This window comes from Schistocerca serialis, chromosome 8 (genome assembly GCF_023864345.2).
Source record: "Schistocerca serialis cubense isolate TAMUIC-IGC-003099 chromosome 8, iqSchSeri2.2, whole genome shotgun sequence".
In the NCBI taxonomy this organism is placed as follows: domain Eukaryota; kingdom Metazoa; phylum Arthropoda; class Insecta; order Orthoptera; family Acrididae; genus Schistocerca; species Schistocerca serialis.
The window spans coordinates 458397337-458469425 of record NC_064645.1 but is presented as its reverse complement, the minus strand read 5'-3'; the positions used below and the strand labels follow the sequence as shown (position 1 = coordinate 458469425).

Here is a 72089-nt window from a genome sequence, read left to right as displayed (position 1 = left end):
AGTAAAAGTTTGTGTCACCTTCATGCAGCGATTATAAAAAACTCTACACTGCAAAACTTATTAATAATGCAATTAGAATACTTTCATATCATTTCACTGCGTAAAATAAACCATTGATCACTGAACTAGAATCCCTTTATATTTCCCAAATAATATTACAGTCACTACACACAATGCAAATAACTTCCTTAAAAAATGTCAAAGATAACTGTAATAGATCTGGTGCAATTATAAATCGGTCAGTCCACAATGAATACGACAAAACGAGCCACTGATAAAATCTTGGGACTGATGACCTCAGAAGTTAAGTCCCATAGTGCTCAGAGCCATTTGAACCAAGCCATTTGATAAAATCTCAGACGAGAAAGAGTCGAACTCGGTAGTTTTGTCTTTCACGGGCAAGGGCTCTACCGACTGAGCTGCCCAAGCACGACTCACGACCCGTTCTTAGAGCTTTAGTTCCGCCAGCAGTAGCTCAGTCGGTAGAGTACATGCCTGCAAAGGTCCCGAGTTCGACTCTCGGTCTAGTACGTAGTTTTAATTTGCAAAGAAATTTTAATCTCAAACTAGTCTTGCTTTTTTGAAAACAACAGCCATTAATGAATGCAGTCAATCTTAGACCGTTGTTTCGCACTATGAGGTGCCAGTTGAGCTGTTTAGTATACTCCTGGGATGATACAGATCCTACCCCAGAGACCTACAGGAACAGAACAGCATAATATCGTGCAAATTTAACGGAAACAAGGTTTTGCAGCAGAAACGGCTTATAAAGTAAAATTTGCAAGGGGGTGGACCAATTAAGCATAAAAGTAAGATTATCACACCCCATACGGACAATCTGGTTTATTTCCGAAAGATACAAAAGATTTAGCTACCCATTGAGTCAAGAATAAAACATTTAACAAGTGGGCAAGGGACGGCAGTTTAGAACTGTAGCCTTGCCGCAGCTGGGTAGATGCATAAAGAAACGATATGAAACTATGTGACAAATACGGATAATGACTGGGAACAAACACAAAAACTCTTGCCTAAGCTCAGCGTGATTGCAACTAGCTGGCTGTGAAAATTAGATTAACAAAGTAAAACTCGGATGTAAGTTGACTGACTAAACACTCACCTTGTCTTTGTGGAAACAGTGACTGCCCTTGCTTACCACTCTTAAGATAAGAGAGGTTAGAAGAAGCCTGCAGTGGTGGCTGAAAATTCTAATTTCATCTTGATCTCTGTACTCTGCTCTAAGTCATAGACATCTCGCTCTCAAGCTCTGAAACAGGTGTACCTTGAAGTGCCCTCCAAAGCAAGTAAACGTGTTCTAACTATTCTTGATGGATGTTGACCGCTTCTGTCAGTGCTGAAATCTCACTCGCCACTTGAAGCAGACCTTGTGAGTTCCAACCAAGAATAATTTACTAAAAAAGCTTACAATTTTCAACTCCTGTGTATTTTGTCAAGTTTAAGCAATAAGGTGTATTTCTCCCACGGCACAGGGAAAAAGGCAGAAAATCAGTCCCACTACATGAGAGGTTTGCAGTCATGGCCAATCAAAAGACATTCACATCTGCACATGTGGGAACTTGGCCCCACTATCAAAACAACTACTATGTGCTCATCGGAGAAACACTTACTAAAATCTGAACAAACACTGCAGTTGCCTCTACAGAACTTAAAGGCGTCCCTCACGCTTCATAGTCTCAAGTTTTCTCCTGCCTTTCAAACTCTTATCTGATCTAAAAGAATTCCTTGTACTTCACACACAACAAAGTTTTATGACACACTATTTAGCCTCACTAGACTCTGGTGATGAGCTGGGATGGAAGGTTATAGATTTCTGTCCTATAACTACAAAGAGACTATTCCACTCCTGCAAGTTGTAAAGGAATTATATAAATTTTTTTTATGAATGTGTAGACACTAGTTCAACTACCAGAGATTAATGTGTAAAGCATTTGCTGAACAAAAGAAGCTTTACGCTCTTCGTTTTTTAGTTTTAGAATAAGTTACCTTTCGCTGTTATCCTGTCCTAGTGTTAAGACGACTTGTGCCATTTCTTACTGATAAAATTGGGTTAAATAATGAAAGTGATTTTGAAGCAGAGCGATTTCGTCTTTTGTAGTACCATGGGTCCCAGCTTCTGATATTCTGGAAAAATTATTATTATTATTTTAATTTTATGCAGAGCATTTGGATGGAGACGACGAGCTTCACGGCGTCGCGGCTCAACAATAGAGGTACGTGAAAATTTGCCGCGACATTCAGAACCTGCAGTCTCTCTTTTCATTTAATTTCGAAGTCCACGCATTTACTTTCTAAGATGAATAAATGCATTTAGCTGCAATTCTTTTTATCCAGGCCACTGGGGATGATTGCACTCAAAATGTACGTGCCTCTATCCCGTTCGTATGTTCGCATACATTTGAGTGTGTACAGGCGTAACTATATTTAAGACTCATTTCCTACACAGTATTGACACTTATTTTATTTTTGACCACTCATTCGCGATGTACGTGCCCTCTTATTTGATGTAGTCAGTCGGCCGTATTCTTTAATAAAATTATTTGTAATATTCAGTGGCTTAGTTTCCACAATTGATCTTTACCAGAATAGCAACTGCGCTTCACGCGAAATATTTATTATGCCACATCCACAACAACTTTTATTTCAAAATTTCAACGACCGACTGAATAAAGATTATTCTAACAATAACAATAGCAAAACATAATAATATAAGAGGACGCGTTACAAAGAGAAACTTCCCCTGTGCAGACCAGCGGGGCATCTCAAGGCTGCTGAATTAACAAGACTCCCTCGCCATACCATGAAAAAAGGATATATAGAAATAATTAGAAAGGCAATCATTGGAAGTGGTGAATACTGTAAGCACTTTTCTTGCAGAATTAGTGATTTGACGTGACTGACTATTGGTAGCTGCATATTAAATTATCAAACAGGTTACAGGACAGCTTGGGAATAAACCGCCATCTATCAATGCCTCCACTTAATTGACATCAGATTTCTGGGTACTGCATTCCACAGAATGAGAATCTAACTGGCGTCTCAGATGTCTTTTTTAATTTTTTTTTGTCATCAGTCTGCTGACTGGTTTGATGCGGCCCGCCACGAATTCCTTTCCTGTGCTAACCTCTTCATCTCAGAGTAGCACTTGCAACCTACGTCCTCAATTATTTGCTTGACGTATTCCAATCTCTGTCTTCCTCTACAGTTTTTGCCCTCTACAGCTCCCTCTAGTACCATGGAAGTCATTCGCTCATGTCTTAGCAGATGTCCTATCATCCTGTCACTTCTCCTTATCAGTGTTTTAGACATATTCCTTTCCTCTCCGATTCTGCGTAGAATCTCCTCATTCCTTACCTTATCAGTCCACCTAATTTTCAGCATTCGTCTATAGCACCACATCTCAAATGCTCCGATTCTCTTCTGTTCCGGTTTTCCCACAGTCCATGTTTCACTACCATGCAATGCTGTACTCCAGACGTACATCCTCAGAAATTTCTTCCTCAAATTAAGGCCGGTATTTGATATTAGTAGACTTCTCTTGGCCAGAAATGCCTTTTTTGCCATAGCGAGTCTGCTTTTGATGTCCTCCTTGCTTCGTCCGTCATTGGTTATTTTACTGCCTAGGTAGCAGAATTCCTTAACTTCATTGACTTCGTGACCATCAATCCTGATGTTAAGTTTCTCGCTGTTCTCATTTCTACTACTTCTCATTACCTTCGCCTTTCTCCGATTTACTCTCAAACCATACTGTGTACTCATTAGACTGTTCATTCCGTTCAGCAGATCGTTTAATTCTTCTTCACTTTCACTCAGGATAACAATGTCATCAGCGAATCGTATCATTGATATCCTTTCACCTTGGATTATAATTCCACTCCTGAACCTTTCTTTTATTTCCATCACTGCTTGCTCGATGTACAGATTGAAGAGTAGGGGCAAAAGGCTACAGCCTTCTCTTACACCCTTCTTAATACGAGCACTTCGTTCTTGATCGTCCACTCTTATTATTCCCTCTTGGTTGTTGTACGTATTGTATATGACCCGTCTCTCCCTATAGCTTACCCCTACTTTTTTCAGAATCTCGAACAGCTTGCACCATTTTATATTATCGAACGCTTTTTCCAGGTCGACAAATCCTATGAAAGTGTCTTGATTTTTCTTTAGCCTTGCTTCCATTATTAGCCGTAACGTCAGAATTGCCTCTCTCGTCCCTTTACTTTTCCTAAGGCCAAACTGATCGTCACCTAGCACATTCTCAGTTTTCTTTTCCATTCTTCTGTATATTATTCTTGTAAGCAGCTTAGATGCATGAGCTGTTAAGCTGATTGTGCGATAATTCTCGCACTTGTCAGCTCTTGCCGTCTTCTGAATTGTGCGGATGATGCTTTTCCGAAAGACAGATGGTATATCGCCAGACTCATATATTCTACACACCAACTTGAATAGTCGTTTTGTTGCCACTTCCCCCAATGATTTTAGAAATTCTGATGGAATGTTATCTATCCCTTCTGCCTTATTTGACCGTAAGTCCTCCAAAGCTCTTTTAAATTCCGATTCTAATACTGGATCCCCTATCTCTTCTAAATCGACTCGTGTTTCTTCTTCTATCACATCAGACATATCTTCACTCTCATAGAGGCTTTCAATGTATTCTTTCCACCTATCTGCTCTCTCCTCTGCATTTAACAGTGGAATTCCCGTTGCACTCTTAATGTTACCACCGTTGCTTTTAATGTCACCAAAGGTTGTTTTGACTTTCCTGTATGCTGAGTCTGTCCTTCCGACATTCATATCTTTTTCGATGTCTTCACATTTTTCCTGCAGCCATGTCGTCTTAGCTTCCCTGCACTTCCTATTTATTTCATTCCTCAGCGACTTGTATTTCTGTATTCCAGATTTTCGCGGAACATGTTTGTACTTCCTCCTTTCATCAATCAACTGAAGTATTTCTTCTGTTACCCATGGTTTCTTCGCAGCTACCTTCTTTGTACCTATGTTTTCCTTCCCAACTTCTGTGATGGCCCTTTTTAGATGTCATTATCAGTGAGTTTTAAGCATGCTATAAGAATCGAGCTTGTGACGTTTGCAGTGAATGGGTCTCTCCCCATACGATCATGTAAATAATCAGACAAAAGTCGCACTAGGGGTAATAAAGCGAGTCATCTGAACTTAAGCAGGGAAGACCCAATCACACATGAAATGTGGGTACTATACCTCAAACAGATATAAAGACAAGGGTTTCGTCTGTCTATGGAATGAACAAAAGGTCATAATAAAGTGGTGCTTATTGCTAAAACACATGGACACGACTCCCAACACTGAATAGATAATACAACTAAATAATATGTGCACAGTAGTTCCAATAGATTAATAAACACACACAGTAATACACTGGCACAGGTGGCTGGACAGAAAAGGAAATGATAATAATGATGTACAATAGTTGGGTCCAGATATACTGCGAAGGATTGCAGAATTAGCTAATAGATGAAAGGAAACACCCAGAAAAGTACATGTGAGCACTAGTTACCTTGCCTAAGCGTGTACTGAGTTCAGTAGCTCAGTGCATGAATTAAGTCAGGAAACCGAAATCTTGCTTGAAACAAATACTTCACATGCTTACCACCATTCTAAAACTCAAATGGATGGAATTGCTGCAGTGGTGGCTGAAAGTTACAAGTCTGACCCTAGCATCTGTGGTCGACTCTGACACAGTGTCTCAAAATGACTATCAACTAAAGTGTTGTCTTCTGCAAATGCTGACAAAGGCAAAGTGTTTCCTCTCTGGAGCTCTGAGGTGAAGTCTCTTCCCACCGAAGCTCTAGCACCAAGTGTCCATACTCCTGCACCGGAATCTTGTTACCCAGTCACTGGTTACCTTCCAAGTTCCGTTCAATGAAAATCTCAGAGAAATATTAGTAGTCTCTCTCCTTTTAAAGAATCTGGTGCGATTAACCAGTAACACACATTTATCACTTACAGTGGGGAATAAATCAGCAATTCTGTCCCACTATGAGGTTTGATTCATATGTCGGCGAATGATAGCTGTAGCATGGATACAGTTGCGAGTTTCATCCTCACTGAAAAAACAACTTTGGAGAGTCAGTTCTGGACTTCCTTGCAAAACTTTCACATCAGATGCTGCTGACGTCCTTTGAGTCCAGGGAGCTTTCACCGTGAGTGTTTCGTATTTTCCCATCCCATAGCAGAACCTCATCTGTTTAGAAAGCGTTCTTTTTGCTGCTTCCCACGATATGAGTTTACAGCTTGCCGAGTTCGGCCACTGAAAACCCTGGTGCAGGAACTACGGGGCGCCAAGAACCATTCTAAACAGCGCCTGTCGCCCAATGCATACCTGCCCGGGGCTCTGCCTTTTAGCGAAACACAGTTTTAGGACCCACCCGCTTGCTATTCTACTTTTGTGGCCCTCACGTTCTGTCAGCCAGTGGATTCAGCTCACAGAATGGTTACACCTGCTTTCACTGCCGTAAGGAGATGAACTGAAAAGTTCTTACTAAATTCACAGGCACTGATCTTTTTGTCCGTTACATGCTTATTTCCATGTACTGCTTGTAAAGTTGAACTGACTTGCTACTCTACTTTGAGTAGAGGGTTATTAATAAGGTTACGGAGCTGCTTTGACAAAAACTGTCCAGTAACAGCTTGAAATGAACATTGTTATGGGTAAATAAAAGAAACGCGTGGAGCTGGTCCGTTAGGACATCTGTCATGTGTCACCAGCAAACGATGTAGGAAACAATTGTCTCATCACCTGCAATTGTGAGTTCGGCTACACACCACCACTGTAGTTTCTCATCTTCAGCAAAAGAGTCCACCATGCCATCAGCCTGAATAGTACGTCGGAAGTCCCATGAGAGTACTCGCGAGTAATGCTATTGTATACAGGGGACACGCAATGCTAGAAAATTTCAGAAAGGCACGAAGACGATCGGCGCCTGCTACAGGGACTGGTAGTCGATACTCTACGTAAAAAAACTAAACATACTTCACACAAATAGGTGGAAACATCCGTTACTGTCTGATTACAGTCTGATTACAGTCTCACACCATAAATGGAATAATGTGGTTCTTGAATAACTGAATGGCTTGCTAAATTTTACAACAACATCTTACACAGTGGACAGCTACTATCAATACTCAAAAGAGCTAAAATTGTCGCAATACTGTAACCTGGGAAAAGTGGAAATAATGCAGGCCTATTGCCGTCCTGTGTGTCTGCTATAAGCTGGTGTAAAGAATAATATATAATAGAATCTCGGCTACAGCCCTAGATAACATACGAATAGAGCAAGCTGGCTTTAGACCAAAATGCAGTTGTACCGACCAGGTGCTGGCCCTAACAAGTGACATAGAGAGAGTGTTTGAGGATCGCAAGAAGACTGTAGCTGCGTTTGAGGACCTGACATCAGCATACGACACAGTCTGGCGAAAAGCGATGATCCTCAAATTCCTTAAATTAATCCCCTGCAAAAGATTTGCCACTCTTATGAACAACATGTTGGCCAACAGAGCGATTGAAGCGCACCTAAATGGCAACGTAAACAGACCTTACAAACTGAATGATGGATTACCATAAGGATCGATCCTTGCCCCATTGCTGTTCAACAGACACATTGCGGATTTACCAGCTACTACTGCTAGAAAGTTTATATACGCTGACGACCTTGCACTGACAGTCCAGTCCAATGACTTCGAGGCAGCAGAAACCGCGCTTACAGAAGATCGAGACTCGATAAGCTCTTCAAAACCTGGAGACTGAAACCAAACATAACTAAAACAGCGGTTAGCAGCTGAGCAACAGACAAACCAACTATATTCCTCAAGTTCAATATCGTGGCCAATTGCTAAAGTTCAGTCTTCACCTTAAATATCTAGAAGTCATATTGATCGATCCTTGAACTGCAGTGCACATCTAAGCAAAATATCTGCTAAAATCAAATTCCGTAACAACATTCTACACAATCTCACTGGAAGAGGCTGGGGTCCCTCTGCATCTACTCTCAGAACTACAGCACTTGCCCTGGTATAACCAGTAGCTGAATTCTGCAGTTCAGTATGGCTTAACAGTACCCATACAAAGAAGGAAGATGCCCAGCTGAATGACACAGTGAGGATTATAGCAGGCACCATCCACTCTACTCCTCAGAAGTGGCTACCAGTACTTTCTAACAGTCAGCTCCGAAGAGCATTAGCACTGAAGAAAGAATGCCATAAGCGCTATGACAACCCTCTCTTACCAATACATGAAGACTGTCTACATGAAGAGCTCAGGCTGAAATCTCGGAACCATTCTTGGATTCTAGGAAAGAATCTGGCCCAATATTAGTTTACAGTAAGTGAAGCTTGGCACAACGACTGGCTGTCTTCAGACCCAGACTGATTTGGACTGATCTTGGAACCTACCAAGCAACCCCCTGGTTTCAACCAACCCAAGAAAATCTGGACATCACTTAACCGGATAAGAACCCAACAAGGCAGATGCCAATTTTGGAAGCAGAAGTGAAAGATTGCTGATAGCCGTTTCTTCGACTGTGCAACCGTGCCACAGACCATCAGTCACATCGTTATGGACTGCCTACTTCGAAGGTTCAATGGTTCAATGGAGGAGATCCATCAGGCCAGTGAGGAAACTGTAGAGTGGTTAAGGGCACTGAACATCCATTTGTAATAGTACTGATATTACTCATAGATCGAGGTCTAAACGTCTTTATGTTTGTAAATATGTAAATAATTGTACATTGTATTTTGTAACAACACACTGTATCTTCAAGCCATATATATATATATATATATATATATATATATATATATATAGAGAGAGAGAGAGAGAGAGAGAGAGAGAGAGAGAGAGCACACAATAATTTTTCGTCCTGCGGATAGTTTGCGACCGGTCAAAGGTAGCTAGGAAGTGAGAGTGGTATTTCATAAAGCCTGTATTAACGAATCTGTCAACAGTTGCAGAACTTATATTTGATGACTAGTTTCAAACACTACACGTTCATTTTCAAGCCTGACCTACTCAGGGTGCACTGAAAGTACTTATCTCCATAATAAACATCAAAGTGGCAACACATGGTTTATAAAATGTTTGCACAATGAATGTCACAATCCACACGTACCTCTTAGCAAGTAAAAAAAAAAAAAATGACTGTTTGTTAAACTCAATAAAACAGTTTTGTGATCAAAGACTGTTTCCATTTTCCGCGTTATTTCAAATATCGGATTGCTTTTACCTTGAAGGTGACAATGTCTCCCCTCATGCTACGTGTGGTATCACCGCCAGACACCACGCTTGCTAGGTGGTAGCTTAAATCGGCCGCGGTCCATTTAGTACATGTCGGACCCGCGTGTCGCCACTGTGTGATCGCAGACCGAGCGCCACCACAAGGCAGGTCTGGAGATACGGACGAGCACTCGCCCCAGTTGTACGACGACTTTGCTAGCGACTACACTGACGAAGCCTTTCTCTCATTTGCCGAGAGACAGTTAGAATAGCCTTCAGCTAAGTCCATGGCTACGACCTAGCAAGGCGCCATTAACCGTATCTGAAGATAGTCTTATTTGTATTATCAAGAGCGATGTACCACAAGGATGGAATAAAGATAAGTATTCGAGGAGCTGCATACTTTTCTTATTAGAATTCGCTACTTATCCTGTTCCAGAATTCACGCCCGTCTGCGTTAGATTTCGGCCTCCTCTATCTACAAGGTGTTGGCACATTTGCCAACACATCATTGGCGATGATTTAACGGAAAGGGTCTTGTTCTTTCTAATTGCTTACATTTACCAACACATCACTACGTGCTACATAGTCTAACATTTTACATTTCTGTCAGCGCAGTTGATGATCTGTGTGGGAGTACGACACGTCTATTACATTTCCGAAACAGATTATTTGCCCGTAGCCCAGGCCCGTCATCGGATAACTGGTACTTAAAGGAATTCCGCATTGTGTGATAACTTGATCGGGTATCTCCATATCTGCCATTACGACGTTCGTATGATGCTTGAAAGGAGGGACTGTATTACGACATTATGCAGAGAAACAATTTCCAAAGACAGATTTCAGTATTTCGGTCTTCTCTCTGTCATCATTCATTTCAGTGCCTGAATGGTCACTGTGTGAGAGAATAAATGTTTTCGAACCGCTTACTGATTACACCTATGACCAAAACCTCTTACGGGTTTTAGTCACATCGGTTGATAAAAATTTACTTTCAGGGTCATTGAACGCTTCTCTCATTGCTCTCCTTACACTCATTTTCGCTTCGTTCAGTTTATGTTCGTCTCCTCGGTTTTCAGTTTTCTTGAGTCTGTGATGACGTTCTCTTTATTTTCTGACACGTGTATTCAACCACGGGGTTCCTTCCCTTAACTTTAGAAATTAGTCATAACATAGTTGTGTAAGTGATACTGAACGATACTTTTGAATTTCTTCATTTGTGTTAGACATCTACATCGAATATTTGATGTTGATTATCTAGATACTTCGCGGTGTGTATCCTGTCACTCTTGCTAAGCAAAATTATTTTCGTACCTTTAGTAACATTTCCTGTAATACCGACTGTCGTGGTTGCTACCACAGTTTTATGATCACTAATACCTTCCTCTGTGTTAACTAATTCGATAAATTCGGATCTTTCTGTCACTAGGAAGTATAAGACTTCACCTTCACCGTGAATTGGTTCTCTAAATACGTACTCGATTTTCGAACAAGACATTCAGTTTAATGTCACACGAATACTTGTCTCTGGCATCATTTTTGATAGTATAACACTTCCAATAAACATCTTGGAAGTTAAAGTCACTTCCTATTACAGCAGCACGAACAGTCAACTAATTCATGATGTTCTTCAAGTTCACTCTGAAGCGCTCTACCACTACAACTAAGTCTGGCGAATTATGCACACAAATAAAAGATTGTGATGCTATTTTGTTGACAACAAAAAAATGTTCAAATGTGTGTGAAGTCTTATGGGACCTAACTGCTAAGGTCATTAGTCCTTAAGCTTACACACTGCTTAACCTAAATTATCCTAAGGACAAACACACACACCCATGCCCGAGGGAGGACTCGAACCTCCGCCGGCACCAGCCTCACAGTCCATGACTGCAGCGCCTGAGACAGCTCGGCTAATCCCGCGGTTTTGACTACACGTCAGATAATCGGAGAAGGTATGTATATGACATTCTAAAAATAATTGACACTATCGATCCATGCAATGCTTCGCATTGCTAAATATGTATGGGAACTCGATATGCAACTTATACACTTCCCTGTCCCCTTCCTGTCTGTCATCAACATCATGCACCTGTCATTGCCAATCTGCCCCTCCCCTCCTACCCCCCCCCCTCTCTGCATCATCTCCTCCTCCTTCCCCCTCTTTTCGTTCACCCCACCCCCTTTCCCACCATCCTGTCTCTACTCCTACTCTTCTCCCTTATCTTGAGCCTTGTTTGTCACTGAAAGCGAAGCCCTCGTTGGGAACTGAAGTCGTTTAAAACGAACGGCTAAATCCTTTGGGATCATTGGACGCGGTGTGTGAGAGAATGCTCCATCCACTGCATCTGTGAGAATAATTGGTTGAATGGCAGTATTTCGCATACTTTCACTCTGTGAATAGATATGATTACAAAATTTCGGAAGATTCGGAAGAGATTCCAAAGTAACATTCCAATCATAAGCCGAAAAGCCTAAATACACACATCAAAAAAAGTTTTACATCACGTCCGTTCCAAGAGTTCCAGAACATGTACAGAAAATTAGAAAAGAGATCAACATAAAGATCATTTCTGCCCTTTTTATTGCTCATGAAAACCACACATTGCATGTTGTATCATCACAGAGCAAGCCTTCAGAGGTGGTGGTCCAGATTGCTATACACACCAGTACCTCTAATACCCAGTAGCACGTTCACTTTCATTGATGCATACCTGTATTCCTCATGGCATACTATCCACAAGTTCATCAAGGCACTGTTAGTCCAGATTGCCCCATTCCTCAACGGCGAATCGGCGCAGATCCCTCAGTGGTTGGTAGGCCACGTCGTCCATAGACAGCCCTTTTCAATCCATAACAGGCATGTTGGATAAGGTTCATGTCTGGAAAACATACTGGCCACTCTAGTCGAGCGATGTCGTTATTCTGAAGGAAGTCATTCGCAAGATGTGCACGATGTGGGTGCGAACTGTCGTCCATAAAGACGAATGCCTCGCCAATATGCTGCCGATAAGGTTGCACTATCGGTCGGAGGATGGCATTCACGTATTGTACAACTGTTAGGGCGCATTCCATGACCACCAACGGCGTAAGACGGCCCCACATAATGCCACCCCAAAACAGCAGGGAACCTCCACCTTGGTGCACTCGCTGGACAGTGTGTCTAGGGAGTTTAGCACGATCGGGTTGCCTCCAAACACGTATCCGAAGATTGTCTGATTGAAGGCATATGCGACACTCATCGGGGCCGGCCGCGATGGCCGAGCGGTTCTAGGCACTTCAGTCCGGAACCGCGGGACTGCTACGGTCGCAGGTTCGAACCCTGCCTCGGTCATGGATGTGTGTGATGTCCTTAGTTTAGTTAGGTTCAAGTAGTTCTAAGTACTGGGGGACTGAGGACCTCAAATGTTAAGTCCCATAGTGCTCAGAACCATTTGAACCAACAGTCATCGGTGAAGAGAACGTGATGCCAATCCTGAGCCGTCCATTCGGCATGTTGTTGGCCCCATTTGCAGCGCGCTGCAGGGTGTCGTGGTTGTAACGATGGACCTCGCCATGGACGTCGGCGGTGTAATTGCGCATAATGCAACCTACTGTGTCGTAACACGACGTCCTGTGGCTGCACGAAAAGCACTATTCGACATGGTTACCTTGCTGTCAGGATTCCTTCTAGGCATAATCTCTAGGTAGCAGTCATCCACTGCAGTAGTAGCCCTTGGGCGGCCTGAGCGAGGCATTTCATCGACAATTCCTGTCTCTTTGTATGTCCTCCATGTCCGAACAATATCGGTTTGGTTCACTCCGAGACGCCTGGACACTTCCCTTGCTGAGAGCTTTTCCTGGCACAAAGTAAGAATGCGGACTGGATCGAACCGCGATCTTGACCGTCTAGGTTATGGTTGAACTTCAGACAACACGAGCCGTGTACCTCCTTCCTGGTGGAATGACTGGAACTGATTGGCTGTCGGACCCCTTCGTCTAATAGGCGCTACTCATGCATGGTTGTTTACATCTTTGGACGGCTTAGTGACATCTCAACAGTCAAAGGGATTGTGTCTGTGATACAATACCCACAGTCAACGTCTATCTTCAGGAGTTCTGGCAACCGGTATGATGCTAACCTTTTTTTGATGCGTTACAACTTTCCTTTTTTTCTGTAAAACCGATAGCGAGGAAGAAAGCACAACAGCACATTTTTGTGTATACAAATGTTGCTTGAAAATTTTGAATAAAGAGAAGGAATAATATGTGATAAACAAATGATGTAATGGTTTAGCGGCTCTCACATTGTAGTTGAGAAAGATATCGAAAATGCATATTTTCACCGCACGACATTTTCGTCCTTGTAGACGGTTTCAGCAAAAAACCTGTACGTTATCGTTTGAAAATATTTAGCCTGTGCCTATCTATGTTCATAAATCGTGTAAAAGTATGAATTTAATTGACTGATAACTTTTCGAAATCTTTGGTAACATTTCCCCTTCACATAATATATACATATTTGTCTGTTATATAGAGAGTGTCTGAAAAAACACCGATGACGCTTAGTATTTGTGGGGGAAGAAAACTGATCGATTTCAAGCAAGAATCCGTATCCGGAATCACACAGTTTGGGCGCTGAAGAGTGTCGAAGTCTGAGAACGAACGGTTCTTACATGTGAAATGGTATCTATTCTTTCGGACCTGTGCGAAAGAATAGATATTATCTTCATATATGGTTAAGGCTAACCGGCCATTGACCTTCTTCTTATGTGCCTTATGCACACGTTTTGCCCGAACTCTTACCGGACTCGGTAAGATTGTCTGCCAAGAGTAATGAGTGTAATGGGCAGGGGCACTACGAATGTAGTATGTGGACATTAAGCTAGGAATGTGGATCTCACGGGGAGCGTGCAGTCGCACTATCCTATGTGCCCTCAGTGGCTCAGATGGATAGAGCTGAGCCGTGCGTGGCTCATGTTCGTGCCATATCTCTATTCACATCCTGCTTTTATTGTACTACCACCCCGTTATGTTAATTTCAGTTACTGGTGTCACTGAGTTGCCATCTTGCCTGCCCGTGAGCGGCAGCAACGGCGCTTATCAATGTAATCCCTGGCTTATTATCCCTGCTGGACTGCTATTACTTCCCGGTTGTCGTGTGTTGAGAAGTTAGTTCGTATCTGGCAGTGAGTTGGTACGTGCCAGTAGTTTGTTCGAACCTGGCAGTGTTTGAGTTGGCGCCACAAGTTCAGTCGGGAGGCGGCAGCAGTGAGGTGCGGACCGCCATGACTCGCCCGACGCACACAGGGGTAGTTCGACCTAAAAGCTGGCCAAAAGTCAATATTTAAAATGCGAATAATTCTCGGAATTCGCCATGTCCTGTGATAGTCAAATATATGGGGCAGTGTTGACGGAGCATTGTGTTTGTGCACTGTGCATTGATAGGTGCTGGAGTCTGTCTTTATCTATCGGGTGATCAAAAAATCAGTTTAAATTTGAAAACTGAATAAATCACGGAATAATGTAGATAGAGAGGTACAAATTGACACACATGCTTGGAATGACATGGGATTTTATTAGAACAAAAAAAAAATACAAAAATTCAAAAAATGTCCGACAGAAGGCGCTTCATCCGATCAGAATAGCAATAATTAGCATAAGAAAGTAAGACAAGGCAAAGACGATGTTCTTTACAGGAAATGCTCAATATGTCCACCATCATTCCTCAACAATAGCTGTAGTCGAGGAATAATGTTGTGAACAGCACTGTAAGGCATGTCTGGAGTTACGGTGAGACATTGGCGTCGGATATTGTCTTTCAGCATCCCTAGAGATGTAGGTCGATCACTATACACTTGCTACTTCAGATAACCCGAAAGCGAATAATCCCACGGACTGACGACTAGGGACCTGGGAGGCGAAGCATCACGAAAGTGGCGGATGAGCACACGATCATCACCAAACGACGCGCGCAAGAGATCTTTCACGCGTCTAGCAATATGGGGTGGAGCGCCATCCTGCTTAAACCCCATGTCATTCGAAGCATGTGAGTCAATTTGTACCTCTCTATTTACATTATTCCTTGATTTATTAACTTTTCACGCACGTGATGCTTCTCATTTGGCTTTATAAAGCTCTGTGTTTGTGGCGGTTCTAACGTGTGTTCTTACTTGAAGGGTGGTGAAAATCGATATGGATTTTAACCATCAGGTTATGTGCTGTTATTTATAATTGTTGTCATTTATAGTATTTAGTATTTTGATTAGTAATCAGTCGTTTCAAGTGAACCTGTGAAGCAAAGAAAATATATATTGTTAGTAAAAAAATGTAGAGGTTTTGTTATAGTTCAGGGTGTTTCCCTGCATAAATTTGAATACAGTATAATAGAAAACTCATTTATCTACTGGACATTGTAGAACGTAGCCGCTGAATACCGCCGATATATTTTATACCATTTATTTACCTTAAATTTGTGGTTATCCTAGGTCCTTCGAGCCCCAAAATTATGATAAAAAAGTTCTCTATGACATTATGAAGGGATGTTCTGGAAACAATTTTGTTAACAAAATGGACTTTATGGAAAATTTCCCTGACGAAGAAAAGAAAGATTTTAAACATAAACTGTCATTCATAAAGTCACAATTAAAGAAAACATGGCTTGCTTCACATAAAGTTGAAAGTAACTTCTTAAAAGAGGATAATAATTGGCTGCAAAATACCATTGAAATTCCTTGCATCAAAACTCGAATTGGTCGACCAACAAAATCTTTCGTTGAGTTAAGCGAACGCAGCAAAAGGCATAAGACACAGCACCTGAGAGAACATTTTGAAGACACAGAAGTAACATACGCCAGTGAAACGATGATCCGAGAATCTGGAAATGTTGAGGGTTCCAAAGTGGTGAAAGATATTACTTCATCCCCTACACGAGGAGCTAAATACAGAAAAGCATTAGACCGCATTCGTAGAAGAGACTTACAAGAAAGAACACGACTTTCACCTATCCAAGCCTTATCTATCTTTGTGAAAGCATCGATTACAAGGAAACAATACGAAATAATACGAACAGGTGCTAAAAAGGTCTATCCCTGTTACAGTGTCATTCAAGAAGTTAAAAAGCAGTGCTACCCTGCGACTGAATCGTATCATGAGACTGTCACGTGCGCGGAGATTCAACTGCAAGGCTTGCTCAGTCACACGAGTGAGCGATTAACATCATATGTAGAGGAGATTTTAAGTAATTTTCCGTATGACGACATAAATTCATTAGAACTTATTTATAAATGGGATTGTGATGGTTCACAGAAAGTTCAGTTTAAACAAAAATTAGAAAACAGCCATGATTCTGATTCGAACATATTTCAGTCATCTTTAGTGCCTCTTCAACTTATTAGTCGCAAGAACAAAGACCTCATTCTTTGGAAAAATCCCACACCATCATCACCTCGCTATTGCAGACCAATAAGAATTAGATTTACTCATGAAACAAGTGATGTTACTAATGAAGAAATAAGTTATATCAATAGTCAAATTATAACATTACAGGAAACTAGGATTTCAAGAACACGGGGTGATTTATCCATAAAACATACACAGCTGATGACCATGATAGACGCAAAGGTCTGCAATGCAGCAACGTACACAGCATCGACATTGAGATGATACATTTGCAAGGCTACCTCAAAAGACTTCAATTATTTTCCAAAAATCAAAGAGGTAAACACAGAATCTCTTCAGTTAAGTCTGTCTGTACTCCATGCCCGAATTAGATTTTTCGAATTTTTGTTGCATTTGTCATACAAAATAAACGTCAAGAAATGCAAATTCGTTCAAAAGAAGAAAGAACAATTGTTCAAGAGAGGAAGAAAGTCATACAAGAGAAATTTAGAAATCGATTAGGATTAATAGTTGATGTTCCCAAGCCAGACTATGGAAATAGCAATGATGGAAACACCGGTAGAAGGTTGTTTTGCAGACCTTGAAATAACAGGTGTCGATCTGCAACTCATCTATCGATTCAAAGTAATTCTAGAAACTATTTCCAGTGGATATACGATAGATATAGGCAAATTTTCTGCTTATACTGTTGAAACTGCAAGAATTTATGTTGATTTATATCCATGGTATTCTATGTCTCCCACCGTTCACAAGATTTTGGTAAGTGGCCCAACTGTCATCGAACATGCCCTTTTACCAATAGGAATTTTATCAGAAGAAGCAGCCGAGGCCCGCAATAAGCACTTCCGTTTGTACAGACACAGTTTTGCCAGGAAATTCTCACGGGAAGCATACAGTTTGGATATACTAAACAGGCTACTACTGACTTATGATTCATTGATAACAGGCATGAGACAGACGCCAAGGAAAACCAGCAAACCTTTCTTAGCAGAGACATTACATTTACTTCTCCCAAGTGGAGAAGGGGTTAGGCAGGTTCCTCAAGCTGAAAATAAAGATGAAGAGGAGGTCTCAAGTGAAACAGATTGCTAAGATAAATAAGGCTACGACGTATCATCTGAATAACTAATAGTCTTGTAATTATGAATTAAACAATGTAATAAACATACAATAATTTTGTTTCATTTCATTCTATCAAATATGCAGATCCATTATTATCCTAAAAACATGTTGCATATGGTCTCACAGTGCAGAAAATGTAAGAAAATAATTTTGGCCAACTTTTTGTACCAAATACCCCTCTGAATAACATAGTGTGGCCAATTCAGCCGATAACATGCTCAAAAACGTTTGCATTATTGTTTGAACAACTAAATAAAGTTATATGTGTCTGAGTGTAACTGACAGCCCCCCCCTGTTGCCTCTTGTCCACAATTCCAACTACCTATTCTGTCCTGCGGACTTAAGCAGGGCGTGTCAAGAACGTCTGCCAGGTAAGAAGGAGATCCGGGGTTCGAGTACCGGTCAGGGCACACATTTTCAACTGTCCCCGATGATGTATATCAACGCCTGTCGACAGCTTAGGGTCTTGAGTTAATTATCATTTTAACGGTTCTTACAGGTTGCTTAGATTCGTTTTGGTGCCTGAATACGGAACGTATGCAACCCTTTAGCCATCCGTGCACTCTGGGTGGACGACCATAGCCTAATAACACACCTGCGCGTGTGCTACATTCCTCCACACAGTGCTTAGGGCGCATCCTGCAGCGGACCTCGCGTGGTCTGCCATTACAGTATTGTCGTGGACAGCAGTGTGACGAGTACCAGTACACAGCGCCGAATTGACCGACATGCTGCCGGCATACGGCAAAACGGATTGCAGTGGGAGAGCTGCTGCAAGAGCGTACGCGGAACGTTTTCCAAGTCGATGTGCCCCACATCACGCCAGATGTGCTGACAGTGTTCGAAGAGGACCCAGCCACCATAACGGGCAAGTGACGTACGTGCGGCACGCGGGTAAAGTGCCGTGTGACGTGTTGTCCGTCAACACCGGCTCCATCCATACCAACTGTAGAATGTCCAGGCATTTCGGGATTAGGACTACCCACGGCATATGCGATTTGCGCAGTGGTATTTACAACAATGCATACTCCATCCCAATTCCTGATCTTGATGCTATTCACAGATGAATGCACGTTTGCTAGAAAGGGCATACCAAACTTGCCCGACACGCATGTTTTACCGGACACAAATCCATGTGCGCAGGCGATTCAGTTTCACCAACACAGGGTCGGTTTAACGTCTGCGGTGAGATAATTGGCGACCACATTATTGTACCATAACTTCAGCCAAACAGACTAACATGACTCATCTACCTTACATTTACTAGAGATGTTTCGTCTGCCCTACTGGAAGTAGTGCCATTAAACGCTTGGATGAACATGTGACTGCATCGTGACAGACCTCCAGCACACTTCGATTTCTATGTGTTGAATCACCTAAACTTCGTATGTCCCAAATGATGAAGTGGCAGGTGTGGATCAGACACTGTTCCGATACTGTTCGGTGTGGTAGCACGAAGGTTAGCTGACTGATTTGGAGGAGGGGACCAAACAGCGAGATCATCGATCCCATTGGATTAGGGATGGAGGGAGAAGGAAATTGGCCGTGCTCTTTCAGAGGAACCATCGAGGTATTTGCCTGAAGTAATTTAGGGAAATCCTGGAAAACCTAAATGAGGATTGCCGGACCCGGATTTGAACCGTCGTCCTCCCGAATGAGAGTTCAGTGCACCACCTCGCTCCGTGTAGTATGAAGAATGTGGCTCATGGCACACCTATAACATCAGTGGAGGACCTTACTGCTCGAATCCTCGGAGCGATTGAAATACTTCACAAATGCCGCACATTCTGGCACATGTGTGTCAGACTCAGTATCGCTGATGTAGGTTCTGCATTGACGTAAGAGGCACGCAGTTCGAATCCCGTTTGTAATGTAGACAGCACGAAGTGCTGTTCGTGTTGGGTTTCTTCATGTGATATGAAACGCACACGCATCTCAGACTTCGACGCTCACCAGGGCCCAAACCATGCGTTTCTGGGTATGAGTTCCTTCTAGAAAACCGGTTAGTGTGCCTACCTGCGCTACATACTAAGCGTTGTCGGTGTTTACTTGAGACATCGTCTGTATGTTCAATAGAGTACAATGCAAAAATTTTATGTAAATGGGTCTAGAGCTATTTCAGATTTTCGTATATATTAAAAATGTATGGCCTTTGCTCCCGCCTCCCCCCCCCCCCCCCTCAGAAGTTCGAGTCCTTCCTCGGGCACAGGTGTGTGTGATGTCCTTACCGTAAGTTAGGTTAATTTAGATTAAGTACGGTATAACCCTAGGGACCGATGACCTCAGCAGTTTGGTCGCATACGAACTTGCCACAATTTTCAAATTTTTAAAACCATTTCGAGATTTTTGGTAACAAAAAAATGGCTCTGAGCACTAAGGGACTTAACTGCTACGGTCATCAGTCCCCTAGAACTTAGAACTACTTAAACCTAACTAACCTAAGGACAGCACACAACACCCAGCCATCACGAGGCAGAGAAAATCCCTGACCCCGCCGGGAATCGAACCCGGGAACCCGGGCGTGGGAAGCGATAACGCTACCGCACGACCACGAGATGCGGGCAGAGTTTTGGTAACAAAATTACACTTTTTTATGTATTTCATATACAGGGTATCATTTCAAGTGAAGACATTGCAATATCTCAAAATTACACATCCGGTCATAAAACGTTATAATTCAAATTTGTTTGTTTCGGAGAGGCACATTCAGCGATAACTCATTCGACCTGCCACCTCACGCCGTTTGTAGATGGCGAAAAGAACTCTGAAATCTTCAATAGGAGTCACCGTTTTTTATAGCAGATTACGATCTTACGGGGCAAAATCGACAAACATTTTGTCTGAAACATTTTCTTCCTTTCGCCACAGATGACGCTGTAATCGGAAGAATAGAAATTAGTACACAGTTGTAATATACTACATGCTACTGAATGGCACTGGAATACCCAGTGGCACGTAGGACGCTATGCTGCGAGGGTAGGACTGGTTAGTATTTCGTAACTTCTAATTGGAAACCCTATTCCGGCATATCGAACAGGGGACTGCTCGACGCGCCACCGTAGCCGTGCAGCGAACTACGACGTATCATAACAGGCAGTACACTGCGACTGAAGCTCATGTATCGTGCAGACGTAGAGCGGATAGCAGCTCGAAACATTACGGTACCTGTGCAGTGTTTATTGCCTGCACACCTGCCTCTCATTCGGATAACACACGTGTAAGTCGACGATGAATGTTACAATTACGGAACAAAAAACTGAAATGAGCCTGTTATACGGAGAACGTACGAGAATCTAGAGGATGCTGCTACCTTTTATGCCGAGCGATTTACAGAGAAAGTTCGCTCAAGTTTGTTCTTTTACAAGGTTGTGAACGCTTTTATGTCAGATATTAGGGAACAAGCTGTTAAAAAAAACGAAGCAAACGTGTTATAGGAGAAGCAAATGAAGTAGTTGTACTAGCGGCAGTGCACCACAACCCACAGATAAGAACTCGGCATTACGCCGCGATTTCGGTATCGTCATAGGTAACATCCTCACCACGTGCCACTGCATCAAGAAATTCATGGTGCCGATTTCCATAACCGGGTATGTTTTGTGAAAGTGCACGTCAGCAAATGCAAACGACCTCTACGTTCTTTGCCGATGGATCTACATCCATAAATCATGGTAGCGCTAACCAGCATAACAGTGTTACTGGAGTGTAGACAATCCCCACTAGTTATGCCAAGTTGACCATGAACGTACTTATTCGGTTAACTTATGGTGTGACATCATGGGGAACAAACTCGTCGGTCAGTATTTTATCGACGGCACGTTGAACGGTCCCAAATATCGGACGTTTTTGGAGCAGTAACTACTGGTATTGCCGCAGAATGTGGCCCTGGACTTTCGACAACGTACGTTGTTTCAGTATGACAGTTGCATTGCGCGTTATGCAATTGAAGCACGGGAGGTATCAGATTGTGTTTACGCTGGTCGGTGGATCGGCAGAGGGGACACTGTTAATTAGCCCGCTAGGTCGCCGGATTTGACGTAACCGTATTTCTTTCTGTGGAGATATTTAAAAGATAGGGTGTATCAGTAGGTGCCAACAGGACGTGAAGTCATGGTCGACCTCATCAAAACGCCTGTGCTGACATTACCGCAGATATGCTGCTGAGGTGAGTACGGTCATTTGAAAAGGGGATCACGAAGTGTATTGAAGTTGACGGTACGACGTTTGAACACTTACGATAATTGGAAAAGTGGGGCAGCTTTCGCCTCAAGCCACAGCCACGGTGGCGCGACGAGTATCCCATGTTCGATATGTCGCAGGAAGACAACGTTGCGAATGGTGTTTCCAAATAGAAGTTATGTTACACTACCGTGTCCTACCCTCGCACCAGGGAGGAGGGGAACCGTGTGCCATTGGATGTTCAAAGGCCGTTTGGTAGCACGTCGTAAATTATGGTAGTGTACCCATTTGAATTCCTCCGACTACAGCGCCATCTGAAAATGCTTCAGACACTAGATTTTGCCACAGACTCGTAATCTGTAATAAAAAACTGGGGTCCCATTGAAGATTTAGAAGTTGGCCCCCACCGCCCACGCACGGGCTGGGGTTAGGGGTCGAGTGAGGATGCCCCCTACAAGGCAAACAAATTGGCATTATAACTTTTTGGATCCGATGAGTAGTTTTCGAGATATGCCTGAATATTTATGTATTACACATATTAAAAAACAGACAGCCTAGGAGCATTTAAATGTTCATTACACTACCATGTAAAAATCTGAAAAAAATCGATCAAATACTTTCGAGATTTTTGCTAATAACATCGAACACCTACATAGTAGTATAGAGAATAGATATGGAGTCACTGGTGTGGAAACGCAGACCTTTGATGTGATCGGTTTAGGGGCTACTGTGAAGACATTCAGCCTAGTCAGTGTGGCAAATTATGAGTTGTAATCTATGGCTACATCACGTCCTTCATAACGTGGCATAGATTTTTCAAAAGACGGTGTGAGACTGCTGCGTTAGGTTACTTACAACATGTACAGTCTTAGACAAAAAAACTGACCGCCGGCCGGCCGCCACAGAGACTAAGTCCGAGTCGTTCACTTAAGGTGGCCAATAAAACTGACTGCCCCTGACAACTCTAAGTCCGGCCATCTGCACAATCTGGCAACACTGTAAGATGCGGAGGTGGAGCTGGTTGGAGTGAGCCCGTGGTCTTGCCGTAATCGTCGTGCATTCTAAACTTAGAGTCGCATGTTCGCGACCAACTGATCTTGTTTCTTTTTTTTTTTTACCACATTTCGGTCTAAACTTATGAGTCTGATTGAACATCGAAGACAATTCGCTTAAAATTCTACCCACCCGCAATAACTAGTATTCCAGAAACAATTCCGCAGGACAGCTCGTGGCTGCGTCGTGATCATAACAGCTTACGATTGGGCGTTTCCTCGCGCTGCAGCGGCTACCGGCAACCGGCCAGACGCCACCCGCCGCCTGAAATCCGGCGCCGCCCATGTGAAAACGGCACCACGCTGTCAGTGTATGTATTAATGCCATTTTCGAATTTGAAGTTCTAGTTAGTAGCTTGCATACCTGTGGTATAGAGGTAGCGTCTTTGATTCATAATCAAAACGTCTTAGGTGCCCGGCTCGATCCCTGCCACTGCCTAAATTTTGATAAATAATCAGCATTGGCGGCCGAAGACTTCAGGCATAAGAAGTCAGCCTCATTCTGCCAACGGCCTTGTCAAAGAGGGCGGAAGAGCGGATAGAGGTTCAGGGCACTCTCTTGTCCTAGGGGTGGGAAATTGCCCCTAAAGGCGGAAGAACCAGCAATGATCAACGACATGTGGATGCAGAAGGCGATGGAAACCACTGCATTAAAGACACGTAACGTGTATCCACAGGACATGTCGCCTGTAATTGAAGAAGTGTCATGTTGATCTCTCCATTGGCAAAATATTCCGGAATAGTCCCCCATTCGGGTCTCTGGGAGGGGACTGACGAGGGGGAGGTTACCATGGGAAAAAGATTGAATAATCAACGAAAGGATAACGTTCTACGAGTCGGGGCGTGGAATGTCAGAAGCTTGAACGTGATAGAAAAACTAGAAAATCTGAAAAGGGAAATGCAAAGGCTCAATCTACATATAGTAAGGGTCAGTGAAGTGAAGTGGAAGGAAGACAAGGATTTCTGGTCAGATGAGTATCGGGTAATATCAACAGCAGCAGAAAATGGTATAACAGGTGTAGGATTCGTTATGAATAGGAAGGTAAGGCAGAGGGTGTGTTACTGTGAACAGTTCAGTGACCGGGTTGTTCTAATCAGAATCGCCAGCAGACCAACACCGACAACGATAGTTCAGGTACAAATGCCGACGTCGCAAGCTGAAAATGAACAGACAGAGAAAGTGCATGAGGATATTGAAAGGGTAATGCAGTATATAAAGGGGGACGAAAATCTAATAGTCATGGGCGACTGGAATGCAGTTGTAGGGGAAGGAGTAGAAGAAAAGGTTACAGGAGAATATGGGCTTGGGACAAGGAATGAAAGAGGAGAAAGACTAATTGAGTTCTGTAACAAGTTTCAGCTAGTAATAGCGAATACCCTGTTCAAGAATCACAAGAGGAGGAGGTATACTTGGAAAAGGCCGGGAGGTACGGGAAGATTTCAATTAGATTACATCATGGTCAGACAGAGATTCCGAAATCAGATACTGCATTGTAAGGCGTACCCGGGAGCTCAGATCACAATATAGTAGTTATGAAGAGTAGGCTGAAGTTCAAGACATTAGTCAGGAAGAATCAATACGCAAAGAAGTGGGATACGGAAGTACTAAGGAATGAGGAGATACGTTTGAAGTTCTCTAACGCTGTAGATACAGCAATAAGGGATAGCGCAGTAGGCAGTACAGTTGAAGAGGAATGGACATCTCTAAAAAGGGCCATCACAGAAGTTGGGAAGGAGAACATAGGTACAAAGAAGGTGGCTGCGAAGAAACCATGGGTAACAGAAGAAATACTTCAGTTGATTGATGAAAGGAGGAAGTACAAACATGTTCCGGGAAAATCAGGAATACAGAAATACAAGTCGCTGAGGAATGAAATAAATAGGAAGTGCAGGGAAGCTAAGACGAAATGGCTGCAGGAAAAATGTGAAGGCATCGAAAAAGATATGATTGTTGGAAGGACAGACTCAGCATACAGGAAAGTCAAAACAACCTTTGGTGACATTAAAAGCAATGATGGTAACATTAAGAGTGCAACGAGAATTCCACTGTTAAATGCAGAGGAGAGAGCAGATAGGTGGAAAGAATACATTGAAAGCCTCTATGAGGGTGAAGATTTGTCTGATGTGATAGAAGAAGAAACAGGAGTCGATTTAGAAGAGATAGGGGATCCAGTATTAGAATCGGAATTTAAAAGAGCTTTGGAGGACTTACGGTCAAATAAGGCAGAAGGGATAGATAACATTCCATCAGAATTTCTAAAAACATTGAAGGAAGTGGCAACAAAACGACTATTCACGTTGGTATGTAGAATATATGAGTCTGGCGATATACCATCTGACTTTCGGAAAAGCATCATCCACACAATTCCGAAGACGGCAAGAGCTGACAAGTGCGAGAATTATCGCACAATCAGCTTAACAGCTCATGCATCGAAGCTGCTTACAAGAATAATATACAAAAGAATGGAAAAGAAAATTGAGAATGCGCTGGGTGACGATCAGTTTGGCTTTAGGAAAAGTAAAGGGACGAGAGAGGCGATTCTGACATTACGGCTAATAATAGAATCAAGGCTAAAGAAAAATCAAGACACTTTCATAGGATTTGGCGACCTGGAAAAAGCGTTCGACAATATAAAATGGTGCAAGCTGTTCGAGATTCTGAAAAAAGTAGGGGTAAGCTATAGGGAGAGACGGGTCATATTCAATACGTACAACAACCAAGAGGGAATAATAAGAGTGGACGATCAAGAACGAAGTGCTCGTATTAAGAAGGGTGTAAGACAAGGCTGTAGCCTTTCGCCCCTACTCTTCAATCTGTACATCGAGGAAGCAATGATGGAAATAAAAGAAAGGTTCAGCAGTGGAATTAAAATACAAGGTGAAAGGATATGAATGATACGATTCGCTGATGACATTGCTATCCTGAGTGAAAGTGAAGAAGAATTAAATGATCTGCTGAACGGAATGAACAGTCTAATCAGTACACAGTATGGTTTGAGAGTAAATCGGAGAAAGACCAAAGTAATGAGAAGTAGTAGAAATGAGAACAGCAAGAAACTTAACATCAGGATTGATGGTCACGAGGTCAATGAAGTTATGGAATTCTGCTACCTAGGCAGTAAAATAACCAATGACGGACGGAGCAAGGAGGACATCAAAAGCAGACTCGCTATGGCAAAAAAGGCATTTCTGGCCAAGAGAAGTCTACTAACATCAAATACCGGCCTTAATTTGAGGAAAAAATTTCTGAGGATGTACGTCTGGAGTACAGCATTGTATGGTAGTGAAACATGGACTGTGAGAAAACCGGAACAGAAGAGAATAGAAGCATTTGAGATGTGGTGCTATAGACGAATGCTGAAAATTATGTGGACTGATAAGGTAAGGGATGAGGAGGTTCTACGCAGAATCAGAGAGGAAAGGAATATGTGGAAAACACTGATAAGGAGAAGGGACAGGACGATATGACATCTGCTAAGACATGAGGGAATGACTTCCATGGTACTAGAGGGAGCCGTAAAGGGAAAAAACTGTAGAGGAAGACAGAGATTGGAATACGTCAAGCAAATAATTGAGGACGTAGGTTGCAAGTGCTACTCTGAGATGAAGAGGTTAGCACAGGAAAGGAATTCGTAGCGGGCCGCATCAAACCAGTCAGTAGACTGATGACCAAAGTTAGTATCTTGCAGTTAAGTATTGGATTTTGCATATCTGAAAATCATGAACTACGGTTAAGCATAGTAAAACTGAGTCGCAAGTGGAAAAAGGTCTAACATCTGCAACACAATATTTACTTTGGTATAACAGAGGGGTGAATGTAGAGGAGGCAGCTAGAAAGATATGAACTGTGTTTGGAGCGAGTGCTTTTGGGAAAAATACGCCAGACAAACATATTCTCGTTTCAACAAAGATCGTTCTGGCATGAACGATTTTCCACATTAAGGAAGTCTCGACTACTGACATATGTGACAGATTAATATTTTACCATCATGCGACATTTGCATTCAACAGGCAAAGTCCAGAAGTCTGGTGTAGGAGTACTGCATGCTCTAATTCGAAACAACATAAATCAACGGAGTGACTATTATTGAACGTCATCAGGTCGCTAATTGAGCATTCCTTTGCAGTACTGTTACTGGTGACATGTTATGATGCCCTTATCGTTAACTTCCTAAGAAGAAATGAAAGGCTGAGCCCCACCAAAGGACGTAGACTAGAGCAAAGTGTAGTGTGAACATGATATTTTACATTTGTTAGCTCCAAAAGTGTGTTTTGGACTACAAATTCTGCCCCAAGGTGTGTGTGGAACACAGCTGGAATTTGTTGTCAACAACTGAGACACCTTTCGGTTGCAGTGTAAGAAAGTCGAGCAACAAAACTACATCACTTTTGCTACTGCATGATAACTCACTCTGTTGATTTGAGAAACAAAACTATCCAGGAGATTGATAGGAAAGTCGTCTCTCAGATACTTGTATTGTAAGGGAAGTCTTCTCTCAAGCACTTGTCCCTCTCGTCACATATTCGTAAAATATTACCTTTCCTGCTCTTGATCAATCAACCGTCAAGGCAATTCATTTCTAGACGAAAATACTCTTAAGACTACTATGGTTTAATGACCTCAATAAAACCAGTAGGTTTTACGGGCGTAAAATTTGTAAACAACTGTAGCATTGTCAGATTGTTTTAGATATCGTGAAAGAAAATTCAGTTGCTGATTAATTTCTCTTTGATGGTTACTCTTGCGTTTAGTAAACTAATGGAAAATGCAAATAAAATATTCACTTTACTATGTTGTTGTTGTTGTTAGGTCTTCAGTCCTGAGACTGGTTTGATGCAACTATCCATGCTACTCTATCCTGTGCAAGCTTCTTCATCTCCCAGTACCGACTTCAACCTACATCCTTCTGAATCTGCTTGGTGTATTCATCTCTTGGTCTCCCTCTACGATTTTTACCCTCCACGCTGCCCTCCATTACTAAATTGGTGATCTCTTGATGCCTCAGAATGTGATCTACCAACCGATCCGTTCTTCTAGTCAAGTTGTGCCACAAACTCCTCTTCTCCCCAATTCTATTCAATACCTCCTCATTAGTTATGTGGTGTAACCATCTAATCTTCAGCATTCTTCTGTAGCACCACATTTCGAAAGCTTCTATTCTCTTCTTGTCTAAACTATTTATCGTCCATGTTTCACTTCCATACAAGGCTACACTCCATACAAATACTTTCAGAAACGACTTCCTGACACTTAAATCTATACCCGATGTTAACAGATTTCTCTTCTTCAGAAACGCTTTCCTTCCCATTGCCAATCTACATTTTATATCCTCTCTACTTCGACCATCATCAGTTATTTTGCTCCCCCAAGTTCAAAACTCCTTTACTACTTTAAGTGTCTCATTTCCTAATCTAATACCCTCAGCATCACCCAACTTAATTCGACTACATTCCATTATCCTCGTTTTGCTCTTGTTGATGTTCATCTTATATCCTCCTTTCAAGACACTATCCATTCCGTTCAATTGCTCTTCCAAGTCCTTTGCTGTCTCTGATAGAATTACAATGTTATCGGCTAACCTCAAAGTTTTTATTTCTCCTCCATGGATTTTAATACCTACTCCGAATTTTTCTTTTGTTTCCTTCATTGCGTGCTCAATATACAGATTGAATAACATCAGGGAGAGGCTACTGTGGTGTCACCGCCAGACACCACACTTGCTAGGTGGTAGCCTTTAAATCGACCGCGGTCCGTTAGTATACGTCGGACCCGCGTGTCTCCACTGTCAGGACTACAGACCGAGCGCCACCACACGGCAGGTCTAGAGAGATGTCCCGGCACTCGCCCCAGTTGTACAGCCGGCTTTGCAAGGAAAGGTTCACTGACAAGTACGCTCTCATTTGCCGAGACGATAGTTAGCATAGCCTTGAGCTACGTCATTTGCTACGGCCTAGCAAGGCGCCGTATTCACTTGATATTTATTATGTGAAGCATGTATCATCAAGAGAGATGTTCTACAATTGTGGATTAAAGTTAAGTATTACATCATCTACGTACTTTATTTGCAATTCTCAAGATATTGTGCTGTTCCAGACCTCACGCCAGTCAGCGTGTAATTAAACGCGTGCATTTCGGCCTCCTCTAGAAACACAGTGTTGGCTCTTCTGCCAACACTACAGCTACAACCCTGTCTCACTCCCTTCCCAACCACTGCTTCCCTTTCATGCCCCTCAACTCTTATAACTGCCATTTGGTTTCTATACAAATTGTAAATAGCCTTTCGCTCCCTATATTTTACCCCTGCCACCTTCAGAATTTGAAAGAGAGTAATCCAGTGAACATTTTAAAAGCTTTCTCTTAGTCTACAAATGCTAGAAACGTAGGTTTGTCTTTCCTTAATCTAGCTTCTAAGATAAGTCGTAGGGTCAGCATTGCCTCACGAGTTCCAATATTTCTACGGAATCCAAACCAATCTTCCCCTAGGTCGGCTTCTACTAGTTTTTCCATTCGTCTGTAAAGAATTCGTGTTAGTATTTTGCAGCCGTGATTTATTAAACTGATAGTTCGGTAATTTTCACACGTGTCAACACCTCCTTTCTTTGGGATTGGAATTATTATATTCTTCTTGAAGTCTGAGGGAATTTCGCCTGTCTCATACATCTTGCTCGCCAACGGCCTTGCCGCAGTGGTAACACCGGTTCCCGTCAGATCACCGAAGTTAAGCGCTGTCGGGCTCGGCTAGCACTTGGATGGGTGACCATCCGGTCTGCCCAGCGCTGTTGGCAAGCGGGGTGCACTCAGCCCTTGTGAGGCAAACTGAGGAGCTACTTGATTGAGAAGTAGCGGCTCCGGTCTCGTAAACTGACATACGGCCGGGAGAGCGGTGTGCTGACCACGTGCCCCTCCATATCCGCGTCCAGTGACGCCTGTGGGCTGAGGATGACACGGCGGCCAGTCAGTACCTTTGGGCCTTCATGGCCTGTTCGGGAGGAGTTCAGTTCAGTTCATACATCTTGCTCACCAGATGGTAGTTTTGTCAGGACTGGCTCTCCCAAGGCCGTCAGTAGTACTAATGGAATGTTGTCTATTCCCGGGGCCTTGTTTCGTTTCAGGTCTTTCAGTGCTCTGTCAAACTCTTCACGCACTATCAAATCTCCCATTTCATCTTCATCTACATCCTCTTCCATTTCCATAATACTGTCCTCAAGTACATCGCCCTTGTATAGACCCTCTATATACTCCTTCCACTTTTCTGCTTTCCCTTCTTTGCTTAGAACTGGGTTTCCATCTGAGCTTTTCTCCAAAGGTCTCTTTAATTTTCCTATAGGCAGTATCTATCTTACCCCTAGTGAGATAAGCCTCTACATCCTCACATTTATCCTCTAGCCATGCCTGCTTAGCCATTTTGCACTTCCTGTCGATCTCATTTTTGAGACGTTTGTATTTCTTTTTGCCTGCTTCATTTACTGCATTTTTGTATTTTCTCCTTTCATCAATTAAATTTAATATTTCTTCTGTTACCCAAGGATTTCTACTAGCCCTCGTCTTTTTACCTACTTGATCCTCTGCTGCCTACACTACTTCATCCCTCAAAGCTACGCATTCTTCTTCTACTGTATTTCTTTCCCGCATTCCTGCCATTTGCTCCCTTACGCTCTTCCTAAAACTCTGTACAACCTCTGGTTTAGTCAGTTTATCCAGGTACCATCTCCTTAAATTCCCACATTTTTGCAGTTTCTTCAGTTTTAATCTACAGTTCATAACCAATAGATTGTGGTCAGAGTCCACATCTGCCCCTGGAAATGTCTTACAATTTAAAACCTGGTTCCTACATCTCTGTCTTACCAGTATATAATCTATCTGAAATCTGTCAGTAGTTCCAGGCTTCTTCTATGTATACAATCTTTTTTTATGATTCTTCAACCAAGTGTTAGCTATGATTAAGTTGTGCTCTGTGCAAAATTCTACCAGGCGGCTTCCTCTTTCATTTCTTAGCCCCAATCCACATTCACCTACTACGTTTCCTTCTCTCCCTTTTCCTACTACCGAATTCCAGTCACCCATGACTATTAAATTTTCGTCACCCTTCACTATCTGAATAATTTGTTTTATTTCGTCATATATTTCTTCAATTTCTTCGTCATCTGCAGAGCTAGTTGGCATATAAACTTGTACTACTGTAGTAGGTGTGGGCTTCGTGTCTATCTTGGCCACAATAATGCGTTCACTATGCTGTTTGTAGTAGCTTACCCGCATTCCTGTTGTTTTATTCATTATTAAACCTACTCCTGCATTACCCCTATTTGACTTTGTATGTATAAACCCGTATTCGCCTGACCAAAAGTCTTGTTCCTCCTGCCACCGAACTTCACTAATTCCCACTATATCTAACTTTAACCTACCCTATTCCCTTTTTAAATTTTCTAAACTACCTGCCCAATTAAGGGATCTGACATTCCACGCTCCGATCTGTAGAACGCCAGTTTTCTTTCTCCTGAGAATGACGTCCTCTTGAGTAGTCCCCGCCCGGAGATCCGAATGGGGGATTATTTTACCTCCGGAATATTTTACCCAAGAGGACGCCACCATCATTAACCATACAGTAAAGCTGCAAGCCCTCGGGAAAAATTACGGCTGTAGTTTCCCCTTGCTTTCAACCGTTCGCAGTGCCACCACAGCAAGGCTGTTTTGGTTCATGTTACAAGGCCAGATCAGTCAATCATCCAAACAGTTGCCCCTGCAACTACTGAAAAGGCTGCTGCCCCTCTTCAGGAACCACGCGTTTGTCTGGCCTCTCAACAGCTACCCCTCCGTTGTGGTTGCACCTACGGTACGGCTATCTGTATCGCTGAGACACGCAAGCCTCCCCACAACGGCAAGGTCCATGGTTCATGGAGGGGGGGGGGTCACTTTACTATTGCAAATTAAATTAAGCTTACTACGGAAACATCACGACGGCAGTCTATCTTAATAAAGCATTAAGTTCAAAAATGGTTCAAAGGGCTCTGAGCACTACGGGACTTAACTTCTGAGGTCATAAGTCCCATAGAACTTAGAACTAGTTAAACCTAACTAACCTAAAGACATCACACACATCCATGCAGGAGACAGGATTCGAACGTGCGACCATAGCAATCACAAGTTTCGGGACTGGTTCAAATAGTTCTGAGCACTATGGGACTCAACTGCTGTGGTCATCAGTCCCCTAGAACTTAGAACTACTTCAACCAAACTAACCTAAGGACATGACACACATCCATGCCCGACGCAGGATTCGAACCTGCGACCGTAGCAGTCGCACAGTAGTTTCGGGACTGAAGCGCGTAGAACCGCACAATGCAGTCTCAGCGTGCCGTCTTACATGACCCACATACGGTGAACTACTTTACACTTTTAGTACAAGACAAGTGTCTGTAAGACGATTCATCCTGTTTTAACACGAATTAGTAGGATATTACAGACTTTTGTCTTCGAAAAGATCTGTATTTACTCCATTTCCTGTATCATTTGCAAGTCTTATGAAAATGTGGCATTTCATAGATAAAATTATGTATTAACAACAAGAAAAAATTTGTCGGCAGAAAACAAAAGTGGCATTATGAAATTGGCAATACCGTAAGGTTTTCGCTCTGACACTAATGGTTACTGTAAGTAGCAAGACGAATTTTGCTGAAGCGTTATCTTACGATTCCCTTATTGAGTTAGTATCTGCCTGCTTGTAGCTCTACTACAAAAGAATTAAAAATCTGGCTTTCAGCGAGTCTACAAAGGTGAACGACAGCAGCTTGCACCTGGTAGCCAAGCATGTTACCTGAGAAATTGTATTTTCCTAAAGTGGGAAGACATCCTTTTGTGGTTGAATTGTTTGCAAATATCAGTCAGACGTGTGCCGTTGGTCTAAGCGTTTCGGTGTGTTGAATTTGTACCAATAATTTTTCTACAGGTTTTTTCTGTCCCAAATAGAGAGTTGATGTCTCCCATTAGTATTTTCACGTCATCTTGGTGAATTTTTCTCATAGTATTTTCGAGTGAGTTCCAGAATTTTTCGACATTTTTGGTGTTTTTCTTATTTTCGATGTTGGTGGGGGCATGTGCATTGATGAGTGTATATTTTTTACTGGGGCTCTGAATGAGCATAGTCATAAGTCAACTGTTGATGGCTGTGATTTCTTTGACAGAGTTCGTGACTGATTTGTGTACGAGAAAAGCAATGCCGAACATTGGTACGCCTTTCGCCACCTTTTGTTGTATTTTGCTCTTGAAGATGAAATTGTTTCTGTAATGCAAGGTTTCTTTGTCAGTTAGTTGTGGTTCTTGAAGAGCAATGGTGAGAATTTTTTGTCGGTCGATTTATTATGTGAGATTATTTGGTTTTCGTATTTCGATCAATGTATCGATGTTTAGTTATAAAAAAAAGTTCTTGTGTGTGAAATCTTATGGCAATTAACTGCTAAGGTCATCAGTCCCTAAGTTTACACACTACTTAACCTAAATTATCCTAAGGACAAACACACACACACACCCATGCCCGAGGGAGGACTCGAACCTCCGCCGGGACCAGCCGAACAGTCCATGACTGCAGCGCGTAGATCGCTCGGCTAATCCCGCGCGGCGTGTAGTTTTCAAATGCATGTTTTCTGCTTGTTTAGGGAAATTTACACCAGATCTTCAACATTTTCTGCCGTGCTAACCTGGACTCCCCAGAATCCGAAATTCCAACTGCCGCCTGTCGACAGCCGGGTTGTGTACCACCTGGGGTAAAGTTGACTTTGCTTGCACAGTTCATGTTTCCTTGTGTTTCATTGGTTTGGCCTGGGTGATTCCAGGACCGGACAGGACCAGAGGGTGTTGAAGCCTTTGGAAGCAAATATTTTCAGCCGAGCTCATTGAGCTAACAGACGGTGACCAGAGTAGCGGTGGTTTTCACTCAGACGTGTCTGGATTTTGAGTTCAACGGATTGAGTAGCCGTTCAGGATTGTGTTTCCCCTATCGGCCCCACGGGATTATTATTATTGTCATTATGTCATCAGCAAATCCGGTATGGTGCATCTTCCCACCACTGAAATAGATGTACATTGTTCGATTCCATATTTCCGTCACATAAATATGGGTTATAATTACGTTACATTGCTGCTAGTAGGCTTATTTCTCACTTTTTCTTAGGCAGTTGCTACCTGTTACTCCATCATAGGAATTTGTGTGCGCAGCATTGTTGCAATACAGACTTTCAAGTTATCCGATTTCTGTAATTTCATTTCGATACCAGATCGTTCTAATCGGATGCAGCCAGTCAGGCTTAATGTGGGTATCCGAATACGACTCTCATCGTTTGATTGACTGGGTAAACCACATTCTTAATCGGACGGTTGAATTTAGATCACTTATTTATGACAGGGCCTGAATTCTTCAACACTGGAAAATAATAATACAATGTGCTTATTACTAATATGTTATTTACAGGAGCAGAGCCCCATCCATCATGGCAGAGCAGTGCGAGATTGGTTTCAGGGCCAAGAGAGGATAAAGCTGTTGCCGTTTGTTCCACGATCACCGAACATCAACCAGATAGAGAATATGTGGGCAGAGGTAACAAGGTCATTGCCATGTGGACCTACAAATGCAAGCGATCTTTGGACGAATATAGAAAACGTATGGTGGGAAGTAAACAATCGCGCTACACTGTCGACGTCTTGATGAAATCAATGCCCCTACGCCTTCGAGAAATCTTACGTAATGATCGTGGGTGGGTTGGTTACTACAAATACACTCGTCCACAAAACCCATGTGGACAATTATCTGATAGTCGCTCAAGCTTTGCTTTGTCGCAGTTCTTTAGATACAAGTCCATTTGCTTTCAGTCTCCTCCTTACAATTCTTGCAATGCCAGGTAATTGAAAAATCTCACCCACTCGACGCCAGCTGAGGAGTTGACTGGTGCATGTGTTGTTCAACACACAAAAGTGGTCACCCTCACTGGAATCAATGACTGTGTGTGTGTGTGTGTGTGTGTGTGTGTGTGTGTGTGTGTGTGTGTTTTCGTGTTCACGCACAATCTGAATCAATACTATTAATATTAGAGAGACAACCAACAATAAATATTGCATCAAATATGACTAAAGTATTTTAATGCGATGGGAAGTGACAAACTGAATTTTTGCCTAACCCACGACCTCCATATTACGTTAAGTAAGATGTATTAACTCCATAGTATCGTTAGCAGTGACAGTGCGCTCGTGTTTCGAGGCTCGCGACAAGTGCAGCGATTAGCAGTGCCCAATGCCGCCGCGATTTGTTTATGTTGGATGAGCGTAGACACTGCAGCAGATACTTCGCCATAAACAGTGAGACATCACCTTGGCTCTGACTGCAGTGAGCGGATATCACTGCCTGCGTATTCTTACAGTAACCAACGGGAAACTCTACTCACAAGTGCCATGGAGCAATTGCAATGGGTATCATGTCATTAGTCATCAGAATATTAACCAGTGATGAAATGTCCACTCTATTTGAATCCCAAGAAAATAGGGACCTTCTCACAAAGGAAGGTGAGGTGTTATCAAAATTTATCCAACATACAAAAATTAACTGCAGGGCTTTCATGTATGCAGTAGTAGCACACAAGGAAATATTATGTCTTGGAGGCGTATATTTCATTTCCTCTTCTCATATTAACGCCCTTGTTTTACTATGAAGTGAGAAAATAAACACGAAAAACTGAAGTTCCTGAGAAGCATATCAGTCATTTCCTGTTCTCATATCATGCCGGCCGCGGTGGTCTAGCGGTTCTAGTCGCTCAGTCCGGAACCGCGCGACTGCTACGGTTGCAGGTTCGAATCCTGCCTCGGGCATGGATGTGTGTGATGTCCTTAGATTAGTTAGGTTTAAGTAGTTCTAAGTTCTAGGGGACTGATGACCACAGATGTTAAGTCCCATAGTGCTCAGAGCCATTTGAACCATTTATTCTCATATCATAAATTTATTTTAGTATGAAGTAAAAAAATAAACAGTTTAAGGCTGTGAAGCATAATATGACCCCATATTCTTTTCGTAGGCGCTATCGGAAACTCAAAAAGCAGGGAGCTGTCCATTCTTTTGTCCAACAGTCTGTCTCCTTTCATGCATTACTCCCGCTAGAAGATTCTTATTTAAGGCCTTGTGGGCATCACGTTCTTCAGCACAACAAGCCTTATGTTATTGTGCTAATTACGGTATGGAAAAAATGCAACAAAGACGATTTCCCCTAAAGCAGTGGGGATATTTGCTAATGTCTGTATTCAGCAATGACTGCCAGCTGCCACAACACTTCACAGAATCCATGCGGCAGGCAACACAACTGTGCGTGCACTTCAGACTTCATTCAGTAAGACGTCAGGAGATGGATGGAAACGTCAAATTAACGTCGCTTTCCGAGTCGTATTCAATCCAGAATGAGGTGTTATTAAGGTAGTTGAGCGTTCTAGCAATTACACTTTTGTAATTCACATATGAGTATTCCGATAGCCAAAAGAACCCGTTAGTGTGAAACTATCGGGAAATGCATTAATATCAAACTGCAAGAACTTGAGACAATACGTGGACTCTTCTCTTCGCTGGGTGACCTATTACTGTTATTTAGGATTCTCTCCGTCCTAGACATAATGCAAATGGAACTTCAGAGGCGCTTTCCGCTATTCTTGACGAACATCAGCAGCTTGTAATCACTGCGAGTTACAACTGCGTGATGATATGGATCAGGTTGTCAGTAGTTGTGGTGGTGTTATGCTGTCAAACTGCTTACAGTAACGTTAATGGTGGCCCATATAATTTAGCGCTGACTACCTACTTAAGTAAATACAGTGTTGTGGCGTCGTCGCTTCTCTTTATTTGGCCTCAGCTTGAGTAATCCGATTTAACGAGCATAGTACTCCATTCGCGGGCTGCTAATGATACAGTATGACTACAGAGATCATCGTGCGGGTATTACATTAATTCTGCAATGAATTGCTTAACAAATATTACCCTCAGCTATGCAGCTGGAATGACTCATTACACAGGTACTCTACGTTTCGCTTGGTTAAGGGATCAGTTCGCTGCAATCCTGCTTCTACTGTTCGTAAAGACTTGTATACTTCATAAATGGCTCAAATGGCTCTGAGCACTATGAGACTTAACATCTAAGGTCATCAGTCCACTAGAATTTAGACCCACTTAAACCTAGCTAACATAATGACATCAGACACATCCATGCCCGAGACAGGATTCGAACCTGCGACCGTAGCGGTCGTGCGGTTCCAGACTATAGCGCCTAGAACCACTCGGCCACCCCAGCCGGCGTACTTGTATACTGACCTTTCGTTATTTGACTAAATATGAACTACAATCTGATTCGCATATATATGACATGGGTTAGAGCCGCCACAAAGCAATGACTAAGGGTTGGATGCCGTTGAAGTCCCGTTACACTGATGGCAAGGACAAATGTTCGCAAATCACCTCTATTGGCTCAAAAAACAATTGCATCTTAAATATCGAAGGACTGACGACCACACTGTCACAGCGCTTAAAAATCAGCTAAGACGGCAGATGAAAATCCTCTACAGTTTTTTCCCTCTACAGCTCCCTCTAGTACCATGGAAGTCATTCCCTCATGTCTTAGCAGATGTCATATCATCCTGTCCCTTCTCCTTATCAGTGTTTTCCACATATTCCTTTCCTCTCTGATTCTGCGTAGAACCTCCTCATCCCTTACCTTATCAGTCCACATAATTTTCAGCATTCGTCTATAGCACCACATCTCAAATGCTTCTATTCTCTTCTGTTCCGGTTTTCCCACAGTCCATGTTTCACTACCATACAATGCTGTATTCCAGACGTACACCCTCTGGAGCTGACAAATGAAAGCATGAGGAAAACCCACACGGGTCATTTATGGTTCAAATGGCTCTGAGCACTATGGGACTCAACTGCTGAGGTCATTAGTCCCCTAGAACTTAGAACTAGTTAAACCTAACTAACCTAAGGACATCACAAACATCCATGCCCGAGGCAGGATTCGAACCTGCGACCGTAGCGGTCTTGCGGTTCCAGACTGCAGCGCCTTTAACCGCACGGCCACTTCGGCCGTCTTGGGTCATTTATCAGACATCCTCAGTTCCAGGTTTGTGTGAGTAAAATGTACACCAATAAGGAGAAGATAGAAATACTGAACAAATTTTCAAATGCCGACATCCCTAAAATCATTTATCCATATAGGTGACCGATTTCGGCAATTTTCTGTTGCCACCTTCGGATCTGTGTTTACATCATTGCACAATCTTCTGCTTAAGTCCAGCAAGTGGTACTGTACAGTGCATGTCCATGTTGGTAACGTGAGCTGTACTAGAAGCCGGCAAGCCAATTTTATTTCCGAAACCGGTCATCTACATAAATAAATGATTTTAGCTATTTTGGCGGTTAAAAATTTACTCGCTGTTCATGATACTAAAGACTGGCCCCACGCTGACGATGAAAGAACTGTACAGAAATACTACTCATCTGTGTATAATGTAACTTAATAGAACGGCAACTGAAATGACCGTTGTGCATTTACCCTGCGTTTACATTTGCTTCCTGTGAACAACACCAAGGAAAAGCAGATTTTGTTACGTGAATGATACCTCGTGATACACCCTGTGATCAAAAGCATACAGACACCCAAGAAAATACGTTTTTCATATTGTGTACATTTTGCTGCCACATACTGCCAGGTGCTCCATATAAGTAGTCATTAGACATCGTGAGTGAGCAGAATGGACATCTCCGCGGAAATCACGGACTTCGAACGTGGTCAGGCGATTGGGTGTCACTTGTGTCGTACGTCTGTACGCGAGATTTCCACACTCCTAAACATCGGTAAGTCCACTGTTTCCGATGTGATAGTGGAGACGTGAAGGGACAGGTACAGCACAAAAGCATACAGGACGACCTCGTGTGTTGACTGGCAGAGACCGCCGACATTTGAAGAGGATCGTAATGTGTAATAGGCAGTCATCTATCCCGACCATCAAACAGGAGTTCCAAACTGCATCAGGATCCACTGCAAGTATTATGCGAGTTAGGCGGGAGGTGCGAAAACTTGGATTTCTTGGTCGAGCGGCTGCTCAAAAGCCAAACATCACGCCGGTAAATGACAAACGACGCCCCACTTGGTGTAAGGAGCGTAAACAATGGACGATTGAACAGTGGGAAAAAGTTGTGTGGTGTGACGAATCACGGTACACAATGTGGCGTCCGATGGCAGGGTTTGGGTATGGCGAATGCCCGGTGAACGTCATCTGCAAGCGTGTGTAGTGAAAACAGTAAAATTCGGAGGCGGTGGTGTTTTGGTGTGGTCGTGTTTTTCATGGTGGGGGCTTGCACCACTTGCTGTTTTGCGTGGCACTATGACAGCACAGGCCTACACTGTTGGACAGCAGTTCGGGGATGGCGATTGCATCTTTCAACACGATCGAGCACCTGTTCATAATGCACGGTCTGTGGCGGAGTGGTTACATGACAATAACATTCCTGTAATGGACTGGCCTGCACAGAGTCCTCACCGGAATCCTATAGAACACCTTTGGGGTGTTTTGGAACACCGACTTCGTGCCAGGCCTCACCGACCGACATCGATACCTCTCCTCAGTGCAGCACCCGGTGAAGAATAGGCTTTCATTCCCCAAGAAACCTTCCAACACGTGATTGAACGTATGCCTGTGAAAGTGGAAGCTGTCAAGGGTCAGGCTGGGCCAACACCATACTAAATTCTATCATTACCGATGGAGGGTGCGACGAACTTGTTACTCATTTTCAGCTAGGTGTCCGGATACTTTTGATCACATAGTGTAGGTGTCCCAATAGGACTTGAGGAGAGAAAGTGGATTGCTGATGTATGGTGCTGTTCAGAAAAGATGTACTGCTGTTCACATTTTCGTGACATACAAAATACAAGAAAATCAGCCCTGCTGGTTACTGTCTTCCTGGTAGCTAAACGTTATTTGTTTGATATACATTTTTTTGCTTCACTTACTGATCAAAGGTTTTATGGAATGGTCATCATAAATGGGGCTCCGTAAACCACCGTAAGTACCCACTATGTGATGATGAGCCTGCAGTGGTATGAAAGCTAGCTAATGGGGAGATAAAAGTTCTTAAGGAACTATTATCAGGAGACTAGTTGCTGTTTCGATACAAATTTTCGCTAATTACTCTCGGCCATGAAACAGTCCTCCTGTATCCTGATTTCCAGCGACAATTTAGGTGTAACAGCGCAGTTCATGGAGCCTGCTGTCCTTCTAGCTGATTCATGAACCTAGGGACATCTTCCTTCCTCGGAATTTCGCACAGTGTGTTCAGTGAGTTTCAGTGGACGCTGTTCCGCGCACCAAAAATATTCATCGACTCTCTCTCGTGTCGCTGTCAATTATGCAAGCCGCTAGACTGCAGCACCGGCCAATGCAAAGGTCAGAGGTGAAACGTGGACCTGCACTGAACTGAAAGAGGTTTAGTGGATCGCACACTGGTGTCCGAGAATAATCTCACGACATTTTAGTGAACTGAAGACCAAAAGTGTCCCAGTTCATCCCCACCCTTACGAAACTATGCTGGAAACACGGAACTGTAGTGCACTTGTTGTTAGTCTAAGAGGATGAACGGAATAGCTGTAGCAAATACACACATCAAAATAAGTTTTGCATCTTCCTGGTTCCCAGAACTCCTGAAGACAGACGTTGACTGTGGATATTGTATCACAGCTACAGTCTCTTTGACTGTTAAGAGGTGTTACTAAACCAACTCAAAAATGTAAACAACTATTCACGAGTAGCGCCTATGAGACAGAGGGTCCGACAGCCGATCAGTTCCAGTCTTTTCACCAGGAAGGAGGTACACTGCTCTAGTTGTCTGTAGTTAAACCATGCCTAGACGGTCAATACTGCGGTTCGATCGCATCCGCGTTGTTACTTTGTGCCAGGAAGGGCTCTCAACAAGGGAAGAGACCAGGCGTCTCAGAGTCAACCAAAACGATGTTGTCCTTCACACGGAGGAGGTACAAAGAGACAGGAACTGTCGATGAAATGCCACTCTCAGGCCGCCCAACGGGTACTTTTGCAGTGGATGACCACTACCTATGGAATATGGCTCGGAGGAACCCTGACACCAACGCCACCATGTTGAATAATGGCTTTTGTCCAGCCACAGGACGTCGTGTTACGAATCAAACTGTGCGCAATAGGCTGCATTATGCGCAGCTTCACTCCTGACATCCATGGCGAGGTCCGTCTTTGCAACCACGATACCATGCAGCGCGATAGAGATGGGTCCAACAACGTGCCAAATGGACAGCTCATGACTGGCATCTCATTCTCTTCACCGATGAGGGTCACATATGCCTTTGACCAGACAATCGTCGGCGTTTAGAGGCAACCGGTGAGGCTGAACGCCTTGCACACACTGTCAAGCGAGTGCAGCAGGGTGGAGGTTTCTTGCTGTTTTGGGGTGGCGTTATGAAGCCGACGTACGCCGCTGGTGGTCATGGAAGGGGCTGTAATTGCTGTACGGTACGTGAGTGCCATCCTCCGACTCATAGTGCAACCACATCGGCAGCATATTGGCGAGGCATTCGTCTTCATTGATGACAATTCGCGTCCCCATCGTCCACATGTTGTGAATGACTTCCTTCAGGATAATGATATCTGTCGACTAGAGTGGCCAGCTTGTTCTCCAGAAACGATTCCTATTGAACATGCCTTGATAGATTTAAAAGACCTGTTTATGGACGACATGACCCACCAACCACTGGGGGATCTACGCCGAATCGCCGTTGAGGAGTGGGACAATCTGGACCAACAGTGCGTTGATGAACTTGTGGATAGTATGCCATGAGGAATACATGCATGCATTAATGCAAGAGGACGTGCTAATTGCTATTGGAGGTACCGGTGTGCAAAGCAATCTGGACCACCACCTCTGAAGTTCTCTGTTCCAATTTTCTGTACAGGTTCCGGGACTCTCGGAACCGAGGTGATGCAAAATTTTTTTGATGTGTGTATACAGGATGAGTCATAAATGAGGAAACATGTCGTGCAAATTGTCACACACTGAGCTACAAACATAAATTCGTTTTCTTCATGTTCCTCTGTCAATAAATGACAATACATTTGAATGGTAAAATTCTGGAAATATGAAGTGGACTTTTGGGTGTTACTGTACGCCGACATTGGCGAAGGGGACAGATCGGCAACATGGCACACGAGAAGGCGAGGCATGCGGCGTCAAGCGACGGTTTGCGTGACAATGCGAGCAATGACAGCGCCCACATCTATCTCGTACAGGCTACGCTGGCCGGCATTATGTATCGTGGCTTGTTGACATAGGGAAGGAACGTGAGGAGGGGCTGCACTACTGTACATGCATGTTTTATAATTTGGTTTTTGTGTCCTAGACTTAGTTTTAAGAAACGAGTACATAGATGCAGAATACAAAATACAACTACACAGGTACGTGGCAGTTAATACAAACGAATGCAATACAGCTGTACAAATCGAAACTAACATAGAAACACATGACCAGAAGCTGCAGTGGCGGTTTATAAGTAGTGTTAGAAATGACGGCCACGATGTGCGTGGCAAAGTTTAACTCTTCGCGGGGAGGATTGCTGAACACGATCCAACATGTCTGTATCTCTTTGCGTAATATCACAGGCATGATGTATTCTGCGTTGAATGGTGTTGACATCAACAACCTCTCCTTCATTAATCACAGATATCAGATGTCCCAAAAAAAGAAATCCATTGGATTCAGGTCTGGAGATCTTGCTGGCCATGCTACAGGGCCTCCACGACCGATCCATTTCGAAGGGAAGGCATTGTCCAGGTGGCATCGCACTGTGCTGCTGAAGTGAGCGGGGGCACCATTATCATGTATGTAACACAAGTTCACACGAGAGGCCAAACTGACGTCTTCCAACAGTTCCGGTAATCTAGCATCCAGGAAACACAGATACCGCTCATCTGCAAGTCTTTGTGGTAGCACATGTAGCCCTATGAGAGGGTGATCAATAATACCACGTCAGATATTGACACCGCATCGTTGTTGGTACCCTCGTATCACTGTGCTGTGGGGGTTTTCTTCCGCCCACTCGAGCCAATGTGCGAATTCACTAAACCCTCCTCCGTCGAATAGGCTTCGTCGGTGAACAGTATTGTTCGTGAAAAATGCTGGTCGTGGGTCTGACGCCTTAGGATAAAGTTGCAGAAGTCCAGCCTCCTCTGGTAGTCTACATTCCGACCGCAGTGGCAATGGACCTGCTGCTTATTGTTCGGTCCTCCGTAACAGTTCTAAACACTATTTCTTCGTCACCCGCACTGTACATCGAAGGTCGGCCACGACCACAAAATCCTACACATGCACCATACTCCGTCAAGCGCCTGTCCACAGAGTAAAACGTTTTTGCGAATGGAAGGCGCCAGCTAGGAAACCTCTCGTGATATAGTTGCCTTGCAACGTCAGCTCTTCCATCTACAAGCCCGTAGGTGAGTTGGATGTCGGCGTATTCCTCGTTCGTGAAACTTGCCATGGCACTGTAGTAACACCGCGACGCGGCCGTTAGCAGCTGTAGTCACGGCGAGTATCGGGCTGAGTGAGCAGCGCAAAGGTGTTGTAAACATGTCATGCACGTTGCGGCTTTACTTGCGCCGTTGACCACTCTTTCCGCTTACGGGACACACATTCCCTAACGTGGGACTGGTACACTCCGTTACCGCCTGCATCGAGTGATTCACAAGTTCTGATACAATTTCACATACATTACGATGGGATTTGCTCTTTCTCGTATGTTTCAAACGCTGTATCTGTGGGCGAATAACACGTCGTGATCACGAGGCTCGTCGGTATCTCGTTCAACGGTTAACAGGTGTTTTTGTTTGACGTACACAGTACACCGAGGAGAACAAAATTAACAACGCTGCGTCACGTGTTACGCATAGCACCATGCGGTCCCCGACATAGTTTTCCTGTATATCCAGCAGACTGATGATGGATCAGACTGCTATTGGTAAACGAACATCAGGTTCATACTTAAAGTACCGCACCAATGCACACTAAACGTATGGGAAAACAGAAATGAGCACGCAGGTAAATATTTATTTTAATGCTATCGGTTACAGGATCGACATTGGGGGGACGCCAGCAACCACTATGACAGGAGTTCTCCTTTCCTGATGATTAAAAAAAATTGGAACATTTGTGTCAAATGAAATTTTTTTACTGTTGGTCAGATATTTTGATCCCCACATGTCGTCATAAACAGTTAAATCTTGCGAGCGTCCTTCTAGGACATACAAAGATGTTTTGCTAGAAAGAAGCTACCTGTTTAAGAGAAAACAAGAAAAGCAATGAACAGATGCATAAACGAGAAGGAAAACGAACCCTGAATTGAAAGCGGAAAGAAAATGAAAACTACAATCCGGGCAACGAAATTTCACAACACAAGTGCAAATAGGAAGATACGGCGAAAAAATTTCGTAGACTGTTCAGTGACATTCCCTCAGCATAAAGGAATAAGCATACCGTGGTCTCCTGTGGGTCATTATATAACATTGACAAAAAGGTACAGCAAACTTTTAGGTAACATTCCAGTACACGTACAGAAAGATAGTACGTATGTTATATAGGCATGCATCCAGAACCACTTTATTTCAATGTTACAACACAGTTTCTTCAACTCTTCGACACAGTAAGTGAAAACACAGAGGAAAAGAACGCATCACCACTCCAAGAAAGACTTTCCTAAATGAAATGTCCAAAATTCCCACCATTAGCTACATTCATCAGTCCGCCGTCGCACTGAATCCGATATGCGCTGATGTATCGCTGCAGAACTGCGTGCTGTTTCACTGCCTTCCAGAATACGGGCACGAAGAATCTGTACATCTTGCACAGAGATTCTGCGCCAAAGAACTTTCAAATGCCCCCCACAAATATGTCTATTGGGCTATGGTCGGTGGAACATGAAGGTCAAGTAACTTATGCATCTCTGCCTATCCATCTGTCACGGAATCTATTATTTAGAATACATTAAATCTATCCGCAACTGCGAATAAAGACAACCTTCATCTGTAGAGTGGAATGACGAGAACAAAAATTTGTGCCAGATCGGGACACCGACACGAACCAGAATTTCCCGCATATCGCGAGCGGTAGCTATCCGTGCACAACTCACGCCCAGACCAAAACTTCAATATGACGTCAACCACGATCTACGACCTGTACTCCTACATCCATTACGTATATTCCAGCCTAGGTCAGACGTACATGAAAGTCGCTTGCCGGTATTGGCAGAAAAATACGCTATTGCATGCATGTCCAATGGAACTTTGCGTCGTAATCAGAATAATACAGGCACTGCAATATGGTAATATTTAGAAGCCCACTATGAGCATTAATAGTGAAATGAAACAAGAGTTCCATCGTACATGAAGTACATATTTAGTCACCCGCCCGGCTAGCCTGGCGGGTTTAACGCGCTACTTCCCAAGCCCGAATCCGCTTGGCGGATTAGTGTCGAGGTCCGGTGTGCCGGCCATCCTGTGGATGGTTTTTAAGGCGGTTTTCTATCTGACTCGGCAAATACTGGCTGGTTACCCTTATTCCGCCTCAGTTACACTATGTCGGCGATTTCTGCACAAACACTGTATACCATAATTACTCTACCGCGCAAACATTTGGGATTACACTCGTGCGGTATGAGACGTTCCGTGGGGAAAAGGGGGGGTGGGGGGGTCCACTGGGGGCCGAAAGGCACAATAACCCTGGGATCGGTGTGGGGCGGCGGTGGGTAGGTGGACTGCTGTGGTCTGTTGTGAGATTGTGAACCACTGAGGTCTATGGCGGGACGAAGTCTGTCCGTTGTTTCTAGGCCAGCGGTTCAATGCACAATACACAATACAATATGTTAAGTCGCGCTCATAAAGGCTTATGTTCTAGCAGAGCAGGTAGTAAAAAAATGGTTCAAATGGCTCTGAGCACTATGGGACTCAACTGCTGAGGTCATTAGTCCCCTAGAACTTAGAACTAGTTAAACCTAACTAACCTAAGGACATCACAAACATCGATGCTCGAGGCAGGATTCGAACCTGCGACCGTAGCGGTCTTGCGGTTCCAGACTGCAGCGCCTTTAACCGCACGGCCACTTCGGCCGGCTAGCAGGTAGTAATTCACTAAGAAAGCATGATAAATTTCTCCGTTGAGCCTTGGTGGAAAAACATGAGGCCTCAACAGTCACCAACAATGCCGGCCCAAACGTTCACAGAAAATCTTTCTTGATGGAGTGAAAGCAAAATTTCATGGGGATTCTCGACAGTCCATACATGCTGACTCTCAAAATTTACAGTTTGATCACATTAAAACGAAGACTCGCCCGTGAACAGCACATCTGCAAAAAAGTGAGGATTGGAACATTGTTGAATGAACCACTCGCAGAAGTGCACCCATGCAGGAAAATCAGTGCTCGATAGTGCCTGCACATACTCTACAAGGTACGGGTAGAGCTGGTTCTCGTACAGCACTCTGCAGACAGTCGTGTGTGTACATTAGTTACTGCAGTGTCTTACGCTGACACTTGTGTCGTCGTCTACTGCACGAAGTTCCTCTTCCAGCTGAGGTGTGAGCTGTCCTCGCCTTTCTAGCCCTACCCTAGTCACGAGTACTAGCCTTGAACGCTCCATGTTCCATAAGTCGACGACCAGTTGCTTCAAGTGTTCTCTTATCGGGGCACCGTCGTCCTGGAAATCTCCCCCGATAAGAAGTTGAGCTCCACATCTGCTAATCCGTACAGCAAATTGAAGTCTGGGAACTTCGAATTTGAATACACTGCCGTTGCATTTTACCTGAAGCCAACTCCATGATGAACACTAAATAACTCAGGTTACGTTCTTGCACAGTCCGTGGTGAACGCTAAACAGTTGGTGCCACGAGCCCAATGTTAGAAGAGCAATGAAATTATTCCCATGTGAACACAAGCAATGAAGTTATTACATATCAACACAAACAGTGAAGTTAGTAATACGTCAACAGAAACAATGAAGTTAGTCGCACGTCAACTCAAGCGATGAAGTGAGTCACATGTCAACATAACTTCGTTCAATTGGAACAACAAATACTGGCGATAAAACTAAGAATTCTAACCAACGTAACCAAAAGTGCATTTTGAACAATTCGTGTAAGAAGACGTTACATTTATTCTTGGTACATTCTGTTTCATCTACATCAACATCTGCATCTACATCCATACTCCGCAAGCCAACTGACGGTGTGTGGCGGAGGGTACTTTGAGTACCTCTATCGGTTCTCCCTTCTATTCCAGTCTCGTATTGTTCGTCGAAAGAAAGATAATCGGTATGGCTTTGTGTGGGCTCTAATCTCTCTGATTTTATCCTCATGATCTCTTCGCGAGATATACATAGGAGGGAGCAATATACTGCTTGACTCCTCGGTGAAGGTATGTTCTCGAAACTTCAACAAAATCCCGTCAGAGCCACTGAGCGCCTCTCTTGCAGAGTCTTCCACTGGAGTTTATCTGTCTTCTCCGTAACGCTTTCGCGATTACTAAATGATCCTGTACGAAGCGCGCTGCTCTCCGTTGGATCTTCTCTCTCTCTTCTATCAACCCTATCTGGTACGGATCCCACCCCGGTGAGCAGTATTCAAGCAGTGGGCGAACAAGTGTACTGTAACCTACTTCCTTTGTTTTCGGATTGCATTTCCTTAGGATTCTTCCAATGAATCTGTCTGACATCTGCTTTACCGACGACTAATTTTGTATGATCATTCCATTTTAAATCACTCCTAAATCCTATGCCCAAATAATTTATGGAATTAATTGCTTTCAGTTGCTGACCTGCTATATTGTAGCTAAATGATAAAGGATCTTTCTTTCTGTGTATTCGCAGCACATTACACTTGTCTACATTGAGATTCAGTTGCCATTCCTTGCACCATGCGTCAATTCGTTGCAGATCCTCCTGCATTTCGGTACAATTTTCCATTGTTACAACCTCTCGATGTACTACAGCATCATCCGCAAAAAGCCTCAGTGAACTTCCGATGTTATCCACAAGGTGATTTATATATATTGTGAATAGCAACGGTGCTACGACAATCCCCTGCGGCACACCTGAAATCACTCTTACTTCGGAAGACTTCTCTCCATTGAGAATGACACGCTGCGTTCTGTTATCTAGGAACTCTTCAATCCAATCACACAATTGGTCTGAGAGTCCGTATGCTCTTACGTTGTTCATTAAACGACTGTGGGGAACTGTGTGTTTCGCACGGTTAATAGGATTATGAACATAAGCAGAAACTGCGCTCTAACATGGATACAAAGCGTTTCTTGGCCCACCTGCTTATAATACATATTCTACCTCTATGTGTGAGGAATATCTCCTTAATGTCTGGCCATATCATTTTGTTACACCTTGTAGAGTAATTGCATTTTATATAGGTTGAATACCGTCTTTTGCAACCGTAATGAAAATGAAGCAGAGCTGCACGTACGGCCACTCGCACATTTATGTGATTTTGGCTTAAGGAATGTGGTACTCATACACCCGATTTTTGGATCTCTCCCATTGTACGCATTTGTCTCACGATGGAGAAATGACGATAGTTCTTCACATCTGCCGGTTCTCGAGTACGCAGACGAGGGTCATCGAGGATTGATGAGCATAAATGATCATCAGACCCCGAAGGTCTTCTTGAACGGCCGGCCGGTGTGGCCGAGCGGTTCAAGGCACTTCAGTCCGGAACCGCGCGACCGCTACGGTTGCAGGTTAGAATCCTGCCTCGGGCATGGATATGTGTGATGTCCTTAGGTTGGTTAGGTTTAAGTAGTTCTAAGTTCTAGGGGACTGATGACCTCAGATGTTAAATCCCATAGTGCTCAGAGCCATTTGAACCGTCTTCTTGAACGTATGGAGTCACTAATGACAAAACTATTCTCCTCAAAAAAACGAATATCTTTTTCTCGTGGTGCTCTGTTCAATATCGTTAGCCCTATACACGTTACAAATGTTCTGGATGCCTCCGCTCCTGTCAACCCTCTACTGAACTCAAACAGAAGAATACGTCGGAAATGTTCCTCTTTCTGTTTTCTAGTGTCCAAAACGCCACTCACCATCAAAATGACAAAATGACAGTTTGTAAACTCGAATAGCAACAGAGAAGTACAAATACAAGAAATGACAGTAGATAAATAAAGCTATAGAAACCGGAATACCAACATGAAAAACAAAAACCACAAGGAACTTATGCACCAACCTAGTTGTTCTACGCTCGTGACAGGGTAAGGAAAGTGAACGGTTTACAAAAGAGCGAAGCTGGCGGTGACGAAATAAGAATTAACTCTATAACATTTAAGGTGGAAGCTGTTACATTGCTACTAAACCATCGTACATTTTACTGCTCCAAATTTTATTCCAAGGAAGTCATAGTTTATGAGCTATGCAGTTGTATGTTGCACAGAAAATATGTAAAAAGTGTAGTGTATTATATCCAATATCGAAAACTTTACCACTCAAAATGCTATTGGAAAAGAAGTCATAACATATGTTATGCGCTATTTACAAATTATTATAACTCCAAGAGAATTAGGCACACAAAATAGGTAGAGATTATTCTGCTTTAGACGATATTATTACAGTCTAAGCACGACATAACTCAGTCTTCTACAGTCACCGAAAGATTTTTCTTCTGCTTCCTCGTTTTCCTTATTTGCTGCTTCAAAGCATTGATCTACATCACTGTCATCTGTGCACAAAATATTATTTTCCATTTTCCTCGTTACTAAATTATCCATTAACTGCGTTCTTGACAACTTCCTACAGCAAATCACTCAGTATTTTAATGCCAAGATAAAACTCAGTAGCACTCATATTGAGCTAAATTCAGTAGCAAAAGACAAGATTAGCACCTGACGGGGGTAGGAGGGGGGGCGGGGGGGGGGGGGTGTTTGAGAGGGGGTAATGTGATGTAAAGTGACACTCTCCCGGCTGTGACTGCTTCACAGTTCAGCTAAAACTCCACAGTAAGAGAAATTTTAAGCCATAAATGTGTCAACTACAGGAAAACAGGCGCACCGTTACTAAACATTCGTAACATTTACGTCAAAAGCATCAGTGTCAGCAAACCGCATAAGCCAGGTCATATACAACTCAGCAATGTTAACAGTGTTGCTTGCCACCAAGGTACGCAAGGGCAGGTGTCTGTCATGTGTCCAGATCGGTAGGAACGGCGAGGAGATATCAATCGTTGATTTTATGAGGGGTTAACAATCTAAAGTTAACGTTTAGAATGAAAACTTTGTGAGATAGTGTCAGTAGCAAACATAAAATCTTTCACAGAGCAAAAAGAACACCTGTTTACAAATACATTGTCAAATGAGAAAAGCCATTGGTGGAGTCGAGGGAAACGGGTGTATTTACGATGGTAATGGGGGTCAGGACGAAGGGTGGTACGAACACATTAAAAGCCCATTCTGGTTTAGTTCATTTGGCAACATTAGAGGCTGAGGTCTGTAACGCAGTGGACAGAGTCAACAGAATATGTGTATAGAAGTGGAAAGTTCATCAAGAGAATAATAGAAATGGTGCGCTGCTTCATGAAGTCCGAACTCGTCGAAAATGTCTGTATGAAGACGCATTCTTACAAGTAAACGGAGTGATGTAGTTACTAGGGAAAACCAGGCAGTTTGAAAACTTCAGCCATATTCCCATTCGCTTAAGACAAATGAGGTCCGCATTAAGTTTGACATTGAAACTCCATCTGCAATGCATTATTCCAGCAGCCTTAGAAACGAAAGGAACAGCGCTCTCTCTCTCTGTGAGTGGGACAGTTTTAGTGGCGCCGGAAAACGCCAAGATTGACGCTTCAGAGGGCCGTTAGGGGAGCGACTGCATTAAAACTTCGGCGCCATTTCGAGTCCCGACCTCGACCACGACGTTTCGGTCCTATTCCTCCGCGCTCAGTAACCACCCGCCATTGTTTCGGCAACACGGGCTCTCCGAAAAGCGAAAAGTGGCGCTGGAAGTAGCGGTAACCGAAAACTTTAGAGGGAGCTAGCTAGCTATTGCTCTTACAACGTGACCCACTTTTTCCAACTCAGAGGGGGTAATTTCTTTTTGTAAGTTTGCTAACATGTATTCTTGCGGTATTACCTTTCCTCTGTTCTACCAGTTTATCGTCGCCACCGCTCTTAAAACTCCGCAACTGGCAACTGTTCCCGTCTCGATAAATTCGCTGAGCTCCTGATGTCGACATGGATTTGAAGATTAATCCCTACAAGTAAAAATCGCGCATATTTAGCTCATTTTTTCGTCTGCTGCACTTAAGCATAGTAACTGCAATGACGTAGAAACTGCCAACAGTTGAAATGGATGCCTACAAAATTACAAGCGCACACGGAGGTCTGTGCTATACATAGAAGTAATCAGTACACCTCCAACAAATTTTCCGAGTGCGCATTTTTACGTACTTCAAAATACCCTGGGGTGCAATATTATCGTTGAATTCGGTGGAAAACTAAGTCGATGAGACCCTTAATATACAGGGTGATTCAAGCAGATATGCTAATATTTCAATATGTTATTCCACAAGTGACACTAAGAAAAAAGTTCATATATACATAGATCCGCAACTGTCTAGTTATGGAGTTACGCTTAATAAAAGCTTTTGCATGAAATTAGCAACTTCGATAGTACGGACCCATCGCAAAACTGTACGAGGTTAAAGTAAAGCATGATTTCCACTTATTTTGTTGTTATTCATCTGGTGAATCTTATAAAACGTATCCCAGACGTGTATCTCCAGTAGTTTTCCAGAACATCCTATGAAGCAAAGATTACAAAATTAAGAACAACCCTGTGAAACTGAAACGAGGAGCAACAAAATCTGTTCATTCAGGTGCAGTTAAATGGATTGAACTCGGTGGAGACATTTTTGAACGTTATTTATTGTGAATGTATATTGAAATTGTATGTACACTGTAAAACTTCCTTAACACTGAGCTTGGTTTTTTCCGGTTTAACATGAATTCACGTGTGCTATGGTAGTAATAAAGGCAGCTTATCTGACACATTCTAACAGTTTCAGTTAACGTTATTACCACCATTTTTCCAAAATTAAATTCTCTACAATTTTTGGTGAAAGCTTTGTGTAATGGTCTGGAATTTAAAAAACAAATTGGGTCAACTAGTAAATAAATTAAAAATTTAATGAAATTTCGCCTTTGCTTCTCTGTATGTTTTGGAAAATTACTGCAGATACATGTCTGGGACATGTTTTATTAGCATCACCAGATCGATAACAACAAAATGAAAGGTAATCGTGCTTTACTTTAACCTCGTACAGTTTTGCGATGGCTTCATATTAGCGACGTTGCTTAATATCAGTCAAAATCTTTTGTTAGCTGTAACTCCGTAACTAAACATTTGCGGACCTATGTTTATATGAACTTTTTTCTTTAGTTTTACTTGTAGATAGCATATTACAATATTTAGATAACTTCGTGAATCACCCTGTATATGGTAACTGATACGAATATTTACCTTGGGTCAACAATTAGCTAAGTGGCTTTCCTCATTAACGTGAAACGCTTTCAAACGTCTGTTCATCCCCTACTGAATAGATGAGGCACATTCACCCATTAATGGTGCATTACGAACGTGGTCAGACACAGGGCTGCTTCGTCGATGGGCGTCATGACGTCCCGATAGGGGGAAAGCGAAGAGGCGGGTAAGAAAATATAGCACCGGACGCACCTGCAAGAAGGCTGTCATGCTCGGTATACTTCGTCGTGTTGATGGCGTCTGGGGTCTGAAGAGGTGTGCTACACAACGGACGAATCATTCCCAATGATTATACAGCATATGGAATGGAGTATGGTGGACCGTGAGTAAGTGTGGCAGTTAAGCAGTAAACTTCCTTGTGGTGATGCTCCGCAGTGGACTGAAAGTTACCGCCAGCTGACCTTAAACTTTTGGCTCGAGGGTGCTGAACCACATTTCACTAACGATTAACTGGAACTGCATCTACGTAACTGGATTATGTTGAAGCTGTCAAGTGGCTGATTAGCGCGAGTTGACTTCGTAAGTTGTAAACTACACGCTGATCTATAAGGAGCCGACCTTGATTGACGTGTCGAATCAGTGGTTTTACTAGAGCAACAGATTAAAGCTCTGTTACTACTTTTGATCAATGATGTTTTATTCTATCCGTTAATCTTGTAAATTACTTGCAATCTTGCAAATTACTCTAACTTTCAGTTAGAGGGTATTCCCTTTGTAGCTATGTTAAATTTCCTTGAAACCTGCTGTCCTAACCGCAATTGGTTAATTGAAGGTTGTTTGTTACGTCTGTGGAAAATGGTCTTTCAAGCGTCTTCCAGCTATCTTCTAGCTGTGATAAGTTTAAATGTTAGCTGCTTGCAAGTAGCATTTCTTAACTTTTGTTATGACTACTTGAAGATTTTCTTTTTTAAGTTGTCCCAAATTTCATTCGCTAGTACCTGTGGCAAATAAAAAGAATGTGGTTGTGTAAGAACGTTAGTTTCCCGGAGCCGAGTATCTTACTACTACCTGCTCCATTGATTACTACACATTAAGAAATGTTTCGGAGAACTCTCACCACAAAAATTAAGAAAAAAAGAAATCTTTCATTTTATGGTTACTAAGGGAAGTTTACGTCTTACTGTAGGGAAAGAAGCCGAGGTAGTCGCTGTCCTGAAACCAGAGAAGTCTAGGAACAACCCCATATATTTTACACCAGTTTCTCTTTTATGCACTATGTATAAATTACGAGGGTTGGAACTTAGAGTGGCAACTATTTATTCAGAACCGATAGAAAAGAGTCACATGTTTGCACCTGTTACTGTCCTTCGAAGTTGTCACCAACATTGTGTAGAACCCCATTGCCAGCAGTGTGGAAGGCGTAGTATACTGTTAGCAGAGCCTGTTCTGTTGATGGTGCGAATGGAGCGGTCTACTGCCTCTCGAATCTCTGGAACAGTTCTGAAGCGAATGTCACAAAGTGGTTCCTTCATCTTCGGAATCAAATCAGTCACAAGGACCTAAGTCCGGGGAGTATTTTGAGTGGTACAGTACTTCTCAGTCCCATCGACCGAACAGAGCAGCCACAGCTTGCGCTGTATGCGCCTGCGCATTGTCGTGCAAAATAATGGGTGGGTTGCACAGGAAGTTTCGCAGCTTCTTTCGCAAAGCTCGTTGCAGGTGATGCTCCAAAAACGAACAGTAATGTTGATGATGGTGTTAGGACAGCAACAAGCCACAAATTTACTTTCAGTTCCTTTATTCAAAGGGTACCGTTACCGGTTTCGAATCGTTGTGATTCATCCTCAGACGGTTTACACGCTATCTTTATGACACGTGGTGTGTTTTTTATAGATTAATTGTCCTAAAATATAAATAATACATAATTATAAACACGCCACAAACAGATGGTTGCGTTACAGATTTTCGTTGCATGTGACTTACGTGAAACGTCGGTTTGGAGTGTTTGTTTTCATAACCGACGTTTCACGTAAGTCACATGCAACGAAAATCTGTAACGCAACCATCTGTGTGTGGCGTGTTTATAATTATGTATTATTTATATTTTAGGACAATTAATCTATAAAAAAAACACACCACATGTCATAAAGAAAGCGTCTAAACCGTCTGGGGATGAACCACAACGATTCGAAACCGGTAACGGTACTCTTTGAATGAAGGAACTGAAAGTAAATTTATGGCTGGTTGCTGTCCTAAGACCATCAACATCTGTCTTCAAACAACAGCAACGGTCTCCATCATGTCATCATATGACAAAATTGCACGAACAGTAATACTGTGCATTAACGGTCTGCCGAGGAGGAATGTAATGCGTTAGGATAACACCATCACTGTCGTACACAAGAATCACCTTAACTTAAGACCGCTCCATTCGCACCATCAACTGAACAGGCTCTGGTAACTGTATACTACGCCTTCCACATAACTGACATTTGGTTCTACACAACGCTGGTGACTACTTTGAAGAACAGTAACAGGTGCAATCATGTAACTCTTTTGTATCGATTGTGAATAAATAGTTGCCACTATTTAACTTCCAGCCCTCGATTTGAGAGAATTCTGATGATCAGACTCTCCCCATATTTAGAACGCACCCTACCAACGCAGCAAGCAGATTTTAGTCTTAAAAGAAATTGCTGTGATCAAGTTCAAGACTTAAACCTGTTGCACCTTTACTGCACCAAACGATATCTGCAAAAGAATCCAGACAAGACAGTAAGTGTAAACAAGCGTCTGAATAACAGAGAAGCCAAGAGAAAGCTGAACATCTGCATGAATAAACACAGAACGTTAAACATGAAGATAATCCTCTATACCATGAAGTAAAGCTCGACCGCTTCCTAATGTACAGAGCCCATCTAGAGGATACAAAACAAAAACTGAAATGAAGAAATGCAATTCTTCCCAAACTCACCAGAGCCACCTGGGGATGCGATGCAAATAGCCTGAGAACTTCAGGCTTTGCCCTGGTATACAGTGTGGCCGAGTATTGTTCACCTGTGTGGGCCACAAGTGCGCATATATCAAAAACCGATATTCAGCTAAGAGAAACAATGAGAATAATATCGGGAGCACTTAGACCTACACATATAGATTGGATACCCGTACTCTCTAACGTGGCACCACCTGAAATCAGGAGAGATCAAGAGAATATAGCAAAATACTGGCAAACCCAAACCCTCCCATACATCAGGACCTGACATCAAGAAATCGCCTGAGATCAAGGTCACCTCTATGGTAAACAGTCGACCGAGAAAAAGAATGGAAAATTTCATGGAGTAGAAGCACATTAAAGAACAGAAAAGTTGTTACTGACCCAAGCATAGAAATAGAGGGATATCAGCTTTCCAGAAGACGGCGAACTGTGTAAGGACGCTGAACTGTGTAAGGACGGGTATCGGAAGATGCAGGGAGATGATGACAACATGGGGCCTCGAGAATGACCGTCAGTGCGAATGTAGACACAATCAAACAACGGCCCACTTGATCGAGTGTACTGTGCATGGTTTTAATGGTGAACTGGAGGATATACATAACCTCACGGTCAATGCCACTGAATTATTGTAATTATATTGCGTTATGTAATTAAGTAATGCTGAATGTGCCATTTCAATGCTGTTATGTCCTAGTTTAATATTTCGCCTTGTAAATGGCGATCGAGTAAATAGATGAATAACGTCCAAAACGTTGCGAAGTAAAATAACTGATATTTGTAAACAATAATAAGCATTTATTTAGTTATATAATCCAAACATATCCACCATCCCAAATCCTCTAAAGCGCACAGTGGACGACTAAATCTTACAGAGGCGGCCCCGCCAGTACAAATGGCAGTGGGTAGTAGGAGGAGAAACAATAACAGCAGAATAGGCCGATCAGGAGCGTTAAGGCTCTTCGACCGTGTACCAATGACTGGATGTCATCCAGCAAGTACCGGGTGATCAAAAAGTCAGTATAAATTTGAAAAATTAATAAACCACAGAATAATGTAGATAGAGAGGTAAAAATTGACACACATGCTTGGAATGACATGGGGTCTTATTACAACAAAAAAACAAAGTTCACAAAATGTCCGACAGATGGCGCTGGGCAGCAAAACTGCTACCATGACGGGTGAGAGGTACGCCGATATGTTACTGAATCGCATCATCCCCAGCCTGGCTGATAAACACCTGCTGGAACGTACGATGTTTATGCAGAATGGCGCTCCACCCCATATTACTAGACGCGTGAAAGATCTCTTGCGCGCGTCGTTTGGTGATAACCGTGTGCTCAGCCGCCACTTTCGTCATGCTTGGCCTCCCAGGTCCCAAGACCTCAGTCCGTGCGATTATTGGCTTTGGGGTTACCTGAAGGCGCAAGTGTATCGTGATCGACCGACATCTCTAGGGATACTGAAAGACAACAACCGACGCTAATGCCTCACCATAACTCCAGACATGCTTTACAGTGTTGTTCACAACATTGTTCCTCGACTACAGCTATTGTTGAGGAATGATGGTGGACATATTGAGTATGTCCTGTATAGAACATCATCTTTGCTTTGTCTTACTTTGTTATGCTAATTACTGCTATTCTGATCAGATGAAACGCCATCTGTCGGACATTTTTTGAACTTTTGTATTTTTTTTTTTTTTTGGTTCTAATAAAACCCCGTGTCATTCCAAGCATGTGTGTCAATTTGTACCTCTCTATCTACATTATTCCATGATTTATTCAGTTTTCAAATTTATACTGACTTTTTGGTCACCCGGTACATTTCAGCCGTTCTAAAGGTGCCCAAGTCGATTGTTCATGATGCAATTGTGAAATGGAAATGTGAGGAAGCAACTGCAGCTAATCCAGGACCAGGTGGTCATCACGTACGGACGGACAGAGACCGTCCAACATTGCAGAAGTGTGGCTGTAGAGAATCGCATGAAATCAGCGGCACAGTGACTAGGCGTAGGGAGTTAAAAAGAATGAGGTATAAGGTATAATGATCGAGCAGCACCTCATACGTCACACATGCCTGTAATCATTGGCAAGCGATACTTGAGGTGGTGTTAAGGCGTCGACCCTGTACAGTGCGTGCATGGAAACGCGTGGTCTGAAGTGGTGAATCACGTTATAACCGCGGCAGTCCGATGGAAGGGTTTGAGTTTGACAGGTGCCTGGAAACCGTTGCCTCTCATTAGGTGTAGTGTGAACAGCGAAGCACGGAGTAGGTGCTTTTACGGTATGAGGGTGTTGCTCGTCGTTAAGTTCTCGTCACCTTATCCCACTTAAGAAAACTTTAAATGTAGATGGGTATGAACACATTTTATAGCACTTTGTGCTCCATAAAGTAGAGGGACCGTTTGGAGACAATAGTTGTATCAACATGACAGTGCGCTTTGTCTGAAAGCAGCATCTGTGAAGCAAGGTTTTGAGCATAGTAACATTCCTGAAGTGGACTGGATTGCTCACGGTCCCAACTGCAACCCTACGGAACAGCTTCGCTCCACGCCCTCGCGTCCAACATCACAACATTCTCTGGTTTCAGATCTCGGTGAAGAACCGGCTCCCATTCATCCACATACACCCAGACACCTCACTGAAACTGTCCCCAGAAGAGCTCAAAGGCATCATAGAGACGGAGACTGGTCACATTCCATATTAATGTCTACTGACTGTGTTCGGATATTTTTGATGAGATAGTGTCCTTACTATTGATATCAATTAGTCTTCTGATGCACGCTTAGTATTCTCGATGCCGATGTGTTACTATGGGAAGGTATTTACATTTAACATTTGTGTACTTTCGTGGTTAGATGGTGTAACGTACCACACGTGTAGTGTAGAGTTACCTACTAAGTGTCCTATCGAACCGTGGCAGGATATTCATTTCGTGAGCAAGCGGATCTTACCCTTATGTTTAGCTGTGGGTCTGCTAACATACGCGAGGCTTCAAGGCTGTAAATACATGTAATTCCAGACTAAAGGAGACGCGTGGGTAATAAATATATTTAAAAAGACGCAAAAACACAGAAGACTTCTACGCCAAAAACGAATGTCGTACTTTACAAATGGATGTAATGGTGTGATTCTTGACGTTTTCCGGGGATATTAAGTACTTCGCGAAGTTCCAGGATTGCAGCCGGAAGACGTCGACAACTTGCCAGGATGCTTTGACTGACAACAATTCAGCCTTATTGAGTTGAGTTTGTGGCTGGAAATCGCTGGAGCAAGTCGCAATGCTTATAGCAAAAATTGGTGTGCTGGTGCATATGCATCGCTCAGCTTCTGTCAAGTTTAGAGCTCTCTGTCTTGCATCCACGCCGCCTGTCCTTCAAAAAACTTTCAGGTGAGAGCAGGACTCTAGTCATCGAAAATTATGTCAAAATTATTATGATGAAATGTCGATGATGCTTCGTAGTGTGGCCATACAGCGAAGGAGAGCTGTTGCAATTTTATCGTTTGCATGCAATCCAGGAGAACATCCAATTTGCAATGGAAGAGGAAAGAATGCGGTTGTTTATCGCTTCTAGTCGTCATAGTTAATCGGGAAGTGGATGGTTCATTAGGATATTCCATTCACCGAGAGCCCATATTTACGGACCTATATTTGCAAGACCTTATCTGCCACTACTAGCACTTGGATGGGTGACCATCCGGTCTGCCGAGCGCTGTTGGCAAGCGGGGTGCCCTCAGCCCTTGTGAGGCAAACTGAGGAGCTGCTTGATTGAGAAGTAGCGGCTCCGGTTTCGGAAATTGACATACGGCCGGAAGTGCGGTTTGCTGACCACATACTCCTCCATATCCGCATCCAATGACGCCTATGGGCTGAGGATGACACGGCGGCCGGTCGGATCGTTGGGCTTTCATAGCCTGTTCGGCAGGAGTTTACTTTAGTTTCTGCCACCATCCATCACAAACTATGGGGGTTTTCGAACCTTGTTGCACCAAGAACGTGTTGTGTCTGATAGAGACAGCCTTTCGAAAGAAGCTGGAACATCTACAACCTGTGTCCAAAGATAATGGATATGCTCCACATCAGGTTACTATAACTTCTATGATAAAGAATTGTGGTCACTCACTAGTTCAAAAGGAGAAAGAGCCTTCGAAGCCCAGGGCAATCGTCTTGTATGTGGGTAATATTTGGTTGGAATTAGTAACTACTCTTAAAAATATGTTGAATTTTACTGACCATGAGATTCTTTAACTGAAGAACTAACAGTATCCTTCTAATTACTTTAATGTATAATACAGCGCTTAAATATGTAGAATACGCAATATCTACAGACGCTACTCAAAACACAGTCTCGTGTCTCACAACAGCAAAAACTGTAGAAAATGCAGGAAACTTCTTTTGGTGGTTCCTAATGCTTATTGTTTCATGTGAATCGTAAATGGTTACTACATTAAAACACCGACCAGAAAACATCACATGTCTCTAAGTACACTGTCCTCCAGGTACAATACTCTCCCCTACATAAAGGTGCGTGGAACATTTTCGTCTTTCTCAGCCAAGTAAGTTAGCCATAAGAGAATACCGTATCTACAAAGGACTTAATAGGGGTTATTCTGTCACCGTAATCTTGGACACGACGAGATCATTCTTGAATTAAATTATTACTCCGTTTGGTACCGATCTCATTAATCGCAATGATGACTGTGGAATTCGGTGATTTCCTTTATATCTTCAGAAAGAATTCGACTAAAAGACTTGTCTAGTGACTTCACCACTACATTTTAAGTACACGGGACCGCAGACCGACACAGGGCGTGTATTCAATAGCACCGTTACGCATGCAGTTGCACTACTCACAAGGAACCGATTGAGTGTGAGGTCCCTAAAGGGCAATGCTGTTTATGGGATTCGACGACCGACTTATTGTCTACCATGCAACCACAACATTGGCTGCTAATGGCAATCGGGTGGGCACTACTGAAGGTATCCAGTGCTGAGCACACTACGTGGCTACAGAGCGTAGTTGAAATGTTTAGTCGACGCGTAACTCACATCAGTGCTACAGTGTTAGTGGTTTTGTTACAAATCAGAACATGCCAACGATAAACAGAGCAAACACTGCATTATATCTTCAACAACAGTTGCCGAAATTGGCTTTTCGTCAGAAATGAACCGAAGAAATTTCTCAGAGTGAGAAAGAAGTGACAGACGAAATGTTAGCGTTTCTGATAGATGAGTCGGTAGAATGTCTGGTCTGAAAGAAGTGTCGAGCCATGCAGTTCGTAATCCTAGCCGGCCAGGTAGCCACAAATCCCGTCTCCAGTCAAACGTAGTAAAATACAGTCGTTGTCCAAGGACGGATACTAATTATAATTACGTACATAGAAGATAATCTGCAGCATAGTAAAAGTAAATTACGAATAGGTTCCGAATAAGTAGGCAGCATTATGTATGCGTAGCGCATAAGAAAAACTACGGATATCAAAGGGAGGACAAGGTACACTTATTACAAAAACTATTGTTCGCACATTTCAAGGATGTTCGAAACACTTTACGGGAGTGCATGATAGTGATCTTCTACGTTATACACGTCAAACTGCATGCGACATGGATTACAGTAATTTCAAGGTAGGCAATGGATGGTTGCATAATTTCAGTCACTGCTATAGAATTGGAAGGCGTAAGACGACAAAATTTCAAACAAGGCGTCAACTTGATGATGCACAGCAAACTGCGAAATAGACCTGAAAATTTGTAGGTGAGACAAGCTAACTTATCCCATTGTTCAGTAAAGGATTCGGTTTTCAACTCAGACATATCAGGATTTGAAGAAGAAATGCAGATCGAAGGATCTCTGAAATTAAGAGGTACCAAGAGAGTTGAATCAAGCTCAACTAGCATCAGTGCCTTGACGCATTCTTATACAACTATGCCGACTGTTGGTATGGATGGTAAGTTGGCTGGATGGTTATTTATTGTGCTGTGAGAAGTTGGATGCGCTCTGTCCCCTACGATTCTTCCTCGTGCGTGTGATCTTGCAAGGGAGTAGCGTATCGTCACAGCAAGCAAAGGTGGGGAAATAGGCGTAAGAGAACTACAACTATGGTATGAGCACGCTTTTGGTTAGTAACTGGAAATAGTAACTTGCGTTTGCTTGATTCCTGAGCTGCCTATAAAAATCGTACTCCCTTAGAGCAAACTATCCGTCCTGAAACGTGTATGAAATTGCAATTCATACCACATGGAGCCATTGGACGAATTCAGCCTCTGGATATTTTTCTAGATCTGTAAAACTTATTGTCGCACTGTCTGCAGCTACACCTCAAAGGGTAGCCAGTTCCACAACAGGCTCCACAACAGATTGCTTCGTTTTCAGCAGCATGCCATCGGCTTCCACTACTTCTCACTACCCCGTTATACCAATATGATTCTATATATATTCATAAAGAATGGATTCCCAGCTGACCATGTTGCACGGTTTATAACTCCCAAGGTGTGCGCCGTCCATCATGATGGTGCAAACCTTCGTGGACAGTGTGGCGTGCCATTTTTCATGCAGTGCCAGTTATTGATTTGTTTTGAACATTTCTTGAATGTGGACAGTGCCTTTTTTGTGAAGTGTAATACATCCATCTCATATAAGGTTGATCTCTGCACTTCACTTTCTCATTTCCTGTCATCCTCCTGATGTATATGATGAGTCATTTGTGCTGGTGTAAGCTGACGCCAGCACAACATGCGGCAAAGAGGTTGCGAGAACTTCGACAGATGCCAAAAACAGATTCGCAGGAAAGGCGCCCTCTCGCCCGCCAGTATTTAAATCGCCGCCCAGGATCGGAGGGTCCAGTCCGTCACAGTCTGCTGCAGAGTGTCGCACCGAGCAAGTTCCGGTGTCATCACTCGCAGCCCAGTGGCAATCTCAGTAGCAGTTCGCTAACTCAGAGGCAGGCTGCACATAGCAACAATAAAAGAGTACACTGCAGGTTTTGTACTTCACCAGCAGTGAGGCTAACATGGACTATACAGAAGAGCTTGTAGTACTGCAACCATCTTATCTAGTTAAGTAACTTTTTGTCTTTATTAATAAAGAATCTAGTTAATCTGTGTGTGCAATCTGTGTTACAGAAAGAGGATACCGGTCACCAAACAACATCCTGGCCTTGATTCCCATGGTACAGCTCTACAGAGACAACGAGACGACATAAAATCATTAACAGTTAATATTTTTCCAAATGAGTCTTGCAGCCTCGCACTCAAGGGGTTCCTTGCTACATGGAGCAATATTTGAGAGAACGCACTAAATTCGACAGAGGGCAGTCACGCAGCTATAACCTCTTGCATGTGCCTGCGCCAATTTCTGGTCTAAGATTTACGGCGTGCTTCAGCATTCACCAGTGTAAGACTCATCGAAGATGCCCCCTCGGTTTGTTTCTGACCTGGAATTCCTTAAGTTCATGTGCCTATGCAGGTTTTCATAGTCGGTCCGTTCTAGGTTCATAATGAGTATATAGACGGTGAGATCCTTTTATAGCAACTTAGTAGTTTTTTAGCGCTTACGATACCTAAGACCGTATTGCCCAGACAGGAAAAGCCCAGCAAACGGGTTTTAATCACTCGTCACATTGTGTCTAACAAGGGGAAGGCCTCAGACACGGCCAACCGATTCGGCTCAAATTTGGCAGGTCGCTTGTGTACAACCTAAAACGAAGGAATCTAAGATCTTTTGGGTCAACACCCCGCGTTTTTGAGAAAATCACCCCTAAAGGTTATAACGAGCAATCGACTCAAAATTGGCGGGATCGATCGATAATTGTAAATAGAGCATTTCTCATCATGAGATATGGGGTCCGAAAACGTATACTTTTCTAGAAATCGAGGTGAGAAACTTTTACAACTGCCGCTCCTGTAGCCACATGGTAAACGCTTTTCGCCGACAGCACCGACAGCGCAACGACCAAAGTAACTGGCTTATTGATTTACTTACCTTATTAACCCTCCTATCCCTGTAAAGAACAACACCCGCTAGGTTTCTTCGAGATGCGAACTCGGGTTCTCCGATTCCCAGCCAGTTACCTTGGCCGTTGCGCTCTCGGTGCTGTCGGCGAAAAGCGTTAAAGATGCATTGCAGTAGTGTTGGGTGGTTATACCGTGGCACTGTGTGTACACTGCTTGGGCAGCGCTATCTAGTGGCCGTTTGTGAACCGCTAGAATCGCAGCAGGCATACTTGCGCGGAATAGGGCAGTGTGATGCCGACCGTTGTTAGGCGAGCAGCGGTCATCTACCAACTAATTCCATCCTGTGACTTCAGTTTTACACATTTTATGGAAAAGAATGACCATGAGAGCAGTTGTTTTTTTTTATTTCTTGTGACAATAATTTTATATCAGCTGGTCTGCCCCATGTATCGTTATATCCAAATGGTTCATAAATGTTAATCTACATTCAGGTATGTGGTACTCTACTAATAGTAATGTATATAATCTAACTCATGTAAGCCCTCCCTCAAACCTGTCGTGTTATATCTTCACAGATCCGATGATGGCACCTTTAGTCTGTTGAAACCGGTTATCTAGTAAACAGTACTTGAGCGATCTTGGGTTTTGAATTATTTCTCATCGAAGATGGCTAAGTGAGTATCGGCTGAAATATCGTGGCAAGATGTCGGTGTCATCTAGTTGTAATCCCATAGCTTCGTGGAATGTTAGAGATTTCAATCATTCGTAGAACAATTTGCACATCAGTAATTTTTTCAAATGCCGGAACAAAGTTTCAGTTAATCATAGCGTGTAGGCTTTCACGGCAGGCGTCTTCAGTAATTAAAACTTCCGGGCTAAGAGGCCGTGGTCCAATAGTAGAAATACTTCTCCCTGACGTTTCGTTGCCAGATGCGGGCAACATCATCTGAGGTGAGTCTACGACTGGCTGCTAGGCCGTGGAGGTCCTGTTTATATAGAGCGCGTAGAGGGCGCCACCACTCGTCACGTGTTGTCAACATTAAAACTATCTCTGGCTGGCGTCATTACTCTCGATCGAAGGTAATCGATTGTCACATCTTTGGTACAGAGTCGATCGCCATATCTTATCTAGCTTCAAGCCTTCTTCTTTCCTGTTAAAATTATTGTGGTGTTTAAAAATCTCTACAGCCTCACTATACATACGTGCATAATAACGCGATGTCTTAGCTAGCACGCTCGTGTCACTAAATTTTATTTCATGGTCACCCGTTTCAAAAACATGTTCCGCTACAGCCGATTTGTCCGTGTGTCCCAGTCGACAGTTCCTTTTATGTTCAGTTAGGCGAGTATTGATACTTCTTTTTGTGGTTCCAATGTAAACCTTCCCACAACTACACGGAATCTTATACACACCAGGAGTAGCTAAAGGGTGTCGTACATCTTTCGCCGATCTTAAGCATTCCCTAATCTTCTTGGTGGGTCTGAAGATTGTTTCAACTCTGAACTTGGCCAGCACTTTCCCGATATGGTCCGTATCATTGGTGGACAGGGCTAATAAAATCTGTGAGCCAGCTTATTTGAAAGAGGAACTAAACGACTTGCGAACCGCTTTCCAGAAAAATGGGTACGCTGGCAAGGAGATAGATAGAGCACTCCATCCCAGAAGAAAAATGTCCGAAAACGTGCAACAACAACAACAACCATGGGTCGGGAAAGTTTTTCTTCCATTCATCCACAATAATACGGACCGTATCGGGAAAGTGCTGGCCAAGTTCAGAGTTGAAACAATCTTCAGACCCACCAAGAAGATTAGGGAATGCTTAAGATCGGCGAAAGATGCACGACACCCATTAGCTACTCCTGGTGTGTATAAGATTCCGTGTAGTTGTGGGAAGGTTTACATTGGAACCACAAAAAGAAGTATCAATACTCGCCTAACTGAACATAAAAGGAACTGTCGACTGGGACACACGGACAAATCGGCTGTAGCGGAACATGTTTTTGAAACGGGTGACCATGAAATAAAATTTAGTGACACGAGCGTGCTAGCTAAGACATCGCATTATTATGCACGTATGTATAGTGAGGCTGTAGAGATTTTTAAACACCACAATAATTTTAACAGGAAAGAAGAAGGCTTGAAGCTAGATAAGATATGGCGATCGACTCTGTACCAAAGATGTGACAGTCGATTACCTTCGATCGAGAGTAATGACGCCAGCCAGAGATAGTTTTACTGTTGAAAACACGTGACGAGTGGTGGCGCCCTCTACGCGCTCTATATAAACAGGACCTCCACAGCCCAGCAGCCAGTCGTAGACTCACCTCAGATGATGTTGCCCGCAGCTGGCAACGAAACGTCAGGGAGAAGTATTTCTACTATTGGACCACGGCCTCTTAGCCCGGAAGTTTTAATTACTAAAGTTTGAGCTGTTCTTTCAGTTCATATTATGGTAAGTTGGAAGTGATTCACTGTCAGCAAGAGTAGAAAATGCACTGACATCAGAATCATCGCTTTCTTATCTGTACTGACACAGCAGAGTCATATTAAAGCTGACACAATTGGGCATGTCATAATCAACGTTAGGGAATAGAGGACCATCATCCATGATGCTGGGACAATTGTGCTTGTTATATTTCGCTGACATCCGCAATTTTTGGAAATCTGTCGAAACGTGACAAACAATGAGGTGGAGGCGGGGGGATTCCCCTTCACCACCCCCACTTGGCACACCTCCCCATCCTTCAAGTAACGTTTTTACAATAATTTGATTATGTACTATAATTTGCTGTCCAGCATGAGGCACAGCCAGCAGTGGCAGCAACTGGCTGAGAAGAGGAAGACTATCAGCAGGTATTTTGTCAATCCATCTCTAATAATAATAATAATTATTATTATTATTACATGTCCAGATAGTTATATAGTATTTAGGGCCTACATGTTATTGCTACATCACAGCAGCAAATACCGTTCACAGGATGTTCTCCTGACATAGAATCGTTCAACAGTGCAGTAACAACGCCACTGCAGCAACAGCAATGAGCTCCTGACCCAGTGCTGGATGAGGACGCTCAGTCGTTCCATCAGAGCCACAGCAATAGCAATCACTCTCTGCAGGATGCCTTTCTGATCTTCTGCACCTGTCGTCATCCATATCAAAACCAACTCACTAATTTCTCACAAATCTGTCCCCACGCACAATTTAGCACATCCTACTAAATCACAGATGTTGAACTCCTGCCAAACATTCACTGTATACTTACATGTCACATCTTTACAGGTGTGATTTTCATGGTAAATGCGCTTATATTGGGCAACGTGGTTATGAGGCGAATCCCCGTCAAATCCAGGGATTTGTATGGGAACATACCGTATATTGTTACAAGCGGAAACTTTACATCGTTGGAAACTACAGCCTGGGTGACGTCCATAACAACCCAACAAATTGGTTCATAAAATTTCTGAAGAGGTGCCTGCATAAACTGAAGTGAATTCAGGAAGCAGAGCGCCATTCTTGGCGTGATTCGCTTGGAGAATGAAATGTGTTTTTCTACACAGCCAGGTGTGATAGTGACCGTATCATTTTCTATCCCATCAACACCCAAATGCTGAACCAGCATCATACCCACTCAAACAATATGGAAGAAGCTGGTTATGTGTCCTGGCAGTTTTTACTTTATGCTGGATGTCCTGAAAGCTGCAATGCAGAATGTCTCTTTAAGATAACTGTGATCTCTACGTGGACTTTTCGGTTTTCTGTTTAATGTCAGCCCACAAATACGACATTTAAATGTCTCCTAGTATAAGGCACCATGTTCCTGTGAGTTTATCACTGAAACATTTTTACTATAAGACCCATCAAGATCTTGTGCTAGTTTTTTTGAGCTCACAGAGCAACAGTCTCGTAGAATGAGCCCCAACATATATTCCAGCTGCAAGAAATTCTAGTCATATGAGTATACTACTTTATATGCTGCCACAAGTGATACTTGTCATTCAGTTACAGTAGTGAGAGAGATATTGGGATTAGATTCACAACACGCCATTGGAACTAGTAAGCAGCAGAGGGATAACATTTATGGTGATGTGTGTTCATAAACTCTAATGGCCCGAATGGCCATTTCCACATGTACCAGTTCCTGGCTTAAGAAATCAATCAAATGTCTTTCTGAATACTGTTGCTTAGTAAAAGAGATGAGATATCGATGCAAATATACTGTTTATGTTCATTTTTACTCATTTGGGTAGTAAGTAATCTGGAAATGTTTTTATCCAGATGTAGTGAGGCTTTAGGAGACTAGCATTAAATATATGTCTTTAAGATGCTGACTACTTTGGAAAAGTAGAGGTGTCCATATACTTTACAGCTTGCTTTTTTTCTCATCTACATTCAAGCTGTGGATGTTAACCAAATAATTAGAATTACGTCTCTTCTATATCGGTATATCTGATGTTCTGATATTTTGAAGTTATGATGCCCACAGATATTAAATGCCATTTAGATCTCCTTGTGACATTTATCTTTCAGGTAGTTTCTATCACAATCCAGAAGTGACTATGCAAAGAGGAACTCATCCTTCTCTTCTAGTACTGGACATTAAAACGTGCCTCTCTAGAAGACATATCTGAAGCACTTGAAAGAAACTGGACGCCCTAACTAGATCAAAAACATGTGGGCGCACATCGCAGAGGAGTACACTGCTGAGTGCTTTACCAAATCATCTTCTCTTCATACTGGAAAAATGCCTGTATGACACTCTGAGTAAAAGTTCCAGATATGCCCCATGATATTACACCATCTTTACCCAAAAGTTTGATGATGCTTTGCTCTGCAGCTCATTGCTGCATTCTTTAGGGAGGTGTGTCAGTTCGCAGTTGAGAACTGCCTTGCGCATTACAGAATAGCACTGAGCGTTGATTATTTTAGGGAGACCCTTTCCAACACTGCTAGGCATCCACGTAGGAAGGCAGTTGGATCTCGAAAACCAACATAGATATCCAATGGCGGTGTTGTTGCACACAGTGCAGGAAGCTTTCTTCCAGACACATCTCGCAAAGGTGGCAATACCAGGTCATCACATAATTAACAAACACACACATCACAACAGTCTGTAAGTATTAAATCAAATTAAGCACATACACGCGCACACACACACACACACACACACACACACACACACACACACACACACACACAAACTCTATTTAGGCTGAAAAACTCTGAAACGTCCCCTTTGAACATTTATATACGACTGTGCTTAAACTGACACACAATATTTTTAGCGCAACGCAATCTCACTTTCAAAAATCCCTACAAAAGAATGGCCCTGACTAACATTAACCTATACCTTTCACAAATCACTTACCTCACAAAAATCTTCGTTACTCGAACTACTGCAATACAGCGAGCGCCACTACTGCCAGCTAAATAAAATATTCAAATTACCAAAGGCACTAACTACTGATATGCATAGTTAGCAAATGAAAGATTTTGATAGAGAGCAAACAATGTATTTATCTTAATAGTCATAATTGACATCCAGTCTTACAAATTTCAAAACTCCGCCATCTCTCTCCCCACATCCACCACTGCTGGCGGCTCACCTCCAACTGCGAAATGCTACGCACTGTTCACAGCCAACTGCCCAACACTACAATGGCAGACAACAATGCAAACTAGCCACAGACTGCACACAGCACAGCCAGTGATTTTCATACAGAGCGCTACGTAAAGTTGCCAATAAGAAAACATAAACAGCCTACTTACATAGCCCCCATGCTTCCCACAAAAAATGTTACAAATTGTTTTGGGCAGTGGCCAATAATGATTTGATAGAATTTTTTATAATTACAATAACAAAGAAATCAAAGGGACACACTTCTTGATACAATGTTGGTCAAAAGCTAAAATTTTCTCACAGTCCATAAAGACAGTCCTGATCGTTCATCACAGTAAAATAGCAGTGTTTTTCTCAAAGTCTGAGCAGTAGAAGAAAATGCACATGGAAGTAATGGGTTTCCATGCAGTCTTGAAGAAGTAGTGTTGTCCTTCCAACGAAAAGACAGTGCTGACTCTTGACATGCAGACAGGTAAAGCGCCACAACAGAGCAAACCCACCGCAGAGTCAGTCGAAGTTTTGAAGAATATTGGTACGTAGGTCATCACAGAGTAGACCCTCTGTAGTCCTGGTAGAGGTTACGGTATTGGTGGGCCACCAGAGTTGCAGACCCACTGCAGTGCTTGTAGAAATAATGGTGTTGGTGAGTCATCAAAGGTGTAGACCCACTATAGTCCTTGTAGAGACGGCCAGCAGCCATCTGTTGCGACTGTGCAGGTGCACAATCACCATCGAAGAGTCTTGTGGACAATATAGCAAGTCCATGAACCATCACTTGTGCACTAAGAAAAATTTTTTTTTGAAATGTCCTTAGAACCAGCAATGCTGTTATCCAGTCCCTTGTTGAATTATTAACACTCGTGCAAACCCTATCAGTCCCTACTTCTCTCATATTGTCCATATACTATGACCAACAGAAACGTGTGCAGTGAAATGATACTTAATGTGATGAACTGGTGTCAATTACAATTTTATGACATATGATTACAATAACAAAGGTACAAAATACATCATTAAAGAACATAACAGTACAGATAGCATTTGTAGTAACACAGACCTTACAAAATAGAAATAAACATGCAGATCAGTGTTACAAAAATTATGACATAAGTACATACATTAAGATCAGAATAATTTTCGAAACATCAACTTCACACATGAGCATTAAAACAAAACAGAATAAATAATGTCTAAACATCTTTACGAAGAAAATAACATAGTATTTGAATAATTCTACGATATAAATCTTATTAGCTAAACACATAAAGGCAGGAAAAACACAAATATACAAGAGTACACAAACACATAGCAGAATAACACAAGAGGAAAGGGCAGGGTTTGTTTTCAGTGTAACATTTGGTACTGCAGTCCAACCTAAACTTAATTCCATAGATCTTTCGTCTTATTTCAACATTTGTTTCCACCAAAAAAATCCTATCCAAGCATGATTTCTGTATTTATATGTTCACATATTTCTTACCTCACTATTTATTTTCCATTATCTTACCTCATCATTTATTTCCAAGAAAATCCTACGTAAACCTGTTGTCCCTAAACACTACTTTTTTGCTCATATCCTCTTTCAAAATACTTTTTTGGCCAAACCATTTTCTTATAGCTTCTCAATGCATTTCTTTCCATTCATCACAACTCGTTCTCTTATCCTACCCCACCTTAAGCTAACTTAAAGCTACTGAGCTCATATGCTAAACTAAGGGACAAGGTAATGCAGCAGCACAAAACAACTAACACAAGCAGCAATGATAAAAAATACAAATGGCAAAGCAAGCAGCATAAATTAGCAAAGCAAATGCAATATTACAACTAATATAAGGCAATGCGCAGTAAACAAGAAAAACAAATCAGTAGTAAAACTGGCTTAACAGAGTAATGTAAAGTGAAATTTAGTAGCACTATGCCTGGCAAACAGCAGCAGCACATGCAATATCTTATATCTAAACATGAGAAACCTCAAGCAGAAAAAATATTACAGTAAAAATGGCCATGATTAATAGCTATGTCACATCTTAACACTAGAGTGATGCATCACTGTAACTTGCTCTACCAGACAAGTTACCAAGTCACTGACAAAAATTATGTATGCAATTCCTGTGAAGTGGAAATGTCTTTTTGTGCTCCTTCATTTTTTTGGAGTACATCCATCATAAAGTTATTTTTTACTGGATCTGTAGGCATACAATATTTATATTAGTACATCTATAAAATTTTATTTTAACCAATGCTGCAGTTCAGCTAGGAACTGGATATTAAACAAAATAGGCAAAGCAAGGCGTGAAACGTCATTTGCTAGCCATATGGCATTTCAAAATGCAGTAAACAATCTTTCAACTAGCAAGACAATAGACATGAAATGTTTCTCATCATTTCATTTCAGTAAATATCATAAATTAAGAACTCTACAGTGTAACCATGTTTTCAGGTTTGAGGGTGTCGTATTTACGATGCTTCCTACAAAGGAACGTAAATAGCGAGGATAATGACCTCCCCTTTTTTTTTCTCCACCTGTGCCTCTGAAAGGCACACACTAATGGCTTTTTTCCAGGCGACTGTCGAGCAGCTGGGTGCCCATGACTCATTATGTGAAGGTGGTCACTTAACTTTCTTACTGAAATATTTATGACACTAGTTAGCATTACAGTGACAGTCTCATATAAAAAATTTCACAGGTCAAGAATTTGCGTTGCAAATGTGTAGAAACAAAATCCTATGAATATAAGTGTTCAAAAAGTTTTCGTCGGCATTGTGATACATTCACGCATATACACACATTTCATAACTCTTAAAATACGATTCTTGGTTTACAACATCCTTTTTCACAAGTCAGAGTCCCTAACCACTACTCATTATTCCTTACCTTATAACACATATACATATTCGTCGACACTTCTTCAATATTTCATCATAGTAAATACATAGCATAATCAAATTCCTCATATAGCATCAGCTTATTGATCA

The 72089-nt window shown here is 42.7% G+C and overlaps 1 pseudogene; it reads left to right on the top strand.

Moving 5' to 3' along the window:
• Positions 1-29654: 29654 nt before the first annotated feature.
• On the top strand, positions 29655-29772 carry LOC126417897 (5S ribosomal RNA; annotated as a pseudogene).
• The last annotated feature ends 42317 nt before the right edge of the window (positions 29773-72089 follow it).